Consider the following 59,231-nt stretch of genomic DNA (forward strand, 5'->3'; position numbering starts at 1 on the left):
ACACTGAGCACTGAGCACTGAACACAGCACTGAGCACTGAGCACTGAACACTGAACACAGCACTGAGCACTGAACACAGCACTGAGCACTGAGCACTGAACACTGAACACTGAACACAGCACTGAGCACTGAGCACTGAACACAGCACTGAGCACTGAACACTGAACACAGCACTGAGCACTGAACACAGCACTGAGCACTGAACACTGAACACAGCACTGAACACAGCACTGAGCACTGAACACTGAACACTGAACACAGCACTGAGCACTGAACACTGAACACAGCACTGAACACAGCACTGAACACAGCACTGAGCACTGAGCACTGAACACTGAACACAGCACTGAACACAGCACTGAGCACTGAACACTGAACACTGAACACAGCACTGAGCACTGAACACTGAACACAGCACTGAACACAGCACTGAGCACTGAACACTGAACACAGCACTGAACACAGCACTGAGCACTGAACACTGAACACAGCACTGAACACAGCACTGAGCACTGAACACTGAACACAGCACTGAGCACTGAACACTGAACACAGCACTGAGCACTGAGCACTGAACACTGAACACAGCACTGAGCACTGAACACTGAACACAGCACTGAGCACTGAGCACTGAACACTGAGTACTGAACACTGAACACAGCACTGAACACTGAACACAGCACTGAGCACTGAACACTGAACACAGCACTGAGCACTGAGCACTGAACACTGAACACAGCACTGAGCACTGAACACTGAACACAGCACTGAGCACTGAACACAGCACTGAACACAGCACTGAGCACTGAACACTGAACACAGCACTGAACACTGAGCACTGAACACTGAACACTGAACACAGCACTGAGCACTGAGCACTGAGCACTGAACACAGCACTGAGCACTGAGCACTGAACACTGAACACAGCACTGAGCACTGAACACAGCACTGAGCACTGAGCACTGAGCACTGAACACTGAACACAGCACTGAGCACTGAACACAGCACTGAGCACTGAACACTGAACACAGCACTGAACACAGCACTGAGCACTGAACACTGAACACAGCACTGAGCACTGAACACAGCACTGAACACAGCACTGAGCACTGAACACTGAACACAGCACTGAGCACTGAGCACTGAACACTGAACACTGAACACAGCACTGAGCACTGAGCACTGAACACTGAACACTGAACACTGAACACAGCACTGAACACTGAGCACTGAACACTGAGTACTGAACACTGAACACAGCACTGAGCACTGAGCACTGAACACAGCACTGAACACTGAGCACTGAGCACTGAACACAGCACTGAGCACTGAGCACTGAACACTGAACACAGCACTGAGCACTGAACACAGCACTGAGCACTGAGCACTGAACACTGAACACTGAACACAGCACTGAGCACTGAGCACTGAACACAGCACTGAGCACTGAACACTGAACACAGCACTGAGCACTGAACACAGCACTGAGCACTGAGCACTGAACACTGAACACAGCACTGAACACAGCACTGAGCACTGAACACTGAACACTGAACACAGCACTGAGCACTGAACACTGAACACAGCACTGAACACAGCACTGAGCACTGAACACAGCACTGAGCACTGAGCACTGAACACTGAACACAGCACTGAACACAGCACTGAGCACTGAACACTGAACACTGAACACAGCACTGAGCACTGAACACTGAACACAGCACTGAACACAGCACTGAGCACTGAACACTGAACACAGCACTGAACACAGCACTGAGCACTGAACACTGAATACAGCACTGAACACAGCACTGAGCACTGAACACTGAACACAGCACTGAGCACTGAGCACTGAACACTGAACACAGCACTGAGCACTGAGCACTGAACACTGAACACAGCACTGAGCACTGAGCACTGAACACTGAACACAGCACTGAACACTGAACACTGAACACAGCACTGAGCACTGAACACTGAGTACTGAACACTGAACACAGCACTGAACACTGAACACAGCACTGAGCACTGAGCACTGAACACAGCACTGAACACTGAACACTGAACACAGCACTGAACACTGAGCACTGAACACAGCACTGAGCACTGAGCACTGAACACAGCACTGAGCACTGAACACAGCACTGAACACTGAGCACTGAACACTGAACACTGAGCACTGAACACAGCACTGAGCACTGAGCACTGAACACAGCACTGAACACAGCACTGAGCACTGAGCACTGAACACTGAACACTGAACACAGCACTGAGCACTGAGCACTGAACACTGAACACAGCACTGAACACTGAACACTGAGCACTGAACACTGAGCACTGAACACTGAACACAGCACTGAACACTGAGCACTGAACACTGAACACAGCACTGAACACTGAGCACTGAACACTGAACACAGCACTGAACACTGAGCACTGAACACTGAACACAGCACTGAGCACTGAACACTGAACACTGAACACAGCACTGAGCACTGAGCACTGAACACTGAGCACTGAACACTGAACACAGCACTGAACACTGAGCACTGAACACAGCACTGAGCACTGAACACTGAACACTGAACACAGCACTGAACACTGAGCACTGAACACTGAACACAGCACTGAGCACTGAACACTGAACACTGAACACAGCACTGAACACTGAACACAGCACTGAGCACTGAACACAGCACTGAACACTGAACACAGCACTGAACACAGCACTGAGCACTGAGCACTGAACACTGAACACAGCACTGAACACTGAACACAGCACTGAGCACTGAGCACTGAACACTGAACACAGCACTGAGCACTGAACACAGCACTGAACACTGAGCACTGAGCACAGCACTGAACACTGAACACTGAACACAGCACTGAACACTGAGCACTGAACACAGCACTGAGCACTGAGCACTGAACACTGAACACTGAGCACTGAACACTGAACACAGCACTGAGCACTGAACACAGCACTGAACACTGAACACTGAACACTGAGCACTGAACACAGCACTGAACACTGAACACTGAGCACTGAACACTGAACACAGCACTGAACACTGAACACAGCACTGAGCACTGAGCACTGAACACTGAACACAGCACTGAACACTGAACACAGCACTGAGCACTGAGCACTGAACACAGCACTGAACACTGAACACTGAACACAGCACTGAACACTGAGCACTGAACACAGCACTGAGCACTGAGCACTGAACACAGCACTGAGCACTGAACACAGCACTGAACACTGAGCACTGAACACTGAACACTGAGCACTGAACACAGCACTGAGCACTGAACACAGCACTGAGCACTGAGCACTGAGCACTGAGCACTGAACACTGAACACAGCACTGAGCACTGAACACTGAACAGAGCACTGAGCACTGAACACAGCACTGAACACTGAACACAGCACTGAGCACTGAGCACTGAACACTGAACACAGCACTGAGCACAGCACTGAACACAGCACTGAACACTGAGCACTGAGCACAGCACTGAACACAGCACTGAGCACTGAACACTGAGCACTGAACACTGAACACAGCACTGAGCACTGAACACTGAACACAGCACTGAACACTGAACACAGCACTGAGCACTGAGCACTGAACACAGCACTGAGCACTGAACACTGAACACAGCACTGAGCACTGAACACTGAACACAGCACTGAACACAGCACTGAACACAGCACTGGACACAGCACTGGACTGAGCACTGAGCACTGAACACTGAGCACTGAGCACTGAACACTGAACACAGCACTGAACACTGAACACAGCACTGAGCACTGAGCACTGAGCACTGAGCACTGAGCACTGAACACAGCACTGAACACTGAGCACTGAACACTGAGCACTGAACACAGCACTGAGCACTGAACACTGAGCATTGAACACAGCACTGAGCACTGAACACAGCACTGAACACTGAGCACTGAACACAGCACTGAGCACTTCATTATCGTGAAATACTGTTAATCCCTGTCTTTATTGCTTGATATATTCCATGTCACCTGCATGACACACTCTTCCCTGTTTGTTCAGAGGTTTGAGCTACTCTCCACAAATGCCTAAGTTTAAGTTATAAACCCAATAATGCCATTATAACTGGGTGGGAAAAGGAAAGGAAAGGAGGACCCCCTACCCTGCTGGTTTTTGTTCCAAGCGAGCTCTCAATTACTTAATTGAAGTAATAATTTGATTACATTTGACATTTTAAATTATTTTACTGATTTAAAAAAGTTGGTTCCTTTAAAAGTATAAAATTGTATAAGGAACTTAACTTAAAACCCCCAATCTGTAATGAAAATGTTCTGATTTAGATCAAGGGTTTAAGTAACTGAGCGCTTTGGTTGGCATACAAACCAGCAGGGTACAATTGCAAACTGGAGAGCTGAGGCACATCAAGCCACTGCAGTGCAGGGATGAGTTACAGCGCATTTCTGTGGATCTTACCTGAACTGCAAACCAGTGGAGATCAGCTGTTCCACAGATTTAGCAATTCCTTAATTTCCAAACCTCGAGTTATTTCAGCACAGATTTGTTCCAGTTCATGACAGTTCAAAGCATTTTACCGATGCTTTCAGTAACATAAGAGTTATAGTGCTTGAATTGAGGGCCAAACAGGGAAAATACAGAAGTGCTGAAGGGGCCAAACTGTCATACTGAGGCATCAATAACATTTGGCTCGTTATACACAAGTTTTGCTGCTTTTTTGATGTCCCTGTTTCAAAATGTGCCTGTTTTTTCTCAATTAAAAAAAAAATTCTTTGTAATGAGGATATTGGAGAGAGGCTACGGAGGGATTTTCTTCTGTTCGTGGTGTGGCTGAGGTGTGTAGGGAAGCAGGGAATGAACATACATAGAAATTATACAATGAAGACCAGCAGCAGGAATACAGAATGCTTGAATAGTACAATCCCCCTCCCCCAAGAGCTTCATCATCACAGAACAGGGTTCCGATTCGCTCTAGTGATAGTAAGACACCTGTCCACTCCCACACTAAAACCTTGTGTATGATTACATGTAATTGAGCTCTAGAGCATATTACATACCAGACCTTTAACTGGGACACATTGTGTACCAACCCTAGTTATACTTCAAACTCTCTAAACATAGAACAGGGTGACAAACCAGTCCTGGCATGTGTGCGGAGGGCTGGGGAAGGCTGCTGCAGGTGGTTTGCTTTGCTCTATAGGGAATGACAGTCCAACTGGAGATGGGCTGTGGGCTTCCTGTGATCGGTTAAGCGTCGAGCTGCAGTGAAATTATGGAAAGAGCTGGGGAGGCGTCAGATGATGTAAATATATCAAATGCATGGTTTGCTTATTTTCAGTCACAGATTTCATTTTTAAATACGGATTTGTCTTTAGACTTGGTTCCATTTTTACAGGAAGTTAAACCGTAAACACCATGTTTTATTTTCTTGATTTAGACCATTTCAGAGTTTTAAAGGGGATGAGATTGATTGTGAAAAGGAAAATATTTTGGATTGAATGTAAGGTTTTATAAACTGCACATGCATTTTGAAGACCAGTTTTCTAGTATAAACAAACAAAAAAAAAAAGTCATATTTAAATTAAATATCCTTTGAAATATTGACCAAATAACTTCAAAGGCTGTAATTATTTTTTAAACAAAGACTTAGTCTTTTTATTGGCAGTGGAAAATAAGTTTCAGTATTTTATTGAAAGTAAGCAATAAATAATACTGTGATAAAAATAGTTCAAAAGTACTCATAGACTGTACATAATTTGTTACAAGATCATGAAATTTAAAATGAGAAACTGAAAACAATTAAAACACGACAGGAACATGATTTGAGTTGCACATACAGGTCTAATCACATGGAAACAGACAACAGGGTAAAGTAAGTCAGTACATAAAACAAAAACTACAATTTTAATGAGATTCTTTGTTGATTTCCCAACATCGTGAGCCCATATAAATACTGAGAAACCTGGTGTTCAATAACCAAATACACATTCAGAAACACTTCAGCCATTAATACGATCTGAAATGGCAACTGATATACAAATAGTGACAGACAACAGAATAAGGCTTATTCAAAACATCGTACATTATGCACAAGAAGGCTTCGAAAATTGTGCCGCCTTCTCCTGACTTCCCATTAAAAAACGAGGCCACAGTGATCTGGAATTGGTCCTTTAACAAAGAAAACTGTTGCGTCAGCTTCTTTTCGACATCTGTTTTTAATGCAGAGGGGAAAGGAATGGAAAGTTTCAGCATCTGTGGTTTGCGGAGAATTCTCCATTCGAAGGGACCTTAAAGTCAGACTGCTTCTGCTGGGGGGCTGTCTTCTCTGCTTTTATGGCTTTTCAAAAGGTACATTTTGGTATCACAGTAAAGGATTTACAGAGATGCACACTGGTACAGCTATTGAATGGGGACAAGCCCCAGTTACTGGTTTTTCTCCATATTTTCCACACCCCAATCTTACGTTTTTTTTGCATATGCTCAAGGTTGATTTAAAACAATGCAGTGGGGGGTTTAAAAAAGCTGCAGTTTCCTGAAATTCAGAATTGACCTAAAGTTGCATTTAAAATGAAAAAAATGACTTAAGAAAATGTGAACGAAACATTACCAATGCACTCATTTTAAAGTCACTTTAGCTTAAACTCGTGTTTAAAACAAAAACAAACCGTGTGGTCAATACAACAGGATTATAAAACAAAAATAAAATAAAGATTAGATAGTGTCTGCAGATAAATATACAAACTTCAGACTCATGATACATTCCATTACATCTGAAACATTTTTACACTTGATAAGGGCACAGAATCTGATAGGGGGGGATAATGCAGAATGAATACACAGGCAAAACAAAGGTACATATTAGGGTCTAAATAAAAGACGTATCCAAATCAGTTTACATAAATATAAGAAACATTTAGTCTAAAATATTTCCTCTATGGTATTCAGGAGATTTGTGAATTCACTAATTAAACTCTGTAATAAAATATTTATAGTGTCCTTATAAGAAGTAACAATAGATCACAGATCCCATCTTGATTTCGTAAATGTCGACTTCTTCCAATGATTTAATGCTGCATGATCATCTATAGAAATAGTGTGGGTAAACTGGAAAAGAACAAAAACACATGAGATTCACCAACAGTCTAATTGCAAAATACTATCTGTATTTGAACAATGTTTATTAAACCCATATTTACACATCACAGCTAATGCCAAACTTATGTTAATGACATTAAAATGGAAAATACTCTACTAGATTGTCTGAAAATTCTGATTCAGTATTTACCTTCCGTTACGAGTGTATAACACTATTGCTTTTCCCGTTACATATTAAAAAGGTCTTGACGGAGAAATCAATCCACTATCCAGAACACAGAGACGTTTTATAATGAACTCTGATGCAGATAAAGTGTTTAATTAAAGCATGGTGACTGACCAGGCTCCTGAGGTTAATACGGCTCAAGTTAACTACATCCCAGGTACAATACATACAAACCCTTTGCTGAGATGAAGGCATTGAATCAGACCACGTATGTCCAGATCCCTCCCTAAAATTTGCATTCACTACTCCTCCGTTAATTTTCTTCCACGTGTGGACAGTTAACAGGTCTTGCCTTGTAGTGCCAATACAATATGACAGTATTTGAGAATCAAATGAAGAAATCTGCGAATAGCAAGATCCGAGCAACAGAGAAGTGTTCGTCTCGTTTGAACTCACCAAGAAAAGGCATTAACACGAGTAGGTCCTTACTGTGGTGGAATCCAACCTTTGTGCTCCAGAGACATTGCCTGTTCACAACCATTCAGAGACGACATGCAAAACATGCGTTAAGTCAAACAAGAGGTTAGCAAACACAGCAGCAGTATTCAACAGTGCACTCCGACAACAGGATTAGTACAATGCTTGCAGATCACACGTGTTTGTGTATCCATGGACATAGGCCAGGATTAAATCACAAACTGAGCCCACCTGCACATTTAAAACCGTACCAGCCCAGTACCTGAACAAGGCTAATAAAGAATGGGTTGCAATTATATTTTGTCCGGTTGGTCAAATAGTGGGATTAAATATGGACACTAAAAACACAAAAAATAACTTGAGTACACTCATAGGCCATAACCTATACCACTTAGCACACAAATAAATTCAACTGCTTTTCAAAACTGTAATACACAGGGGGAGGCCAAATACTTATCAGCATTCAAATGGATTGTCATCATTAGTTACACAAGATGTTTTGGTTAACTTCTCAAAGACTAGAAGACTCACAACCACCCAACACCACACCGTCACAACAGTCCAGTTAATACGATTTAAATAAGCTTTTAAACCATGCCGTTATCGTGCTCGTCAGATAGGAAGGGTGCCGTCCTCATACCGTCCATTTGCATCTTCTTTGGCTGCATAGATGGTGAGGACATGGTATTTGTCACCCTGAAATTCGCAGGCAGCGTTTCAGCCGACCCGGGGGCCATCCCTCGGAGGTCTTTTGGACGAAACTTCTTCCTCCAGGAGGGAGCCCTCCTAAAGTTCTTATCGTCATCCTGAAAGCGCCCGGAAAGACCCCATTAACAACTCTGAACACTTTCTACACAAACAAAATATAATTCGAAGCAACATTATGCAAGAGTTACCAGACTGGAACTTTACATAGAACAAATATATAAAATCACTCTCACCTCATCTAGTCGTCTTCCCGTACCCAGGGCGAGAAGGTTATTATATTCTCTCTCTAAGATCGCTCTAACCTAGATGGAGAGAGAGAGAAAACCTCAGCCAACACATCCTCCTAGAAGGTAATGGCAGCTGACAGCAATTAGATGCATCGCAGCACACGTGTGATGAAACGCTCAAAGGATGAGTCACGGGATAAGTAGGTCGCTCAGATCAGAAGGAACCAACTTGGTAGGACTTAATTACTCTTTCGAAATTTGCAACCCGAGCTGAACAAAAACAAAAACAGCTTCCTGCAACAACAGGTCTGCACTCGTCACAGATGGTTTGTCACAATGTTTCGGCATAACATAGCAGTGCGGAGGAAGCACGGTGCACACGTATATGGTTCCTTCCTCTTACGCGTCGCTTCTGCATTCCAGTACCTGTGTGTTCTGGGTGGGGATCTGCATCAAAAGCGCCAAGGCGTTGTGATCGAACGTCTCGTCCAAGGCCAGCAGGGCTCCGTGGACTCCGCTCTCCACCAGGTTATTTGCATATTCCTTGAGACCGATGGATATAATCCAGTTGCTCACGCGGTCGTTGCTCCATACTAGAACATCTGACATAGAACAAAAAATTAACCTTTGACCTTGAAAAACATCAACAAGTCTCAGCTGTTACGTGTCCTTAAGACCTCAAATCCATGTTGTGAACACACTGGTTCTCTTATCTACAATGGGCTAAGGTCAGAGTGGGGGTTTAACCGATAGAACTTTTAAGATGCAAAAGATGTTACAAGACAGTGGTTAGTCATCTTTAAACTTAGTTCAAACAAAACAAAAGTAAAAACAACAACTCAGACCTTCGTTACCTTTAACTTCCACTTGGGATTCTTCTCGTCTCCTTTCAAGCTCTTTTCGATCATAATTAAGCCTTCGTAGACACATGACACCACATTGGAAACTATTTCTGTTTCGAGGAGGAGAGAGGTAGAGGAAAAGGAAGGGGGGGGGGGGGGGGAGAAACAGAACGTGTTAAGTTATTACATTTGCCAAAAATAAATATGCCAAAACAAAATCCATACACAAGAGGGTGCTAGTGCCCATGTAGTTTCTACCCATAACTCAGAGGAATATTTAACAGTAGAGGGAATAATCACTGCATTTCAATTATGATTCATAAAAAGGTTACAGAAGTCTCTTGCGTGGATCAAGGCTGCTGCAAAAACACGGAACAAAACCATATTGTTGATCGACACTGAATACAGACGTTGGCACCAATTATCCTTTTTCTGCAAAATTAAAGGACTTACCCTTTTACTGAAGGTGAAAATCTGAAAAGTCAGATTTTTTTTCTGCGGTCTACAAAATCATTAAAAAAAAATTAACCTCTTTCCTTACCTGTGAAAGCTATCTACCATTTTAAGTTGGCCACGTAAATCCTTCTTCGTCAAATGGTCGAGCATCCTGGCATCGACCAGGCATTCCATGAAGTAGCTCCTGTACTGAGGCAGGCCCAAGCTGGGAAGCCATTCATTGCCAATCCACTCGTGGTTCATATCTCCATAAGCCAGTGTCTACAGATGCACAGATTTGCGATGGGAAATGAAATGATTTAGTATTCATTTATAAATTACCGATTACTATACAGTCTCCTGTTGCTTCTACAGCTCTGGAAAAAATTTAGACCACTCCAAGTTCAGAAATCAATTTTTTCCAGAGCTGTATATACAAGTCAGTTCAGTCTTTTCACATGAGCCTAGGAACTCAGCATTTCAAGAAGAAAGAAAAACAACTCGACTGGCTTCATAAGTTACTGTCCTATGGAAGCAGAAAATGTTACAGTCCGGAATCCCCAAATGAAAGCTCGTGTGTAATGTCCATGATTTGGTTTACACGTTAACAGATAAGCGGAGTTTTTGAAGAGTCTTCGTCCCTGAATTGACCTCCACTCACAAGGAGATAGTGATCATGGCTTCAGTACAGCCTTCCTACAGGCTCTGGAATACATCACGGAAGGACCAAGACATTTGGCACAGTTAGCAGAAGGACCTTAACAGATACCCGGAGTGGAGCATTTACACTAATAGATCCTTGTACCCTCATAGATAAGAGGGTCTAAAACGAGTAGGAAGTGGAGAAGTCTTTCCTACAGCCTACAAAGTCTGGAGTGATATCTCCTCTTTCTCCGTGCCTTCCATTGCAAATACCTAAAAATAGGTCTACTACAGCACACAGATAGAAAAATGCAAACCTGGGCCCAGCTGCCCTCCTCATCCTCCTGATGTTAGCAGTGTTAGAATTGCAGAGAAGAGAAAATTAAGACAAATGTTAGTAGGTGATCAGTATTTAGTGGGAGATGCATTTTGTGAGAGTTAGTGATGGTTATTGTCCCTCAAAACCAAACAAGGCCACTTGGTACTTGCTGCATCAACAAATCAAATATGGGATCAAATTCAAAGTCCAAGGCCTCGGACAGCACCACTACTCAAAAATGATACGTTATTACTGAAAGAACTGAAGTAATTTCTCTCATTACAAACATGTCAAAAGAAAGATACATGTACATACTACTTACTACAGCCGATTGGTTACCCAAACCACACCCCCTCACCATTATCAGATTACTGAAAAGTAAACCCGTCATCACCACACAGGAACACAGAGTGGAAAGTTACCAGTGGAAGTGAAAAGCACTTGAAATGGGAGACAGCACGGTGCCAGGACTAACCGTTTGAGGCGTGGCAGCAAGAGTCTCCATTTCTTCGTGCGTAACCCACACATTCCCCGTGGACTAATCGCATGACCCACAGTGCGTGACAATCGCAATCCAGTGTGAGGAAGGCCAAAATAAAAAGGAAAGGTGGCAGAATATTGAAGCACAAGGTAGGTTAAGACTGGTGGCAAGCAACCGCAAAAGCAATTGTGTAAAACATACAAATAAATACAGGTGTGTAGTGCACCATGCGGCGAGATTCATCGTGTATTCGGTGCAACACGTCATTAAAAAGATGTGATAAAGGCATGCAGTCATTGGTGAGAGGGTTGTGAACTGGGAATAAACAGAGGGTTTAAAAAATGTATTTTAAAATAAATGAAACAAGAATCAAATAGAACAGGCTTTTTCTTGTAGCTTTACATAGAACATACATTTAATTTTAATTTTTAATCGTGATAAGAACTCCAGAACAGAAACAAAGGACTGGGGTTTTCAGGTCTCCGGACACGCTGGGCCAGAGGGGACGCATGAAGCCTAGTCTTACCGTTCTGGAGGTGGGGGGCGCGGATGGGCTGGTGAGAGACATGATCTCCTGGATGGCGAGGCGCAGCTTGAGCCGGTGGAGGGGGTTGCTGATGCCGATCTCCCGCTGGATCTCCGTGTCTGACAGCGCCGACATTATAGCCCCGCTTTTAACGTTGGCTCTGCAAGCTGCCACGTACCAGGCAGGCATGCCTACCCAGAGCTGGGGAGCGAGAAAGTGGTGGGAATTAAAATACGTAAACAAGTGTGCACAGCATTCAAAACTACAGCATAACCCATCGACACTTTCCCCTGGGTTCTCTCAAACTGCCAACATTATTTAAACGCATCTTCAGGGGACAAACAAACTAATTCATTCAATAACTGGAGATATATCTGTGGTGCATTGAAACATGACTTATTTAAACCCAACATATTCCTAATATGAAAAAAAGGAATTAATCCATCTCATGGTACACTAGAACTGTACACTATACACCAGACAGATGCACTTCAGTGGGTTTGAAGATTAAAACGTGACCCCTCTTACCTCCAGCCACACAACCACAGTGGGGCCGTCCCAGTGTGCGAAGGGCAACCCCTGCCGGCGAGCATCTTCCAGCAGCTCGTGCCTGGAAGAGCCGACTGAGTTAGACATTCACGCAACAAGACACACAATACGGTTTATACTTCCCAATTTATATACGTGTCTTTATGTGTTCAAAGATAAGTATCCTATAGCACAGTGCCAGGAAACAAAGAGTGAATCTTTGAAGCTGCTTAAGTTACCCCTTCGAGCTATTCCTTAAATTAACTATGCCTCCTACATCTGAAAGCTATTTTTTAGGAAAATAAATAGATGTCTGATTCTTCATCTCAGAAAGTCCAAGAAAGCTTTGTAGTAGAGATTTTCTGTGAGGCAAGATTTTAATAATGTTTAGTAGGGCAAACGGAACACTGGGTTATACGAAACATAACACTGTTCAGAAATGCGTTTTAGACATCGTACATCTGACCATAGCAAAACATCGGATGCAGAAAATGCAGTATTTCAAAGGAGCAGCCGTTGAAGAAAAAATGACAAGCCGGGGGTTAAGTAGTTAGTAGATTAGACTCATGCCAGAGCCCCCAAAAACACAGACAGGCAGCGGAAACCCACTACGCCATTGTGGTCAATACAAAACACATGATCATTTTTAAATGTTATACAGCTCTGGAAAAAACTAAGAGACCACTCCAAATTCAGAAATCAATGTTGTTAAGCGGTCTCAATTTTTTCCAGAGCTGTAGATGTGAAACATTTTAAATACGCCTGACTAGAAAGACATGTCTGCTGTAATTCATTCAGGTCTTTCTAGTCTTCAAGAGCAGGTTCTGCTTATTTAAGGTTCTAGTTTTTACATCTATTGTTTGACAGGTTTACTCAACAGTTTCTCTTCAGAGGCCAAACGTTATGAGGGTCTATTCTTTATCTAATACTCTACACATGGAAACCAGCTTCACAGTTGTTTTTAGGTTCTTCCAATGTTGTGGACATGGACTCCTTTCAAACATGAGAAACTAGAACCATTACATAGCAGTTCATGGTAATGAAGCCAAACACTCCTTTTTTGAAATGATATGATTCATTTTCGCTATGAGATCAAAAGTGGGAATCTGTTAAAATGAAAATGTATTATGATTTACATACATTCTTCCTGGTAAAAAAAAAACACCTACGCTAGAAAACCCACTAGACTCCAAATGTTTCTCAGTGCATATCAGTCAAAAAAGGTATGCAATACATCATTTGGGTTTCAATAAAATGCTTTACAAACTCATGTTTTATGATTTTCCTTTTGTTGATGTACTACTTAAGTGTATATACTAGAACGCATATATATATATATATATATATATATACACATAACATAAATGGACATCTGTTTAATTAGCTGGTAAAGCATTCCATGCAAAAGCTCACCCTCACACCAACAAACTGTTAAAACAGCATTAATGGGGGTGAAAAATGAAAAATAAAAAAATAAATGAACTTACCCTGATTTTGCACTATATGACATGAAAGGAGGGGGGGTGAAATAAAAGAGGGAAAATCAGCAAATAAAAAGGTATAAGCAAACTATGCAAATTAGAACTAAAAATATAAAATGATTCAGTTAAGGGATGGGTGCAAAATAAAATGAATGTCTACCATCTTTCCAGGAGAAAACTTGATCAATCCACCAAAGGAAATACAAATCAAACAGTATTGTGTAAAAATAATAACCCCACTGATCAGCAAAAGTAAAAACCATGCAAAAATAACTTAAATTGAAGTGCACAAATGATTAAAACATTTGCAAGAGTGGATTTTAATGGTGCAATACAGGATCACGAGTAACAGCATGACATGAAAACAGGGTGACGCATCGTCTCTTCTATGTGCTAACTAGACATTTAGACATTCACTCAAACAAAACCATGACATACTTCTTCTGGAGCTTTCTATTCTTTTCCACCTGCCCACCAAGCTTAAGTCCTAAGGCATCTTGTGGGGAGTTTTCAGCTTCAGGGGTACCTGCTAAATGAGCAGAGGAAATTAAGGTTTAACAAGTAACAAGTGCACTGTAAAAACACTAAACATGGCATGTCAGCTGGCAGCAGATCGCACACAAAACATCCCTGGCACTAATTTCCATTGCTCGTTCATAGCACAACTGCTGGCATGACTTTGATCATCTTCAGGTTAAGAATTACATTTCCTTGGTTTGAATGACACCAAAAGTAAACAAAGATTCTCTGCAAATCCAGATGGAGACGGCTGAAGCATCCCCTGAACAGACCTTGTCCTGGAGACTCTTTGCCCGGCGGGCCAGGACGACCCTTCTCTTTCTTGCCGAACAACCGGCCGATGGAGGACTTGATGCTCTTCTTCTTGGGCGCTTTGTTGAGGGAGTCCTGGCTGCTGTTGCTGCTGCTTGGGTTACTGCCCTGGCCGTCCTGGGACCCTGTGGAGCTGCAAATACACAACGGTTGTTTCTTTGGCACCTGTAGAGGCAGAGCTCTCACTAAGAGGTTCATTTTGTTTTCTATATACATTTTAATCGAGAAGCATGGAATTACGAAACGTTTCCTCGACAGTAACTCAAGCATGCGTGTTCATTTTCTCCTATCCATGTCACATTTACCTCCTGATATCCCTGATGTCTTCGTGACTCGCTGCGTGAATGACTCCCTTGTTCAGGCGCATTGACCTGGGAGTGGTGGGGGGGGACGTCTCACACTTTATCGTAGCCTTGTCATCTTGAGACCCTGCCGACTGCACCAAATAAAGGTCCGATTAAATTCGTTTTGTGCGCAGCGTAAAGGGGGACAAACCATCTGGAAACTGTAATGCGGCACTCGGAGAAAAAAGTATTTAACACTATTCTCTAATGTTTCAATTACAGAAAGAAAACCAAAACAAAGCTAAAAATAAATGACATAATGGATTTACATGTACAAACTGATCTGACTATTTCAAAATTTTTCCATACCATCAAAATTCAAACAATTTAAACTTTCTTCAAGGAAATCCGTTTAATTTAAGACCCAGTTTTAGTCTAAATTTACCTTCCTACGATGTTTCCGTAAATCACTAGGCTGATGAAAGCGTGTAGAGAAAACAAGAAGAATTAGTAAGATTCTGCATGAAGACTAATTTAGCATATAGAAAAAGGGAAGAAAGGAAACTGTTAGACAAGGCAAGCAAACAAAGATGTAAACCCTACGGATACAGGTCGTTCTCTGACAAATCAGATTTCATACAAAAAGACAGGGAACGCATCGAAGAAAGTGCAAGAGGTCAAGAAATCAACCCGGGCAGCAGAAAATTATTTCCTTTTTGAGTCATCAGCAAGTGTTTAAATATTTTCTAACCTGGGATCATATTCACACGGAGACGGTTGGTTTCTCTTTCACATTTCTACTGCTGAAGCGCAGGATGCTGACGTTTTTAAGTTTAATTGCTTCCTAGCCTCCTTTTGGTATTTCCAATGTAAATATTATTCGGCAGTGGGACTTCACGGTCAGTTTTGTGTGTGTGTGTTTTACAAGATTTAATAGGTCATTTCCTTTTTTCATCCAACCAAACTGCACACAGGAAAAAAATAGCTCACAGCCCCTAGGGGTGAAGTGTTCAATCGAGTTAAGGATTTGAAAACACAAAAACACAAGCTGACAATCTTGGGAGGCGCCCTTGTGATAAAGCATCATGATGAGAAACTTGAAAGGAGCAGCTAATGACCAGAGAATAAAAGGGGCGAAGTACGCAACTCCTCAAGTAAATATGACCCCAGGTTTCGACACCGCGCTGGAGGAGTGGTTCTCTGTACCTGAACGCTGTGTGGAGAATCATTATACGGAGGGGATGAGCTAGGACATGGGTTGGATGAATAAACTACAGTCTGATGGGGAAGTGAGGTCTGGATTACATATGTATCATGACGTGATGGCTAGGGGGGGAAAAACAAAACAATGGGAAACAAAAATGACTTAATATATATTACTACTAGGAGTGTGTGTATATTTTTTGTACACACACATTTAAACACACAAACCATCTGTGCAAATAAGTATGAGAAAACCAACAATAAAGAAAAAAAACATGTACTGCCATTATGCACTGTATAATTAACTAAAATGTAGCATAATATCTGTGAGGACAATCATCATCACCAGCTCATAAAGACAAAGCACTTGAGCAATATAAACTGGTATATTATATTTTTACAGTACAGTAGGTCCAGAACACCAACATAAACTGGGGTTCAGGGGAACAATTAGCCAAGGTTGTGGGTTCAAATCCCAGTTTAGACCCTTAAACATTAGAGCAATGTACTCTATCCAGACAGTATCTCCAGTAAAAGCCAAACTGTAAAAACTGGAACCCCCATAACGCCACGTTTCCCCCTGGCTGCCGTAAAAATTGAGCGTCTTAACTGCAGGGCCCGGCCGGGGAAAACGAAGCCCGAGTGGCTTTGGACAGAAACCTCAGACAGATCAAGGAGACCACGAAGCCTGCGCTCACCAGGGTCATGACGCCGAGCCGGTCCACCTCGCGGGCAGGGCTGCGCGGCAAGCGGCGCGGGGTGGAGTGGCCACTGCTGGGTGGGGAGGAGCCAGCCAGGGACGAGCCCGTGTAGGACGGCGGGATGGAGCCCATGGACCGGAACCGGCTGCCCAGGTTGTCCAGACTTCCGCTGCCCACCCGGTTCTCGATCTCCTCCGCCCGCTGAGCCGTGGTCTCCTTCTCCTCCTGGATCATCCTGCAAGACAGAGGCAAGTTACAGCCACAGCAGGGATGCCCAACTCCCAGGTCTTACACAACGGGAACTCAGGAAGGGGAAGGTTTCGCCTTTTATTTGATCAACAGGATGGGGGGCCGTGCCTGATTTCGTTGTTGATGGCGTCCAGTTGCTCCTGCAGCATCATGGCCAGTGTCTGGGCGTCGGCCTGGCCGCTGGGGGACAGCAGGTCCACGGAGCTGAAGATGGTCTCCCGGTCGTCCTCCACGTCGGACATGTCGACGTCGCTCTCGAACGCCTGTGCCACGTTGGCCAGGACGTTAGCCTGCTGCACCCTCTCCCACTCCTGCTCATTGAGCGTCTGTACCTGCCAGCACACAGCAGGGAGGTTAGGCCTCGCAGGTACTTCACACTGGGTCTGAAGCACAGTACAGGTGCAGCTAAAGTCTGAGGAATTCAGTGTTCCAGTCCTTTAACTCGATCAACGCTGGTTATGTAGAAACCTTGACCTTATATACGAGGCATGCACTGAAACACACCAGATAAAGCAAACCATTACTTCAAGAACTTACAGTGGAAAGGAGTTTATTAAACAATTCACCACAATGAGAACAAAAAAAAAAACCGGTATGACTCCAGCATTCAGAGACTCTCTCCAGGGGACGGAAGCGCATCACCTAATTTCACAAGCAATTCATACAGTAGTACAATTCGGTATCATATACAAACTTACATGCTTCTGATGTCCCACGAGAAAGCAAGAATCAGAGAGAACAGGAGAAAGAAGAGAGTCAAAATCCATCGATTCCCAAGTAACAAAAGTATTAAAGTATAGCGATTAACAGTTTCATTCCCCTTCTGCACTCAACTGCACGATTACTTAACAGCCCTACAATGAAGGAAGGACTGAAGTTATTTCTAACACAATAATAAAAAGATGTTTAATGTAATGGAAGGCTTAAAATAATACACTGAAGTTCTTTTATAAACCACTTCAATTCTACCTTTCCACAGCCTTGTTCTCAGACAACGTGTATAGAAAGCTAAACCGACGCCGCTGCAGTGCAGCGATGGGTGGACCAGCAGCTCCTTACCTTTGAGGGCTCGTCTCGGAGCGCCGCCAGCCGCCCTTTCTGCGGACGCCTCAACACCATGGCTGTGCTGTAGTGCTCTGCGTGGCCGTCCATCATAGAGGAAGCCGACACGGGGTACCTGAAGTCAGGGGTGCCGCCGAGGTGGGACCGCCTGGGCAACAAGAAAAATCTGCTTTCACAGGGAGCCAAATCGACAGCGATGACCATGACGTCTTAGTCCGCCGAAACTATTGGCATTGGCAGCAACGGTGACAGGCAATGGTTTCTTACCCATGATGCAGCGAGGAGGTGCTTCTTGTCCTCGACTGCTCATTTTCAGCCCTCATGGTTTCTATTTCAATGAGGAGTTGCTCCTAAGAAACAGAAAATGATGTAATTTAGTAACACGTGTATATTACTTATACATATATATACACATATATACAAATACACACACACATATATATACACCGCTAAATTACAAGACTTTTAAAACATCTCTGATTCATGGGGGGTTGGTAAAGGGTGAAGAACACATCTAATCTGTTTCACAGGACTGCAGAACGGACCAGAAAGGATTGTTTATCAAGGTGACCCACTGGCGCATTGGACGACACTGATTTATAGGTATCCCTTAAATCAGTTTCAGAAACGTATTTGGGCAGTTAAGTCCAGGCTTCAACAGCTGAACCTGAACACCTTGCAGCCCAACATGATCGGACTTGAGCCCTCCTGACACAATAAATGGTTTCCTTAGCCGACCTCGAACATCCACAGTCACTAACACTTAGAAACTGTTTTAAAGGGGAAATAGAAAACCTGCTGGACTCTTTAGGGCTGGGATTAATACACTTGAGCATTTGCAACAAACTACAACAGCAGGAAAGATGTGGACAAAGCTTCTGGGCAAAATGCTCTCCACATAGAAAAATCACATACCTTCTCGTGATGCGCTTCTTCGATCATTTTTTTAGTGTGTTCAAGATCGCGAATGAGGGTGTTCTGTAAATAAAGCACACATTATTTTCATGTGCTGGTCAAGTGTAACGTTGCATTCAAGAATTCAAACGTAAAAGTTAACATTAAAATAAAATGCTTAGTTTACATTAGTTTGGAACCAGCAAGCTCAAATCATTTTATTTTCCTCGCAGAGATCGGGTGTTTTGTGCTCTTTCGGGCTTCAGAAAAGCACGTCCCCTCTGGTGAAACCAGAAGCAGTTCGATACTTGGTACCTTGTCTTCTAAAGCTGACATCCTCTCCTTTAGATGGAGCTGCAGCCGTTCGTTTGATTCAGACAGCAGTTTGTCCACCGTCTCCGACAATCGCTTGTTGTGCTCTTCGTTCATCTTCTCCCTCTGCCGCGCCTTTAAGAGAAGGAATCGCGAATGATTGATTACTTAGTCTCCCTCCCCACAAAAACGGAGGTAATCCATGTCAGAAACTGCACCATAGCACTCCGCGGATCTCTGAGATATGCAATTACCGTTTCCATTAATGCTCTAGTCATTACTTTTTGCACCCAGAGTGAATCAAGCGTGTAACTCAAGAGTAACGATAACCATTACTCAAGGAAGGGGTGGTCGATTCCTTGAAATCGGAGTGGTAATTTAGTTGCCGGTCTGGCCGATCAATCTCACCCTCTGCAACTCCTGGTTCTTCTCCTCCAGTTGGGCCTCCATCTGTCTCAGGCGCTCCTCAATGTTGCCGTGTCTCTCCTCGGCCTGCCAGTAAAACACATTGCCGTCAAAGCGCCGAATGACCCAACCTGCTGAAACCGAGCACAGGCCAGGACAGAAGCACAATGCACTAGAAGCATGAAGCAAACCGTGTGCGGTGCAAAGCGTAACCTTGCTTTAAATAAAAACACAAATAAATTAACGCGGAGAATTTAGTAGGCACTGAAACATGTAACGTTAGTAGAAATGAAACAGAGGTCTAGGAACAATCATTGATCTGAAAGAAGGACCAGATTGTAGTTCTGTTATTGAGGTTTCGATTGTCTCTGAAATGGCTAAGAAAAAAGGAAAATAAATAATCACACATCAATTTGTTCCTATTGGATCCAGAAGGCTATTGTATGCTATAGATTGGCAGACATTTCCTGAACCTCTGTATACACGAGTTGGCGTTTTTTCCCCGTCATGGTTAAGATTACACAAACAATAAGGGGGGGGGGGAAGCAGCAGGCAAGCAGAAAGCAGGCATGGTATCTGGACATCGTCTACCTTCCTCAGCACTGAGGCAAATTCCAGCAACTTAGCTTCCTTGACCCCCGAGTCGCCACACACAGCGGGATCAGACTACGGAAGCCAGGAAGGGTCAGTGCACAGAGCGCAAACAGGGAATACAAGAAAAGAGTTCAGACAAAGAGCTTTAATACAGAAGACTACACACTATGGACAAAGGTATGAAAACAAACTGAGAACTTCCTGGTTGTGATGACGGCCTGATTTTTCCCTTCTCTCTACAGATAAACTTTGGTCTTTTGCATTTTATAGTAGGTGGAGGGCTTTCGTCCAAGTTTAAATGAGTAAAACCACCATTTCTATAAAAGCTAATTAAAAAAAAAAGTCATTTAGCATGTGGGAACAGATACATTTGTTGAGTTTAAGGAAGACCTTATAAGGAATATTTATGAAATCCTTATCTGACAATGATTCATGATACAGACGGGGGGGAGGGGAGTCCAGAAAAGAAGGACCATAATGTGTTGTTCTAAGAAAGTCCCAGATAAGCCAAATAATGTTAGTGCACGCTGCCAAAGAGTTTTATTTAACAGAGAGACGAACATTAAATAGAGAAAGAAAGGGATGGTTAGTTTGTATTAGTCTGTTAACACTAGAAGCGCCAAGCCGATCAATTTGACGGATTTGGTTATTCAAATTTGAATTCCTCTGTGTTCCTAAATACACTGCGCATACCCGTTCGTGACTTTTCCAAAATATATGTATTAAACATGTCTACAGAATTTTAGCTGCATAAACGCGAAAATAAATAAGTTATAAACACATTTACCTAGAATAGCCAAAATCTGGTTATTTTGACCGGTCATTTAAATACATACTAAATCAAAAACACATAATCCTGACTTCCCTTTACAATACAGTCAGTCTGGCACTCAAGTGGCGATCTCTACCTTTCTACAGACTTTCATGCGTTTGAAAAACACACGCATTGTACAGCATTACAGATGTTTTCTTACAGCTGTAGTCAGATTGAGTAGATACAGTGATTATCCGCAAATAAACATGGATTGGAAACGGAGATTGAAGAGTGCGTTTGGAAATGTCATGTATATGAACATGACTCATTCAGGGGCATCAGTGATACTGCAAATGACAGTGAAGATTTGTGGGTTTGTGCCAGTTGTTGAGTGAAACGCCAGGTCCAAATGGCACCGAATGCTTTTAGACTACTGATCAATACGTGATTGCTACTGCAGATAGCACAGAGTGCAATAGCGCAGGCACATCGCACGCAAAAGAATGATTCATGGACATTATCAGTGGAAGAGCATTTATTGCAATGCTATATATCCGTGGAGCAAAAGTGTTCACCTGGAGAGGCTGTCAAAATGCAGTGTGAGGTATGAGCTCATGCAGGGAAAGTGCAGAAACGTGTTCTGTGGACTGTCCCGAGCCGTCAGGTATGCAGGCAAAATATATAGTAAATACTTTATTGAAATGCATAGCTACAGTGAATAAAAGCAGTGTATGTTGAAAAAGTTTACACAGTGCTGAAAATGTTTACTTTAGTGTACAATTATGTTTTGATAAATGCAATAGTTATTTTTGAACTATAAAATATTGCTTTTGAGCATTATTCCAATATTCACATTTACACTCGTTTCATTCTCTTATTGTATGCCGTTTGAGCGTTTTGCTTATTTTAGGCTATATAGTTATTCATGTTTTGACTGCAATGTACGCGTTTAGAAAAAAGTGTTATTTAATAGCAATAATATTAATGTTTTATGATCATATTTCAATTTAAATACTGCATTTGTGCTTCCTTTTTGCATGTAAATGTTGGATTTGATGTTCATGAATAAAACTGAGTTTTATATGATGGATCATATCACAGCTTTTAAAGAGCTGTCGGTTACAATGACCGGCTTTGGCGCTTGTAGGTAGTTCGAAATGTCGGCGCTTCTAGTGTTAATAAAACACCAACAGACTGAAATAAAGCATTAAATGCCACCGACTCGCTTCCAACTGCCAAAACGTTCTCATAAGGACAGATACAGAATTCCTCCAAACGCTTTACTGTTCAGATACAGATCTTCTGATTTTCACAATCTGAAAGGCTCAAGTCATCAGAGGTTTTCCAGCAAAGGAAGTCATACATGTATAAATTTGTCCTCTCTTCTATACCAATGTTTCTGTATAACACGTAAAGTGGACGTGCATCTCGACTCAAATGGGAAGCAACATAGCAGATGTCTCTCCCACAGGTCAGGAACGACAAGGAGCGGAACAAAAATCAATCAACTATCAGTATCCGTCCGCGCCCTGAGGACTCACCTTGGTCAGCGCAGCCACTCGTTGCGCGAGTTCGGCTTCTACTTCAGGTAAAGTCTCTGCCTTCCTCATGGTCTGCTGCAGCTTCTGCTCCGCCAGTTCCAGCCTCTCCTGGATCTGGCGGTTCTTCTCTTCACTCTGCAAACACACATGACCAGTCAACCAAAAAAGCAGGTCTGGAGGTCTACTACCTTCACTGTAAAGGGTCAAAACCCAAATCTCACATTGAACACCACCCACTAGATGGGCCTGGCATCACTTTCCACCAACATTGTCTGATTGGATCTTAAATATTGAAAATCATCACTCCTTTCATTACTCTGAACAGTTGTAAATATAACGTCAATACATTTCTTGGGGAAGTTTGCCGAAAGCCTTTCACAATGCGCCATTCACTAGGAGCAAGGCAGTGAAGTCCGGTCCGGCATTGTGGCTGGGATCCGAGATGGACTGCATCTTAAACAAATATTGAATTGAGCAGTTCCCATTCAAAAACTGCTTTCATAAAAGTTTTGAAGCCGTCTAAATATATGGACTGGATCCCGACACCCAGAGTGATTGCCAAAACACCACAGGCCTCCCCTGCTTTAAATGGAAACTTAGCACATCCCCCAGCGACCCAGACTCCATTTCCCACGAATTCGTGTGCAACAGGAGACGCTTTTCTTCACTGAAGGAACGCTTTCTGTTGACCAAAAACCTTAACATTTCTTTTAGCGAAGCTGTGTTACTTATCCTTTAAGAGGTTAAGGAAACAACAAATAAGTGGGCGAAAAAAGTGTAAGCTTAACTTCTTGCTCCCTGGTCTCTTGACTTCCCAACCATTTCAGAACGGCTCCAGAAGGCTCAAAGCTTTAATTGTCGTTAATATCGATTTCATTTTTTGTTTTACAACATTTAAATCTGTTAGATCAGTACGAGAAACCTATGGCCAATTTAGCAGACATCTGAATTCTCTCGTGGACTGATCTGCCGATGGAAACCTTAGCTGGTTTTACACAAGTCCATCGTCATTCACACACACACACACACACACACACACAAAGCCGCACCTGTCTGAACATCGCTTCTTTGTTAGCAATTTCGTTTTCAAGTTTGTCATTGAGATCGTGTACAGACGTGGCTTCACGCTGTGCGGCGAGGTAGCGTTTTTCAAGAGTTGTGATTCTCTCCTCCATGTCCTCCTTCTGGGCCATGGACTGCGCATTTCAAAACAGGAAGAGAAGAGTGAGCAACACACAGTAAAAACACACCACAAACGCTAAAAGTGACTTGCAATAGCCAATTGCAATATCCGAATCAATGCCTTTATTAGACTAAACCTCTGGAAATCCTCTCCCACGTATCCTAATCTGTGTTGCAAACTGTTGGGAGGGATTTCCCCAAAGATGAGAAGTGGATTTATTAACTGAACAATGCAGGTTAGGAATACTGAGTTCAAGTTCGAGTCCAGAGCGGTTTTACCTCTCGTATATCCCTCTGAAACTTAGTGTTCATCTCCTCGGACTTGATGAGGTCCTTGCGGGCCGTGTCCAGGTCCTCTTCCAGCTCAGCCACACGGCCCGAGAGGGCGGACAACCTCTCCTTCATCTGACTCAGGTCATTGCTCTGATGATCGATGATTTCTTGAAGCTCAATTACTTTAGTCAGCTCTTCTTCATGGTTTAAAGACCCGTCTGATGACCTCTACAAGAAAAAAAAACGCCAGACAGCATTTTAACGAAGTAAAGGTTAGCTGCACTCACTGAGGCAATGGGTTTCTTGATAGTCTGGTGCCACACTGGTAGACAACAAACAGTCCTTTAACACAAACTTCAGCCACCAGGGGGAGCCTCATATTATATGTACCAGATGAATGCAGGTCATTCAATTCAGGTCTATTCTTGAAACTTAATTTGCTTTTGCTTACTGAAGGTCTCAGTTGTTATGCACTACACTGTTGTATTGTTTAAGTCTAGGCTAGTTAAGAAATACACACTAGGCCAGAAATAGAAGGAGTAAAATGTAATTTCATGGAACCATTTCCATTCTCTCCTGAAGAACGGAAGAAATTGTTTGAAAAGGCAAATTAGACCCCAGTGAGCTTTCGTGGCTGGATGAATAATCGCAGTCAATGGCTGTCACGTATACAGTCTGTCATCATAAATTCAGCCTCCACACTAGAGCACATCCACCAGTGTCCCCCCCCGAGCCAGTAAAATCACCCTGATCAGAAAATACTGAATCACCGGGTTTTATTAATACTCTACAGTCTATTACACACAATTTACTGGATACCAGAGTCCCGCAGCAAGTGGATTTATTCCCTATATCCCCTTATATATACACTCACCTAAAGGATTATTAGGAACACCATACTAATACTGTGTTTGACCCCCTTTCGCCTTCCGAACTGCCTTAATTCTACATGGCATTGATTCAACAAGGTGCTGAAAGCATTCTTTAGAAATGTTGGCCCATATTGATAGGATAGCATCTTGCAGTTGATGGAGATTTGTCGGATGCACATCCAGGGCACGAAGCTCCCGTTCCACCACATCCCAAAGATGCTCTATTGGGTTGAGATCTGGTGACTGTGGGGGCCAGTTTAGTACAGTGAACTCATTGTCATGTTCAAGAAACCAATTTGAGATGATTCGACCTTTGTGACATGGTGCATTATCCTGCTGGAAGTAGCCATCAGAGGATGGGTACATGGTGGTCATAAAGGGATGGACATGGTCAGAAACAATGCTCAGGTAGGCCGTGGCATTTAAACGATGCCCAATTGGCACTAAGGGGCCTAAAGTGTGCCAAGAAAACATCCCCCACACCATTACACCACCACCACCAGCCTGCACAGTGGTAACAAGGCATGATGGATCCATGTTCTCATTCTGTTTACGCCAAATTCTGACTACCATCTGAATGTCTCAACAGAAATCGAGACTCATCAGACCAGGCAACATTTTTCCAGTCTTCAACTGTCCAATTTTGGTGAGCTTGTGCAAATTGTAGCCTCTTTTTCCTATTTGTAGTGGAGATGAGTGGTACCCGGTGGGGTCTTCTGCTGTTGTAGCCCATCCGCCTCAAGGTTGTACGTGTTGTGGCTTCACAAATGCTTTGCTGCACACCCCGGTTGTACCGAGTGGTTATTTCAGTCAAAGTTGCTCTTCTATCAGCTTGAATCAGTCGGCCCATTCTCCTCTGACCTCTAGCATCAACAAGGCATTTTCGCCCACAGGACTGCCGCATACTGGATGTTTTTCGCTTTTCACACCATTCTTTGTAAACCCTAGAAATGGTTGTGCGTGAAAATCCCAGTAACTGAGCAGATTGAGAAATACTCAGACCGGCCCGTCTGGCACCAACAACCATGCCACGCTCAAAATTGCTTAAATCACCTTTCTTTCCCATTCAGACATTCAGTTTGGAGTTCAGGAGATTGTCTTGACCAGGACCACACCCCTAAATGCATTGAAGCAACTGCCATGTGATTGGTTGGTTAGATAATTACATTAATGAGAAATTGAACAGGTGTTTCTAATAATCCTTTAGGTGAGTGTATATCATACAATGTAATTGAAAAGGCTGGTGGAAAACCACAAACCTTTCCCCAAAAAAAGTATAGAATAGAGAATGTACAACAATGAAAGTATACATTTAAAAAAAAAATACCTTTCCATTTGTGCTTGGTGTGCTTTCCACGTCATGGTTGACATCTACTGTCCCTTCAATCAACAGCTTCTTTTGGCTGTTCTGCTCCCTCAAAATTAGCAGCTACATTTCCAAATACAAAAAAAATAAAAATCCATTAGTGCCTTAAAGGAAAATCAATTACCAGAGCAAAACCATGGCCAGGGATTTTTAAAGTAGTTCAATAATAGACTTCCACTATAAGTAGGGTCATGTGTGGATATTTTTAGAATATGTGGTTGGTTTGCAAAGTAGAAAAAAAAAAATATATATCAATTTTCCTCAGGAAGCCCATAACCACAACACGCACCACAGCTATGACTGAGATGATGCTACAAAACACAAAAGGCAATTAAACCCAACCGCTTGGCAGATATAGGAAGTAGCGAGATGGCATCACTCCTCATAATGAACTTCCTCACAGTAGCGGTTGAAAGCAGGTTATGTAATTGCACTAGTTATGGTTCTTTAAAACGCATAAATCTACAGTTAGAAAAGGATGTGGAGCAGCTCAGAACCTGGGCCTTTTTTATCCTAAATCTGATATACAGTTTACTATCTATACAAATGTGTCTGTCCAGCCCCCCTTTTACATTTACAGTGATGTTGGCTGTGAGGATGTTAAAATATTCAGAGGAACTGGGGATACAAAGCTGAACTGAAAGTAAGTAAAGAAATGAGGACTTAAGCACAAGAAAAAACTGGACTTGACCACAATATAGTATTCACTCTTCCTCCAAAACACACAAAAACTATGTAAGCTGTCTCAGCTGGATGTGTGTTTCAGTTTGTGGGTGAATTTCTATGGTGCAGATTAAATTTGGCTGTAATCGGAGTTCCCCCAAGGCACGATTACTCTTCACAGTCTTTGTGTCACAACACAGTTCAACATTTCTGCAGGGAAGTCACAGCAAAGGGAAGATAATAAAGCGCACAGTTCCCGTTCGGTACGTACTTCTTTGTGTGAGGATGTTAGCTGCTCCTCCAGGGCGCTGCATCGTTCTAGTGCAACCCGCAACCGTTCCCTCACCTGCCCGGGAAACAATCGTTAAAAGACAACGGATCATAGCACATAGTCCACAATGAAAACATCACATGAGCAGCAGAGGTGTGACAAGTGACAAACAGAAGTGTAGTGCAAGAAGCGGGAAGTCAAACACATTCAGAATGATGGAAATCTAGAGATTTCAAGACCAAGTAGAGGCACAAAGGTGCGCATCCACTACAAAAGCAAAACAGGGCTTCATACAATATAGAACAAGCCCCGCATTACCTTTTCATCTAAAGCTTTGTGGTGTTCAAATAAAGACTTCAGTGCTTTGAGGACTTCCACTTCACTGGACACCCCCGCTGGAGACTGCGCTTGTCTTTTCACCACGGTCATTCGGAGGGAGCGCTCGTGCCTCGAGACAAGACACTCCAAGTGTTCCAAGAGCAGCTGCGAGAGCCAAACAAAGAGACACAAAATCAGATGTAGATATATAATAAAACCCACACTAGCAAGACATCAGACAGGGAGAGCAGGCAGGAACTAGGTCTGACTCCATCTAAACAGTCTTTTTTAGAGATATGTACACGTACATCACATTGTGTGTATACATGTGAAAACGGAAAAAGGAAGGAAGGAGAGACGGTATGTCTGAAAATAAAACCTACTAAACTAAGCAGAAGGATAGGAAGCAGTCTCTACACAATTGTAAGATACGTGCAACTGGATTTAAACTCTACTGGATTTAAAGATGTCCTGTCATTTGTGTGATAGGTACGATTGATGTATTTATGCATTGAAGAGGAGCACGGTGTGGCCAAAACTGCCTTGCCTCAGTTGCAAATTCCTTATCTATCCTGTAACTCTTACCTCAGCAGTCTTAGCATCAGGCTAATTTATTTTTGTGGAACAGACCAAGACCAAAGCTCAATATACAAGCCCCCCCCACCCACCCCCACCCCGACCCCCACCCCGACCCCCACCCCGACCCCAGAGACAAACATGTGCTAGGTCAAGGCATCCAGACCAGCCACATCAAACACCAAGATTGATGCCCCCTAGGCCTGCATTTGCTTTCTTTTGCAATCCTATTAGCCCCCACCTTACCATACTTCACATTCAAAAGTGAGTGTACAATTTTAATGAAATAGTGTAGTTTACTTACCCGTGTGTTATTTCTTTCAGCTTTCAATTCTGAAATCTCCTCTTCTCGTTCAAGTAGTTGCTCTCTGCATACATTAAGTTCTTTAGTAAGTGCTGCAAACTCCTGTAAATCATAGAAAGGTGCATAAATGTAGAGAGAGCAGGAAGCTGCCACAACACCATGCACTGAGGTGATTTAAGAAATATGCAAAATGCATATGCAATATGAAGACTAAGATCATAAAAATACACACAAAACACAAAATCACTGAAAAATAGGTTTTAAAAGTATAGGCCTAATAGATGAGCTATAGATACTATAGAATACTATGTTTTCAATAATAAACAGGTTTTGAAAGCTGAAATGTGTGCATCCATAAAACATTACAACCTGCTTCTGGTAACTTTACTTAGCTGGGGGGGGGGCTTAACTATTTTTAATGAAAATCAGTATAATCTACATAAAGGTTATGGTGGCTTTTGCCAACAAAAAAAACAAAGAAAAATCAGACTGCTCAAAGTGTATATGGGCACTGTTCTAGTTTGTAAAACGACAACAAATACATATTACTCTTTTCTTCCATGTATAACATGCTGCTAGTGTAACGTCTCTCACTTCCCAACATGCAGATGCCAGTCCTCTGCTTATTGACGACTCAAATCTAGACATAGACATTAATACTTAAGTGCAAGATCCACTTCACAGACTGTGACACCCTATTTTTTCCCTCCTGGGCGAATTTCATGCAGTGCATTACTACAGCGAGAGCACAGCTCTGCACATTAAGTGTGTGACGACACAGGGACAGCAGAAATAAACAGGCTGCAGAGACGGCCTTCACTTCCATATATAGAGCAGCTGAATGCCGACACGGTTTACAAACCAAGAACAGAGTCTTTACAACACGTGCTTTTTAATAAACAAATAGATCTTATTTATTTTCCAATACTTTAAAAAGGGAAATTCAAATGCATGGTTTAAGCAACCTAATATACCACTAATGCAGTCACTAAGGTCTTTACACAAACACACTATGCATACAAACACACAGTATATACATTATATATAGGCAATATTCAACAAACTGGTTTAGAATATGCAGGGCTAAATCAGTTTTTTCCCAAAGGATAAAAGGAAATCTATATTTGGATCCAAGTCAGCACTCCCCTCAAAAGACCCAGGACTGAAACAAAACCTTTGTTGTTCTCAACTGCACTTTAATACAGCTTAATACAAAGCACAAAAAAATAATAAAAGAATAATACAAAATGCACAAGGGCAGTGGCCTTATATAATGACCCCATTCTTTGTTCATCAAGTATCAGATTAAAATACCTCCTCTATCCCCAGAGAAAATACACATAGCACTCCTAAATCCAGAGACCGCTATTCCTGGAATTTAACCAAATTACGGCTACACAAAATATGGAGTGATGAATCTTGAAGCCCCTTAAAGACACAGACAATATCGGATTACATCGAATGCTGGAGACGATATGTTCAATTTAGCATGCAGATACTCAGTGAAAAGAGCGCTATTTGACGCAGGAAGTGGGTAAACCATTACCCACCCACCCCCATGTGCCATGCACAGTTACAAAGTGAGAACTTCAGATTCCTGGGCCGACATTTTTTCATAGTAGCTAGTGGCAACACAAATCTGCAGAGTCTGTTTATAATCAACAGTCATTATTTCAGTGCTGGGTATTTATTCTTAAATATTCTGCGTGGATTAATTACAACATTTAAGGTTAAAGAATGTGTAACTGCAAGCCCTTATCATAAGGATCTCCCACACAGTGCGGTGGGAAGCCCAGACCTAGGCCAAAGAATCCATACTAATGCAGAAGAATCGCTTTTCAAGTCCCTCTGTGAGACGGGAATGTGGGATTGTGGAGACAGTAGTTCAGTTCAAGGAACATTTCTGACCTTGGCAGTCGGCCAGCAGGCACATTGAAAAACTATTCGTGGCATGTTTCAGCGTAAAGCCACTAGCTTTTAGAGGCTATAGCAAAGACTGCGGTGGATTTGCATATGGGCTGCCAAGAAAAGGTACATATAAAAAAAAAAATAGTACAATACGCATGCTCTTAAAGAAACCAAAGCCCAAATGTTCTCGACAGCCGTTTACTGTGGTTTGCGGAGGTATCTTACTTAAAACACATTATGAAAGGGTTTACTTGTTGTAGTTAAAGTCCAATTAATCTGTTTCAGAGTAGAAACTTTCTTCATGGCAATAGATGGGAAGAGAAAGTAAAGATTAATCCCCCCCCCCCGGAAAACCCTTACTGGTTAATCAAAGAAATCCTAAAACCACTGAAACTATTTTGACAGGAAAGAAAAGGAGGTCATGTTGAAATAATGAAGTTTAGCTAGTCCATCTTAGATTAAGGCACTAGCTCACATGACTAGCAACAATTTAAAGATTGCTGTATAAGGTAGGAAAAGGTCCTGTATTTATTGGGGGGGAATGTTTATTTATAAAGAGCACTGCATTTACTACTCCTGTATAGTGAATCTGGACTACGGATTAGCCGTTAAGCAGAGCAAGGTACTGATGTACATTACAAAGCTCAGAATATAGCCAAGGAAAACCTCTTAAAATTCTACTGTTCAAACAATGAAGAAAGCATGCAATCCAAACATCTATATTTAGAATTTCTGAAACAAGTTCCAATTCATAGCATGTCCAAGCACCGGAGATGACTAGTTCCTGGCAAAATCCAACTCAAATCCTCACTTAAAATGAAGGGCAAAGCAGCACCCGAAACTAACACGCCTCTTCCTTCAGATCGAGGTCACCTGGGCACGGCTGGGGTGACCAGCAGGGGTGTGGCCGTTACGTCAGGCACCAGCCAACACAACGTGGGGAGAGAGACAGCAGCGAGGGCACCAGTGAAAGCAAGTTTCTCCTCTGTCAGGGGCCACTCTCCCGGGCGGATTAAATTTACAGCTGTGTACGACAGATGATACTATACTTAATCCTTTAGTTCCCCACAGCCCAGGATTCATTACATAAAGAAAGGAGGAGGAGATGACACAATGTGAAGTGTCGCAGATCAATTTCTGCCTCGCTCTGGGGGTCGGGGTCAGGAGGGATGCATTTTCAGGCAAACTGTCGGTTTTAGCCTGTTTTAACCCACCTGCCCCCTCTTCTTTAATGAGCAGATAAATGAACAAATGTATTATTGCACAGATAATTTAATTTACCATATCAAACTTATATTGTTAGGATATTTACAAGCCCCAACGCACTCTCACCATATAAGAATTAAAGTCACATATGGTTCACACACCAATTAACACGCATCCAGAGATTACTCAAATCATTGACGGAAGAATTTGGATATAATTATCAGGCACTGCCATCAGGTATGTTGAATACAACACACAGCCGCTTAATAAAATATGCATTAGAAACAACATACGCTAACGGGGGTGCAGTTTTGTTTCAGCTCCTCAGTACACAGATGTTACCCAGGTAAGTGCCTTTCTAAATTTCACCAGCTGAACGCCAGACAACTCCTCACTAACCCTTTCGAAGGTTCAAATGTTCAGTTGGAATCGTTTTAGAGTCATCAATAACCCAGAGGACAATTCTCATCTCTTAAGCAGTTAAATCATTTGCTGAAGGAACCTACAGTGCAGCTGCCTTAACGTGGGCAGAGATATCGGCTCACACCCCTGACAGATATTTAAAAAGAGAAAAGGGATTTGCCATTGATAGAAAATGTATTTATTTTTTGGTTACAGACTAATACGATAAAACTCTAAATATCATACCAGTGGTACTTAAAATGTCAGCTCTGCTCTTTAAGCAGATTGAGTTGGTTCAGATATCCTAGGCTACTGAAGGAGAATGGGTTAATGTGTAAATGTGGCTCTGTGCATATGCCCCGTTTTGAGCTTGCTACTTAAATACACATCTGGCCTCAAACAGAATCAACTGGGTCGTTCTTAACAAGTGGGCCTTTGTTCCCTGTTTGTAGTTTTAATAATCTGTAGTCAGTGTGTTTAAACATGCATGTTGTATTATACCACAGTCCTGCACATACAGAACATTAACATTTTTTCTTTTTTTTTTTGTAAAGAAGAAGGTAAGTTGTTGGTCTTTTTACACTGCAAGTGTTAAAGAGCAAAATACCATCAATACAAGTATATAAGCAGACAGAGTATAGTACTTCTATGCAGATCGAGGCTTCTGTTCGCCAACATCATTTGGGTAATCAGTGAGGTATGAGGTATTAAATAAGTAGCTTTCCTTGGTTTATATAAGCAAAGCGCTTGCAAATCATTGAAAAACAAAAGATCAAAGATAATGATTGTCACATTACCCTGTTGACAAAAAAGAAACATTACGTGCAGCCCAGATGGCAGCCTTCTTATCAAGAACAAACATAATGGCACTTTTTTTTTGGCAAAATTCAGACATTTAAACATTTGTTTAATTATTCATCTCCACAGAACACTTCCTGGAACACAAATCTATTTTATAATAGAAGCCCAAATTCTGTTGCTACTTTTCCATTCATGCACATTTTGGTGCACATACCTATGCTTAAATATCTGCTTTGTGTGCAGACATATCCTTCACTTATTGAAGAAAAAATATATATATTTTAGGAAAACTTGTTTAAATTTTTCTACTTCCAATTGAATCCTACCAAACATACACCAGCAGTTTTTCTGAAACCACAAAGGAATTTCATTGAAAAGAAAAAACAATCTTGAACCAAATTACTCACTCCAATTATACCAACTGCAGTGCCTGTCCAAACATGTCATAGACTCAAACCCTGATAGTACTCAAGATGTTGATCTTGCTGTGGGGAAGAAGAGGAGGAGGAGGAGGAGGAGGAGATTTAAAAAAAAAAAAAGAAAAGCCTGCCTTGACTTTTAATTTGAGCAAAGTCGAGGCCAAACATCACTGAACATTACAGAGCAGTTGGCATGTAATCATGGGGGAATTCCGTTTGTTTAAAGTATCAAATTAGATACAATTACCATTTTAGTTGTTTTTTTTAAACTCTGAGGGAGATAAAGACTCAACGTCATGCTTTACTATGATTTAGAAGTCTGTGAAACTTGGAAACATTTGGGAAAGACATCAGGTGACAAAAAAAAAGCCAACGATTATTAAAAAGAAAAACAAATTGGCTGCCGTACGTCGCTGAAAGAATAGTGACTCAAAACTATGAGAGGGGCAACTGCCCCCCCACTGCCAGACAATCACTGTAAACCTCCCCAAAATGTGGTTCTCATTTTTTTTTTTGAATGAATGAACAATGAAGTTCAATGTTTATAGATAGCAGCCTGACAAAGTGAAAAGTATCTTGTCTCAGCACCAGAGTTACGGCTGCGCGTCGGTAAAGAATGCATCTACGTAGACCCCATGCTCAAGGGGGGCCATTGTGCAAATACACCTTACTATCTGTTCCCACCAACTGTATTGGGTTCAATAAGGATATCCTGTGAATCATGACGGATATGGAACACGTTCTTTTTGCCCCCGCTCACCCCACAAAAATCAAAAAGTGATATTTAGACAGGTGAACATTACTAACATTGATAGAGATTTGCCTTCAGAGAGGGACTTTAAGAAGCAGCAAAAACTGAACTATGAAAGCTTTACTGCAGATTAAAAAAAAAAACTAAAATCACACAATTGAGAATGTGAATAAAAAGAAAAATATCCCTAGATCACAGATGGAAGCAGGAGGAAAAGATGTACAGAATGTCCTGCTTCAATTAACACATTTCACAGAGCACAACAAAATGACTAGTATAAAGACTCAAAATGCATCACAATTCATAAGAAACAGAAACTGTTCAAGACCGAGAGAGCAAGCAGCACAGAGCTGGCAGAAACAGCGCATTGTATAATACACTATTTTAATCAGTCCACAAAAGCAGTTGCATTTTTCTTTAGAAATCCTTCTCTTCTTCAGCACACAAGACCAATTAGCCTGCTCTTTCTTCAGAGGGAAGGGAGAGAGAAATCACATGAAGCGTGCTCCGCTTTCCCACAAGCAAAAAACATGAGTCTGTTTCCCTTTAATTTGTCAGTCAGAGGAGGTCTAGAAAGTTTTGCATGATGTGCATTAGAATGAAGTTATATTTAACTGTATTACACGGCCTAATCTCACTATACCTACATTCAAATTACCGTTTCACTGTGAAGCAAAAACTCACTAATGCAGCCAATGTTCACTGAGTTTCCAAACGCAGCAGAGAAAGGATCAAGCATGATGGACTTAATTGTGTGAAAGTTCATTACATTTGCACGATTTAATCTTTTATTCTATTATACAAATATATGCTATATGATGATGTGTGAATTGAGGCTGGGCGATATGACTTAAAAATAATCTCTCTATTTTTTAGAAGTTTGGGCGATACACGATATACATCTTGATATTTCTTGTTTTTATCCAATCAAGCCACAAAATAAGACCAAAGACATTCAAACTACAAGTATTTCGTTAATCCTCCAATAAGCAAAACTAAAAAATACTACATGCAGGCTGTCATGGTAAATATTATGCAGAATGCAACACATTACAGGGCAAGTGTTGTGTGATTACTAATACGTGCGTTATGTTGTTATGGGATATATATACATACGTTTAAAAATAGCTGGCGTTACAATAGTTTTCATAAATCTTAAATGCGGGGTGCCTTATCCCAGGGATTTTATATAGAACAATTATCCGGAAGGAAGGAGAGCAGCTCCTGTCTAAAAACAGTCCATATTCACCAATGTCTCAAATTATTTATTAGAGAAAAAGTGAACATCATAATGCTTACGCGTTTCGACTTCTCTTCCTCAGAGCACATACACTCACCTAAAGGATTATTAGGAACACCTGTTCAATTTCTCATTAATGCAATTATCTAACCAACCAATCACATGGCAGTTGCTTCAATGCATTTAGGGGTGTGGTCCTGGTCAAGACAATCTCCTGAACTCCAAACTGAATGTCTGAATGGGAAAGAAAGGTGATTTAAGCAATTTTGAGCGTGGCATGGTTGTTGGTGCCAGACGGGCCGGTCTGAGTATTTCACAATCTGCTCAGTTACTGGGATTTTCACGCACAACCATTTCTAGGGTTTACAAAGAATGGTGTGAACAGGGAAAAACATCCAGTATGCGGCAGTCCTGTGGGCGAAAATGCCTTGTTGATGCTAGAGCTCAGAGGAGAATGGGCCGACTGATTCAAGCTGATAGAAGAGCAACTTTGACTGAAATAACCACTCGTTACAACCGAGGTATGCAGCAAAGCATTTGTGAAGCCACAACACGTACAACCTTGAGGCGGATGGGCTACAACAGCAGAAGACCCCACCGGGTACCACTCATCTCCACTACAAATAGGAAAGAGAGGCTACAATTTGCACAAGCTCACCAAAATTGGACAGTTGAAGACTGGAAAAATGTTGCCTGGTCTGATGAGTCTCGATTTCTGTTGAGACATTCAGATGGTAGAGTCAGAATTTGGCGTAAACAGAATGAGAACATGGATCCATCATGCCTTGTTACCACTGTGCAGGCTGCTGGTGGTGGTGTAATGGTGTGGGGGATGTTTTCTTGGCACACTTTAGGCCCCTTAGTGCCAATTGGGCATCGTTTAAATGCCACGGCCTACCTGAGCATTGTTTCTGACCATGTCCATCCCTTTATGACCACCATGTACCCATCCTCTGATGGCTACTTCCAGCAGGATAATGCACCATGTCACAAAGGTCAAATCATTTCAAATTGGTTTCTTGAACATGACAATGAGTTCACTGTACTAAACTGGCCCCCACAGTCACCAGATCTCAACCCAATAGAGCATCTTTGGGATGTGGTGGAACGGGAGCTTCGTGCCCTGGATGTGCATCCCACAAATCTCCATCAACTGCAAGATGCTATCCTATCAATATGGGCCAACATTTCTAAAGAATGCTTTCAGCACCTTGTTGAATCAATGCCATGTAGAATTAAGGCAGTTCTGAAGGCAAAAAGGGGTCAAACACAGTATTAGTATGGTGTTCCTAATAATCCTTTAGGTGAGTGTATATACGCAGTATGATTTACTGTCACATAACCACAATAACACACGTGTTGCGTGATTACAATTACATGCGCTGTAAAACGGTACAGATTCAGGAAGATTTTCCACAGCCGGGTTTATAGTGGCGCATTAACATCTGCTAGACAGAGACATTTCTTTCTGACTGTCGCGTCTCGACTCTACTTACAAATACAGCACGTTGTTAATACAAAATAGTTATTATTATTATTATTATTATTATTATTATTATTAATAATAAAACTGTTGAACCACTTCACCATCTTAATACAAAGAAAATTATACTTTCTGCATGTGTTTGCATTGCTTTCCAATTAATTAAAATGCAAACAAACGTTTATTTATTTTATTAATTTTACAAATGATATCATCTAAATTAGCGGGGGTGGGGGGTGCTGCTTGCAGATCGAGTTCAGCCCGGCGACGAGAGCGGGCGGACCGTGTGCGTTGCACATTAAAGTATCTCTTGGTTGTGTTGGTTATTGTGCATCAGTTCACTCTCCTCATGTCTGTCTGCGTTTCTGATGCTCATTTCTTGCCGCATCCGACACGTGTGGAAGAACCGGGAAGAACGCAAATTTGCGACACCACGATATAAACGATATAGCATAATATGAAACGATAGAGGTTTTTCTATCATCATACGATATATATCGTCATATCGCACAGCAATAGTGTGAATGGATTAAGCTGTGAAACCCACAATACCATCCAAAAACCCATCCATTATACTCAACATGCACGTTAAGGAATTTGGGATAATTGATTTGCTGCTAATGTTTAAGATTCACGCTTCCTTTCTTGAGCGTACATTAAAAGAATGCAGGTACTGCACACAAGTTACTTGCTCATTGCCTCTATTAAGTTCAACTCATAACATGTAGCCTAATATCATATAGTAATACTTCAAAATCCATGTTTGCAATCTATGCATGAGGGAGGGAGAAGAAAAAAAAGCTAGAAAATGGATTGCTTTGAAGCCTGGCGGTTGAGCCCAATGGCAATACTCTCAAAGGAGTAAGATAAAGTTATCTATTTAAAAACCTCTTACTGCAGGAAGGAAAGAGGGGATGGAGAGAATTTAGCAGCACTTTCTGCTTCCTCTATTAACCACTCCTTTATTGCATTGTGGCCGGTAGAGAGATCCCGTTTTATATTTCATTTTAAAACAAAGGAGAATAACGATGGAAAAATCCACATTTCACAGGAGCGTGCGTCGAACTGCGGTGTTTCCCGTGTCGGCCCCACACAGTGCACTCGACTCATTTCAGTTTCTTTCCACGGTGTGTTGTTACAGTGCAACAGTGGAAACAAAAGCTCAAGATAAACACTTAGAATGGAACGTTACAATGCTTTACAAATCTGTTCAAGAGTACATCCGTCAGGTTTTCATTAAATATTTATTAAACCGAATTAGGAACAAATCGAAAGCAAAGGTTTTAAATCGTTCACGTGTAGATTTCCCCCAAAACATCACACTAGACAAGAATCTTGAGTAACGATGTCCAAGTAAAAATGCTGGTACTTCTATAATCTTGATTAAAACTATATAAACACATACATTTCTGAGAACACAGGGAAGCGGTTTTTGGAAAGGTTTATTAGTAATGGTCTATGGATCACCTCACACTTTGAATGCCAGACCGCTGTGAGCGAGAGAGAGTTAACACTTGCAGCTGGCAGCACCGTGCCGGTCTAAAGAGTACCAGAAGGGTCTGAAGGAGCCGTGTTTGCGTTCTTTAACTTAAAACAGATAGTAAAAGTACGCCAACAGTTTTAGCCACTTCTGTGCTGCACAGGACGCACAGCTGCAGTACTGAAGATATTAGACATCTACACTATAGGCCCATTTATTAGTAGGACCACAAGCTTTACCTACCTAAGAACTAACAAGCCAACCAAATGCCACATTTTAAATCAGGCCAGAGATCACCTGAAGTACAGAAGAAGGGAAAGGAAAAACTACAATAACAAGGGTGCCGAAACAAAGTTGGAATTTGTCCCACTCCGTGACACGCCTTAAAAGACGGTTACAAAACATGCACAATGTAGGCCGAGTTGTATACATTTAAAAAGGGAATCAAGTTAATTTTTTTTGAGTGGCGGGGAATGTGATGCACTGTAATTGGTTTGAAGTGAAGCCTACACTAAAATTCTGGTGTTAACAGAGGCTCCCTTTCACCTCTAATCCCCAATCCTCAGCATGTCTTTAGCAAGCAACTCCTCCCTACAGAAGTACTACACTCAGACATTTAAGAGGGCTAATGATGGCCTCTTTGTACCCTGACCACATGGTAGAAGCACATTTAATGACACCATTTCTGCTCCAATGCCTCTGTTCCTGACATACGGGCCAAGCGGCTGTATTTGCATATCTCCCAGCTGTAAAGCAGCCATTGATGACGCCATCAAGAGAGAGAGAGAGAGAGAAAGGTCACTCCAATAAGGCTTATTTCTAGACCCTAAAAAGCCAGTGCCTGTGGGCCCGATCCCAAAACACAGTCTTTGTCAGCACTATAGCTTATGCAGCATTCACTTCAGACTATACTGCAGGAGAGCTATAAAGCTGCTTCAGGCCAAGAAAAACACCAGCCGTATCCAAGCCACAAATATCCTCAAAGAGGCATTTTTGTTGCATGAATGTTCCTTTTTCCAGTTACTCTCAGGGTCTCCAATAGGCTGCACCACTTTTTACTTGCCTTAAATCGATTAAATGTAGGTTTTCATACATTAATACATTCCACAAATCGGTTTATTTTTCACAGATATAAAAATTAAACATTGTTTGGTTAATTGAAAACATCTCATCATTAGTACTGAATCTACAGTGTTATCTTTGGTAGGCAAGCAATGTAAAAGCACACTTTTACTTTTGAGTTTACTTTTTGAATTCAGATTGCGAAAATACACTCACTCAGACACCATACAAAATGGATCAGAGATTGCTGCAAGAATGAACATTGCAATTTCTCGTAACCTAAAACAAAGACCTTCCGTGTCAACCAGTCGGCGTGGAAGAAGTAATCAATGTTGCCCACAGAGAAGTATCACTTGAATTTGTCCGACAATCATCCAGTCAAGAGAAAGGCGCTGTTCAAGGACAGACTTGCACGTCTTTCAGAATAGACCAAACCGGTTGCAAACTGAGAGAACATCATAACAGGCCTGGGCAAACAAATACGGTGGCCAAACTAGCTAGTAAGGAGAACAGTCATGTGACAGGGTGCCAACACAGCAACAATTTATTAGACGGCAACAAGCTAAAAAAAATTAAGATTCAGAGTTTGACCTATCCCTTTAAACATTAAAACAAAAGTACAAATGGGCTTAACCAACGCAGCCAACCTCTCAGATCAAAAATTAAAGAGAAAGCTGGGTTCACTGCTAATAAAATCCAATGAATGTTCTAAAGAAAAGAGACTGAGAAAGCATTGGGGCGGTGGAATACCCAGATCAGCATTCAAATTGGTTTGAAAATGATTCACACACTTCAATTGAACAGGTTCTTCAGCTTTTAGGGGTATGGCAAGTGAATACTCCTGTAAATTTGCATCAGAACATTTTCTCCATAAGAGTTATTATGAATTAACTGAATTACTGGATTCCGTCAACACGTTTAAAACATGTAATCCACCTACACTTGCAATCAGCACATTGTCTTTAAAGTAAACAGCCACCCAAACCAAACAACGAACACTCTCTGCGTGGGTCATTTTCGAGAGGAGGATGGTAAATATTTCATCACCCATCAACCACAATGTGATTTTAAAAGCAACAATGAAGGCTTGTTAGTTTTGAAAGGAGAGATTTATCAAACAGGACCGGGGCTAAAAACCAAACAGTTGTGCTCCCGGTTTTATTATTAGTCATGAAGGAAAAATTGTACTGAACCCTAAGAGTCAGGTCACATCTGTACGTCACTCAGCACAACCACTTCCAGATGAAGTTAAATTACATTTCACATGCCATTATTCCCCCAATATTGCGGCCGAGTTTGTTTTATTTATAATGGAATAAAAAGAGACAGCCTTTTATAATGTATAGTGCCTAAAAGGACAAATACTGTTACGGTTTTAAAAGTGTCTCTGACAATTGTGGAGCAATCACTAAGAAAACTGGCACAGTATCTCATTAAAGCCCCAGTCAATCTCAGAAACCGAGTCAACGATCCGACCCAAGGCAATACCCAGCGCACATGACAAAACAATAGGCATCAGGATACAAGCGAGGAGTCCCCGAGGGCCATTTTACAACATGCACAATATAATGATTTCAAACAAACGAGCCTCTTCCTTAATGGGGCATTTTAAACTGTATCCGCGTACCACTGGGGCAGACATGACGGAAACCCAACCGATCCTTAGCAGCGAAGCTCGGGTTTCGGCGCAAGCAACGTTACCTGAGGCAGTGCGGTGCTGAGCTGGCGCTGCAGCGAGTCCCTCTCGTGGCTGACCTCGTGGAGCTTGCCCTGCGTCAGGCCCAGGTTCTCCTGCGTCTCCCGCAGCGTGTCCAACAGCCGGTCCCGCTCCTCCAGCATGGACACCATGAGCTGCTCGAAGTGGCCATCCGAGTCCGACTGGAGGGGAGACCCGGACCCGCGCCCCCCGCCTCCCCCAGCCGGCACCTCGGCCTCGCTGATCGTCGGCATCACCTCGCACATCATCTGGAGACGGAGGGTGGACAGTTAGACAGGCCAGGGCAACACAGCCCGCACCTCAGGAAGTGGTGAGCGGTCACAGTTCCCAGCTCGGGCAAGCAAGCGTCAACCTTCCTCCGAGACATTTGGACATGGTGGAGTAATTAAGTGGCTTTGTGTATAAATGAGCATTAACCCAACTGCCACCAACCAAAGAAGAATGCAAAGGAACATGATGAGACATTACAAATACAAAAAACACATTTTCTAAATATTTTGCAGTCAAAAGCAAAGAATGATCTCTAATTTCATCTCTAGAGGGTTTGGGAAAGTGCAATTAAACTATAGGCGTTTGATTTATTTTAAGTTGTGTTTGATCTCCCCTAGTAAGTCCTCAATCTCTCCCCTTTCATATTGCTGGATTTTAAAACAAGAAAAAGTAATCCACGTTGACTAAAAAAATATTAGCAACAAACTACATGCCTATTACACTTTCTAGTTCTACACATGTAGTCAGTGCTACAGGCACTGGCTTTTTATTTTTTGCACATCAGGAGGCATTGTGTTCAGATCAGTGCCCAGTACACTGAAACATTCAGCACCAGGCAATTTGTCCTCAGGAAGACAAGCTTGTATGTAACCATCAAACACTCACATTCAGTCTGGAAGAGAAATTAAGGGCACCACTTCAACCTAATTTCGCTTGTCAATTGCACCGTGCCGCCTAAGAGAATCAGATTGCTAAAGCTGTACAGTTATATAAGGGGCAAGGCTACTCCAGGGATAAACATTTACACATTACAAGACACCTTTACAGACAGAACATCCGTGTCTACCATGTACCAAATGTCGAGAGCTCAAAATGTATTGTGGAAGATTTTGCAATATCTAAAACATGATATAGGCCTCATTAACTACTAAACACCTTAAGCAATTAAAATGTATATAGAAAGAAGATTAAGTGACAATTAAATGTTTTCGGTATTAAATTAACTATTAAAATGCATTATTTGCAAGTGGACAAAATATTTGGTTATAAAATCACAGACTATTCATTTTAACACATTATAATAGTTAATGTTATACATAAATACAAATAGGTCTGTATCAGTTTGAACTGAGGTTTGAGGCAAAAAAAAAAAACGAATCAAAGCAAATGTTATATGCAAGAATAATTATTACATATGGTACATTTCCATAAAAATGTTACTGGGGTTATTTACAACAAGCCCCTGACTAACTCAGTTCTGCTGCTGTTGTTAAGTAACTGTGTGCAGGAACATTTGCATTATTGATGTCGGTTCCTTCTGGAAAGCAAGTGGCCTTAGGCACAGGCTCAGCCAAAAATACTCATTGGCTGCACTAATGTTGAGACTGTCTTTTGGCTAAAAATATGTATATAAATACCTAATGCAAAATGGATGTTGTTTGTGTGTACATTTTGAGACGTGAAACATTGAGCACAATTGTGTTCACACTATCAACATGAGCAAATATTGAAGGAATTGTATATACTGTTCGTTAAAGTCTTCCTTCGGTATATTCATTCTACTAAATTAGTTGAAAATATGGTTTAAGTTAAAGTAACATCCTTGTTAGAACAGCTACGCCTTCAGTTAAGCATTCTTCCGAATAGAAGTCCTTGTATGTGCAGTTGGACGAGTGCGCTGCGCAAGACGCGTCCTGCTTTGCGACTCAGGGCGCTGGAGCCGCAGGGATGCCGGCTGTGACCCGACGTGCGGGGGCTGCGGTGCGCGTTGCGCCGCTGACGCACAGTCTGTCCGGATTGCGGGTCAGGGGCCCGGGAGCGAAGCAGGCAATTAGGGTCGCAGTTATGCGCGGGTCTGCGCTACTCCGCCAATGGCATGGGCGGGACTCTGCAGATCTGCGCACAACTGCCAAAGTCTGCGCTACAGGAGCACAAGACGGCAGTTTCCCGACTGGAAGACCTGCATGCATGATCAAAGCTTTACATACATGATCCCTAATGCATTGAAACGCTTTGTGCTCTTGTTACTACCAGTGGGATTTGCATATTAGATTCACGTAACCGATATCTTCACAGTACAGTGAAGTATTTTCCAGTCCCGGTCCTGGGGACCCGATGTCTTGCAGGTTTTTGTTCCAACTGCACCCTGAATAACTGAAACCTAAATTGAACTAATACATTTGCTTTACTTGACGTTTTAAGTTACGAAAAGATGGAGAATCTGGGTGCCTTTTATGCTTTTATATGTAACCTGATGTTTGCAATGGTTTACAATTATGAATAAGCTCTGATTAGGTCAATTACTAGTTCAATGCAGGAGCTGAGAGACAAAAACTAGCAGACATTAGATCCCCAGGACAAGGACTGGGCACCACTGGTGTAGTGTATTTTACACACACACACACACACACACTATATATACACACACACTGTACACACACTATACATACACACACACTGTACACACACACACACACAATACATACATACACACTGTACACACCGTACACACACTATACATACACACACTATACATACATACACACACACACTGTACACACACACACACATACACTGTACACACACTATACATACACACACACACACACACAATACATACATACACACTGTACACACACTATACATACACACTGTACACACACTATACACACACACTGTACACACACTATATATACACACACACACTATACACACACTATATACACACACACACACTATACATACACACACACTATACACACACACACACACTGTACACACACACTGTACACACTATACATACATACACACACACACACTGTACACACTATACATACATAAACACTGTACACACACACACACACACACACACACTGTACACACTGTACACACTATACACACACACACAAACTGTACACACTATACACACTGTACACACACACTATACATACACACACACACACACACACACACACTATACACACATACACACACACACACACACACTGTACGCGTCGGGATGCATCGCTGGAACAAGCCTCCCGCCCGGGTGTCCAGTCTCACTTTATTTACCTTGCCAGGAGGTACCAAATGTCTTTGTCGGGTCCACTTTCTCCTCTTCGGACTCCGGTTTCTCTAAACCTTTTAATGCGTGTTAGTCTTCTTGAGCAGCTTTAATAACGGAAACAATATTTAAAGTGCCATCATGTCTTCCCCCAGCCGCCCGACAGCGATAAACCCATGCGCGGCGAGAAGACACAGCGGTCCAGATGGTAGGGATCCCAAGGCCGGAGCAATGGAGGCTGGGCTGCCCGTCACTTCCTGGACTTGCACCGCGCCGGCGCTCACTCGCACATCCCCGACGACCGGGAGAGCAACAGCAACAGACGCCGGTGCGAAAGCGTGTCAAACCCGGGGCTCCAGAAACGTCTCGGTTTGATTGAGCTGCAGCCGGCGAGCGACCAGGCCCCGAGGAAAGCGTTACAATCCAACCTTTACGGCCAGGGAACCATCCTGCACCGAGGAGGGGAGGGAAAACGGCAACACAAAACACCCAGGCGGCGTTTCCTCTGCTGTGGTGCCCCGCGGTGGAGGATCTCTCGTTTCAGCCGCGTCACCAGCCCCGCAGACCGGCGCAGCCGTGCGGGGAGAGGGGGGGCTCGGGGCTCCTCGGACACGGCCGCTCCTCAGTGCGGAGACATGGCGCCGGACCCGGGCTGCTCCGCGGTGGAAAAGTATCCGGTTCCCGTTCGCAGGTGAGTGTTTTAATCCCGGTTTGCTCGGCCAGCTACCCCAGCCTGGCCTCCTGCCTGTCCGCGCTGCGCTCCCTCTCTCTCCGCTCTTGCGCTCCGTTTCCTGCTCTCCAATAAATCACGGCGTAACGTTCCCGACGTCCAGGACGTGCCGTTCCCGACGTGCAGTGCGGCGCCGCCGGGGAAACTGCGACAGCGCCCCCTGCAGGTGTTAGAGAGGACGCGCTGGTACTGCACTCGAAACATGCAGGCGAGCCGGTCATTGTCCGATTTGTTTGGATAATATATTCAACTTAGACCCTATTTTAAATGGAAACGCTGAGGGCTTTGTCATACAAAACGATTACTCACTCGGACTTCACAAGTGTATTGTGGAAGCAATAAAAAAGGCAAACGCAATGCTAGGGTATATTGTCAAAAGTGTAGAATTGAGAACAAGGGCAGTGATGTTCAGACTGTACAATGCACTAGTTAGAGCTCATCTGGATACTGTGGACAGTTCTGGGCTCCTCACTTCAAGAAAGATATCGCTGCTCTAGAGGCAGTTCAGAGGAGAGCAACCAGACTTATTCCAGGTCTGAAGGGAATGTCCTACTGAGAGACTGAGGACCTGAACCTTTTCACCTGGAACAGAGGAGACTACGTGGGGACTTGATCCAAGTCTTCAACATCATGAAAGGCATCGACCACATCAAACCAGAGGAGCTTTTCCAGATCAGCAGGGACACACGCACCCGGGGACACAAATGGAAATTGGGCTTCAAGGCATTCAAGACAGAAAACAGGAGACACTTCTTCACACAGAGAGGCGTCACAATGAATTTGAAATTCTATGTGAGTTGTGAATAATTTGTAAGGGGCAAAATGTCCTCTATTTGTGCAATGACCCTCATAATCTCAGTCACACCCCACCAGTGGAAAGAACCTCAGATCATTATTTTAATTCCTTTAAAGGATGAGTGACCGGTTAATGTTCAATCAAAATCGCCATGCTGAGTGTGTGTGTGTGTGTGTGTGTGATCATTAGAAAACCCTTTTGAAATAGTTAGCACAGCTGAAAACTCTTGTGCTGATTTAATAAGCAATGAAACTGTCCTTCTTTAGACTAGTTGAGTATCTGGAGCATCAGCAATTGTGGGTTAGATTACAGGCTTAAAATGGCCAGAAACAAAGAATTTTCTTCTGAAACTTGTCAGTCTATTCTTGTTCAGAGAAATGAAGGCTATTCCATGTGAGAAATTGCCAAGAAACTGAAGATCTCGTACAACGCTGTGTACCACTCCCTTCACAGAACAGCGCAAACTGCCTCTAACCAGAATAGAAAGAGGAGTGGAGGCCCCGGTGCACAACTGAGCAAGAGGACAAATACATTACTAGTTTGAGAAACAGACGCCTCACAGGTCAACTGGCAGCTTCATTAAATAGTACCCGCAAAACACCAGTCTCAACGTCAACAGTGAAGAGGCGACTCCGGGATGCTGGCCTTCTAGGCAGAGTTGCAGATTCCTTTGACAATAAATAAATTATAGACAAGGAAATTCTAAAATAATTATGTAATCATGTGTAATAATGTTAAAGGCATAGGGTTACTAATATGCCAGTATTTCCTGTTTCACTTAAATAATTTACCACCCAGAGACCGTATTGAAAACCCCCAGTCAGTTTACCGAACCCAATCCTTTCATTTTGCCCTAAGGGACCTATCACACCAAGTCAGTGTAATTAGTCAACATCATCCTTTCCAATATCCTCTCCAAGTGGACAGAGGTCAAGGGTTAATCTTTCTACACCTCTTTTTATTTTATATTCACTCCTCTTAACAATGGGCTTGCCAGGACAATATGTGTTTGATTGTTAATCTCTTTAAAAGCCTTGCAGCTATTGACAAAATAAGACTGACATTACACAGAAGAGTGTATTTCACGAATGCTTTAATATCTGATGTGTATTGCAAGCAAGCATGTTTCTGCTTTGGGATATATTTAATTCCACACTGCAATTTCTTATGCCGTTTCTCCAATCATTTTCTCTTCTTTATTCAACCTCTCATGACAAAACACCAGAGTGTGAGAAAATAAGCATCTCCTGCCTGGCTCTCCCCTCACATTTCTCCCGACTCAGCCTTTTCAAGACAGCAGCTTGCCCCGTGCCCTTTTTACTTTCCTTGATCTCTCCTCTTTAAAAATAGATGAAGCCCCTTCCTTCCACACATTAACCAGCTGCTGCACAAAGAGGAATGCCTCGGTCACAGACAGTGCACAAAACAAATAGAAAGAAAAGCAAACTATGGTTTACAGCATCCTTCATTTCCAAGGAGAGCAATACAGCAAAGTAGGGTATTTTACTATTATTATAGTAGTGAATTGTATAAAATATGCAATACTACTAGTAGTGGGAATTATTTGAGGAATATGTGTCATGTATTGTCCCCATTTCAAAAACACACAGTGCCTTACGAAAGTATTCACCCCCATTGGCATTTTTCCTATTTTGTTGCCTTACAGCCTGGATTTTTTGGGGGTTTGTATCATATTGTGTAAATCAAATGCCTACCAGTTTGAAGATATATTTTGAAGTTTTTTGTATTGTGAAACAAACAAGGAATAACTTGAGCATGCATGACTATTCACCCCCTACAATACTTTGTAGAGCCACCTTTTGCAGCAATTACAGCTGCAAGTCTCTTGGGTGCGTCTCTATAAGCTTGGCACATCTAGCCACTGGGATTTGTGCCCATTCTTCAAGGCAGAACTGCTCCAGCTCCTTCAGGTTGGATGGGTTCCGCTGGTGTACAGCAGTCTTTAAGTCACACCACAGATTCTCAATTGGATTGAGGTCTGGGCTTTGACTAGGCCATTCCAAGACATTTAAATGTTTCCCTTAAACCACTCGAGTGTTGCTTTTGCAGTATGCTTAGGGTCATTGTCCTGCTGGAAGGTGAACCTCCATCCCAGTCTTAAATCTCTGGAAGACTGAAACAGATTTCCCCTCAAGAAGTTCCCTGTATTTAGTGCCATCCATCATTCCTCCAATTCTGACCAGTTTCCCAGTCTCTGCCGATGAAAAACATCCCCACAGCACGATGCTGCCACCACCATGCTTCCCTGTGGGGATGGTGTTCTCGGGGTGATGAGAGGTGTTGAGTTTGCACCAGACATAGCGCTTTCCTTGATGGCCAAAAAGCTCAATTTTAGTCTCATCTGACCAGAGTACCTTCTTCCATATGTTTGGGGAGTCTCACACATGCCTTTGGTGAACAGCAAATGCGTTTGCTTATTTTTTCTTTAAGCAATGGCTTTTTTCTGGCCACTCTTCCGTAAAGCCCAGCTCTGTGGAGTGTACGGCTTAAAGTGGTCCTATGGACAGATACTCCAATCTCCGCTGTGGAGCTTTGCAGCTCCTTCAGGGTTATCTTTGGTCTCTTTGTTGCCTCTGATTAATGTCCTCCTTGCCTGGTCTGTGAGTTTTGGTGGGCGGCCCTCTCTTTGGTTTGTTGTGGTGCCATATTCTTTCCATTTTTTAATAATACAGAGTGCTTCGTGGGATGGTCAAAGTTTTGGATATTTTTTTATAACCCAACCCTGATCTGTACTTCTCCACAACTTCGTCCCTGTCCTGTTTGGAGCGCTCCTTTGTCTTCATGGTGCCGCTTGCTCAGGGGTGTTGCAGACTGTGGGGCCTTTCAGAACAGGTGTATATATACTGAAATCATGTGACAGATAATGTGACACTTAGACTGCACACAGGTGGACTTTATTTAATTAATTATTTGACTTCTGTAGGTAATTGGTTGCACCAGATCTTATTTAGGGGCTTCATAGCAAAGGGGTGAATACATATGCACGCACCACTTTTCCGTTTTTTAGACGTTATTTTTTTCTTTTCACTTCACCAATTTGGACTTTTGTGTATGTCCATTACATGACATCCAAATAAAAATCTATTTCAATTACAGGTCGTAATGCAACAAAGTAGGAAAAATGCCAAGGGGGGTGAATACTTTCTCAAGGCACTGTACCTCTTACAGTTACTGAGTAAGAAGGCATACAGTCCGATGGACAGCGGCATGAATAAGTAAAGACCTCTCACTCTGTGGCCGTGCTATCAGAACCAAGGAATTGAGGCATCTGCTGAGGACAAAGCACATCCCTGCTGGCTGACATGTGCCGATGCTGTGTCCAGTAGTGCAGTCTTAGCTCTTTCATTCGGTGAAGATGAGAAAACGATGTCATGCATTGATATCTGCCTTGCATACAGTACCAGAACATTTCTCACGAACGAACAAGTATTTTGTTCTCGCATAAAGGTCATACATGCCTAACACCAAGCTGTACATTTCTCTGTGTTTTTTTGATCGTCATCTGTTGTGGGAATGCTGTGCCTTTTTAATTTGCACTCGTAATGACTCATGTTTGAGTTACTTTTTGTTCTATTGCAACACAATAATACATATCCTGCTGATTGTGCTGAAACATATTTAGGAACTTGGCACCATCTGTGAAGCAGCCAATGAGCAATCAGACTGACCCTCCCATCGCTGAACACAGAACTGTGTCAAGGTTTTCACATTTCACACTGTCCAGATCATCCATCTCAAAATCTGCTACTGTCTGCATTCTGAGGAATTCTTCACATTTACCCCCTGCAAGCTAGGTAATAAATATAGTATTACCAGCTGTATCAACTGTAAATCAGAGAGACAATAGAGGCAGTTCTGTTTCTGTCAGCAACCACAAAAATAAAAAACAAAACAATAGCACAGCTGACAGTTTAGAGCGTCTTAAATGTGGTAAACCAGCCAGCAGTGGGTAAGTGTGCTGCACGACCAACAAGCTACGCCAAAAGTTGAATAAAATGTACAGCGAAACAAATCTCAGAAGCACGTGGGATCAGGTATCGCATTGTAGTGATCGTCCCTCTGTCGGTTTGTCAGGGAGAGAGCAACAGTGCCATCCGGCAGACGATTGCCTTGATTAGGACCTGCCTGCATGAGTCCAGACTGCCAGCTGTGCAGTCGCTGATTGGGCAATGTTGGTAACAGACTGATTCCCAGATATCTAGCAGTGCTGGATACGGCTGATCCGTCTCAAATCTGTTACGGTTTAGGCAGCCTTTATAAAGAGTGATTTAGTGAAGAGAGGCTTTCATTGGAATATGCACCGGGTGGGGGTGGTTTATCCCCTTGGCTGCAGACATTAGGTTTCAATGTGTGCATTTACACCAGAATTTGTTTTATTATATTCCTCCATCAGTTATTCAAATATATATATATCTATTTTAAAAAAACAAAATCAAAGCTGCTTAGTTACTGATGAGTTGCTGATTCCAATTTTTATTTCCCAAAAACATAATGAGCACATCAAGATCCGTTAATAGTGCAGTCTGATCATGGTATTACTAATTATTATTATTATTATTATTTTTGATGTTCCAGTGAACTCTGGTCAAGTATTTCTCAAGGAAAACCCCCATCACCCCTCAATTGCACGGCTCTTTCAAGACATGCACAAGAAACAGCTTGATGTGTTTTTGCAGGTACCGGTACAGAATGTGCGGTATGTGTGGAATTTTACTCATCTGAGAGCTCCCACTATACTCAGAGTATCCTCTGCTGAAGAAATAAATAAGCATTACAGCATTTTAAAATAGAAAGAAAATCATCAGTAAAAGCTTGGCTGATGTCTGCCAATATGTCATTGTAGTAATAATACAAATAGAAATGGTACAAGAATCGTACGTTTCTAGTTTAAATTGACACTTACATATTCCCAGTTGCCATTTGTTTATTTCTTCCTGGGCATCATATGCTTCTTAATACTTAGGATTTACCTTCATATGTCGAGACAAGAGAGGATATAAAGACATAAGCAACACTACAATTATACAGTGGTTTCAGAAACATCATTTCATTGACTTATTAACTAACAATTCTTACTTACCAATTTAATGTGAACTTACCTGTTTATTTACTAGAATTCATTTTATAACTGACCAGACTGCAAATAGCACTTACATGCTTTATCTTCAAACTCTTATTTCACTTCATCAAGTATCATGTAAGGAAGAACAGAATCAGTTTTGTTTTGTGAAAAAGACAGAAAAGGAGAAAGTAAATGTGTACTAAATACACTCACATTATATAGTCAAAGACCAGTATATAAGTAATAGATCTTCTGTTTAATATATGATTTTACAGTGTAAAATAATACAAAATCACTTTGGTTTTGTTTAAAGTAATGAATGTAGCATCTAACAAATGTCAACCTCGTTCTGGCTCATATTCTGACTACTTGCATTATTTCTAGTTAACTAGTATTAACATTTGACTGGCTTAACTAATTTGGCAATAGGCTGGATATGTCCCTAGTCTAATACATTCTCTGTGTGAGTATATAAGTGCTCCAAAACACATATGGGTTTAGAAAAAGGCTGCAGTACCTCATAGTTTGTGTTTATGTAAGGCCTATTGAGCTGTTAAAATATGTTTTTACAGCTTGTAGCTATCATGTGGGTTCCTGTCTTTCAGGAAAGGGGGTGTGATATAAGGTGTTTTTCTGCTGAGGGGGTATACAAGCTTTACATTTCAGTGCTGGTGGACTAGTACATTCAGACAAGTTTTTCACTGTAGACACAGCCATTCTACACTGGAGGTAAATATAACCAAATCGTGATTATTTATTTTTTGTTCAGAATGATAGGACAACAAAAAAACAACAGCTATAACCTAGAATTTGAGTCACTGATGATGCATAAAGAAAGCAATAGGGATATTTACAGCATCCACATCGTAGACATAGGGAACATTTAGCATCTTCAAGTTAGCCCATTTCAAGTTAAATGATATAAGTGAAAATGAAAATCTGCTCAAAGCTGCGTCATACAAGTACATACGTGACTGAAACACTCGTAGTTACACGTAGTGCTCAGTCAGTAATGCTGAATCATATATTGCCAATGGAGAGGTTTGCTGCTTTCCATTAATGAGAGTATAGTCGGCAATACATGAAATCATTGACCCACATCTTCACAAATTACAATTCCAATAACTGATGGCAGCCTTGATTTACAGTTGAGCTGGATCTGGTGCAGACCTGTGGGGCAGGAGTGTTGCTCAGAGGTCACATGGAGCACTTCTCTCATCTTATTCTCACACTACTGAAGAAGGACTTTGGTCCACAGTGTTCTGTTGCTTTTTACACTGTGGTTTATCCCTTTCTGATGATATTTATGTATATATATATATATGTATCTCATCACCATCAGCCCGTATCGATCCCCCTCGGGTTCGATCTACAGCTTCTCTTTTCCACGTCTCGCCTGCAAACTGTTCATCTCCCCATCTTCTCTGTGGTCATCTTCTAGGTCTGTTTCATCTCTTGGGATCCTTTCTATAGATTCCTCTGTCCATCTTTGATCTGTTCTTCTTGCAGTGTGTCCGACCCATTGCCATTGTAACATTTTCACTCTTTCGATGATGTCACATATTTTGGTTTATTCTCAGATCCATTCATTTATTTTTCCATCTCTTCTCATTATTCCAAGTAGACATCTCTCCATGCTTCTTTGTGTCGTCTGGAGTTTCTGTACCATTTTTGCATTTAGTGACCAGGTTTCACATCCATAAGTGAGCGCTGGTAGTAATCTTTGATCAAAGTGGGTGGATTTCCTTTCAGTAGTGCTGTACTTTCCAAACGTACTCCCTCCCATTTTCACTCTTCTCTTGATTTCTTCCACACTATCTGTCTGCACTGACTTTTGACTTCAAGTAACCGTTGATCTGTTTTCTTAGTTAAACATGCCTTTTTTCATTCATTTTAATGTATTTTCATTAGAAGTCCAGTTCTTAAAATTGAAGCTGCAGGTCTTCAGGTGTTTTTGCAAATATGATGATGTCATCAGCAAATCATAAATTGTTCAAATAAGCTCAGTTTAACTTGATTCCTTTTTCTTCCCAGTCCAAGGTTTTGAGTCTAATTTATATATAAACACACACACTCTCACTATCTCTCACAAAAACATTCTCACTCTCACACACTCACTCACACACACTCACTCTAAAAAAACAGACTGAAAACAGACAGTGCTCTTTGGTAGTAGAGTTTTTGTTGCTCATAACATTACAAACCAACCCTTTCTCTGCTCTTATTAAAATTACTCAAATATTGTGTATAGAAGAATATGGGTGAATACTAAACAACAGCTCCACCTGGAGTGTCTGTGTGTAACTGCAGTTAATCTGTTTATTTTACTTTACAATACAGCCAATACAGTAGTATATATTATATATATATATATATATATATATATATATATATATATATATATATATATAATATAACAACCTTATGTCACTTAAACAAGTAAAAATACAAACTGATCAACTTGTACTTTTTAATGTAATCAATCAAAAAAATACCAAGAAGAAAACAGATTCACAAATGGTAAACAATGTTGAAGATTTCGGTTCAGTGTCAATTCTCATTTGTTTTCAGCTCTTTTTCTACAAGATCAGCGGTATGGTTTAACCTACAATCCCGGAGAGCCTTGATTAAATCCGACACGTTCGCGTCCTTTTTGTGAATTTTCCTCCACTCCTTCAAGGCCTCCATCACCTGTTCTTCCAAATTGTAGGGGTGCTTTTCCCTGATGTGATCCAGTTTGGGTTCTGTTAAACCAATTCTTCTAGCAAACATCTTCCAGTCCTTTCCCAGTTTCTCATGGAGGACCCTGAAGGTGATGTCCAGCTTTTCTGCAACAGAGAAATGCACGAATTCAGCTACAACTGTAAGAGGAGTGATGGCTGGAATGGAAGAATAATAATAACAGTAACGTGAATAAGTGATTACTGACTATAAGACAGGGATACTGTACTGATGCATACTTATGACACCTAACCTCAATCCAACTAATACACTGATTAGTCTCCGATATCACCTGTGGAGCACTACTACTGTTAGTGTCCTTACTGTGGCCTGTTTGTGTGACTTAATAATAATGAGTGTTGGAGACTGTCTTCACTGTGATGGATGCTGTAGAAGGAAGACTCATCACTAACAGACAGTTTCCTAATTGTGCGCCTAACAAACCACTGCAGTTTGAATACATATGATTCCCTGTGCAAAGCGCTGACAATACCCTGGGCAGTAGGACGCCCACAGGAAATGTAGGTCCTGCTGGCAGCTTCCCATACAGGCACCGCACCGAGACCCACCTCTCTCTTCGGCGTCTGGCAGCTCGGCGTCCGGGCCGGGGCCGTTTCTCTCAACGCGGTCCAGGATGAACACCAGGTCCTGCCTGTGGATCTGCTGCAGCAGGCCGCGCAGCAGGGTCGTGTCGTCCTCCGAGATCTGGTTCTGCTCCATCAGGTGTCGGAACAGGTCGGTGCCGCTGCGCAGCTGCTCCAGCTTCTTCTTCTTCACGCCGGCCAGGAAGCGCAGCGCGTCCAGGTCCTCGGCGCTCAGGCCCCGGGAGATCTGCAGCAGCGCGTCCAGGAAGGGGCTCATCGCGGCCGCCATGGCGGAGCTCTCCCGGCCCGCAGGGAGAGGAGATGTCGCTGCGGCTCTTCCTGGAGCGCCTCGCTTCCTGCGGGTACTTTTACTTTCACTTTGCTCAAGTTTAAAACTGTATTTAAACCAGTACCGCAGTCACACGCAAGTGATCTCAACCGCACGGCCGCGTTTCAATGCCAAACTCACCTGCGTGCGGGTCCGTCTCGTCGCCGGACAGCGGGGTCTCTGCGGGACACGCGTCTCTGTGGCCCCGCAGCCGCCGCTTCTCTTCCCCTGAAAACAGCCCGAGCAGAGGCGCCGGGCCGGACACAGCGCCCCCAGGCGGCCCGGCCCTGAACCACACCCTCACACCCTCCGCTGTCTACTGTTGGATAATGCGCTCTTTGAATGAGGATTATATTATATTAAACATACTTGCATGTTATATAATTGTGTTTTAAGTAATGCAAATTATGAACACGTTAACACATGATTAACACGTGCAGTCACAGTAACACTATAATTCACTGTCTTATTTAAAACATATTTTATTATCAGCAGGTGGCGCTTGAGGTCTTTTTAAGGGACTGGGTCAAACCCGGAACAGTGGAAACATTTAAAGACGTGGAAATCTGAAAAATACTCATTCTGGGCTTTCAGAAACTTGAGTTTTTATTGAAATATTGTATTACATAATGTAAATATTAAATACTTAACTTTAATACTAATAATAACAGCAACAACAATAACAATAATAATAATAATAATAATGAATACACATTTTCTACAATTTGTTAATCTGAACAGAATGTGTAAAAGTAATCGTGGCATTAAGGTACAATAGTGCTACAATAGTTTCATGCTGGGGCAGTTTCTGGAAATGGGAATAGACACTCAAACTGGTGACCCCCATGCCACAGTGTAGTGTCTTATATTGCAATGTGAGCGTGCCGAGGGTTGTTTTCTAATATTTAAAAGAAAGTCCCCAAAACCATTCCTGCTCCCTATAATAGTAGAAAGGGTCCCCTTCTAAAGTACAATAGTTTTATGTTGGGGAGCAATTTGTGAAACTGGGAATAGACACTCAAACTGGTGACCCCATGCCACAGTGTAGTGTAGTTAAGTGCATTGTGGGTGTTCAGGGACATTTATTATCTTTCAGACAACAAATCAACATACAGGAACAGAAATAAGAGTAGTAACTGCCAACACACAGGATAAATAATTGCAGACATAACAAAAAGAAAATTGAAAATACATCCTCAGACCAGGCCCACAAACAGGCAGGCGTTAACTCCTCCAGCCCTTAATCCTGCTTTTGTACTTTGGGCAGTTTAGCCCCACCCCCTAGAAAATAGGGGTGACACAAAAAGACCTAACATCACATGACCCCAAACATATGTTACAAAAATAGGTTTCAAATGAAAATAACAAACTTATAATAAAAGGTGATATTCAATTATAACCTAAATCTAAACTACAAACAAAGGAAATAACACTGCAGACAATATTAACCCCCTCCCCATGTCAACAGTAAGGCGACTCAGGTTTATAAAAGCCCCTGTCAAGATGGCCTCTGTAACCTCCCACCCTACTTTCCCAAGATGGCTGCTCCACAACCTTTTTCAACCATCTTAGCATCTTAGTGCAGTAGTGTTATGCTGGGGAACTATTTATTTGAACTGGTATTTCTCACCCTAATTGTTGTCCGGTATGCCACACATTTGTGTCTTAAATTGCATTAGGGGTCCTCTGCCTCTACCTCTACGAGGTAGTTTCAAGTAACAGTGGAATAATCTATTGGCTTGGGTTCTATTTCTATTCATGTTAATAAGGTATATTAGCTTTCCGAGGCATACTTTTCAGTAATTTAAACATCAGTCATTTCCTTGTATACCTTGTCTTTTCGGCTTCGCGATAACCTTCTCTTCACCTAGTTTGTGGCCAGGGGGGTCTTCTGCATACTTTCAGGGGTATATTACTTGAAACCACCTTGTAGTTTCAAATAAATAGTTCCCCAGGATAACACTATTTTACTTTAGAAGGGGACACCTTTCTTCTATTAAATGGTTCTGGGGCGTTCTTTGAATGAATAAAAAGCCAGCCTTGGGACGCTTACATTCCAGTGCAAGACACTGCGTTTAGGCATGGGGGACACCAGTTTGGGTGTCTATTCCCAGTTTCACAAATTGCTCCCCAACATAAAACTATTGTACTTTAGAAGGGGACCCTTTCTACTATTATAGGGAGCAGGAATGGTTTTGGGGACTTTCTTTTAAATATTAGAAAACAACCCTCGGCACGCTCACATTGCAATATAAGACACTACACTGTGGCATGGGGGTCACCAGTTTGAGTGTCTATTCCCATTTCCAGAAACTGCCCCAGCATGAAACTATTGTAGCACTATTGTACCTTAATGCCACGATTACTTTTACACATTCTGTTCAGATTAACAAATTGTAGAAAACATGTATTCATTATTATTATTATTATTGTTCTTGTTGTTGCTGTTATTATTAGTATTAAAGTTAAGTATTTAATACTTACATTATGTAATACAATATTTCAATAAAAACTCAAGTCTCTAAAAGCCCAGAATGAGTATTTTTCAGATTTCGACGTCTCTGTAAATCTTTCCACTGTTCCGGCGTTCCAGGTTTGACACAGTCCCTCGTTGGGAATTCACAGGAAAGCATTTATCAAGATCCATTTTGCTCTTAGATGTTTAGTATATTATTATTATGTATTAGCAGTTAACTAGTCTAATAATCAAATGAATAATTAATAAATAATACATTTAAGTTTACTGCCGTTATTGGGTTAGTTTAAATATTCCTATCAATAGGTGTATTTCTTAATAGTTTTTTCAGTTTTATATTCATTTTTTTTAATGTAACTTTTATTCCAGTGGGGAAAAGTCAACATCTACAGAAAAACCTTTGGATTTTGTTTTAATGGAAAAATTATCAAGTTCTAAATTATGTCCACATTTGACAATGCACAATTAAAAGCATACAATGTTAATTACCTATTAATTGACTAACTGTAATTTAAATATACACATATCAAACACTAATGGTGACTCTAAGGCTATGCAGCAAAGCAGCTTCGTGTTGCCAGTCATATCTTAGTCACAGTCGCACTTTCTTTACCCAGAAAGTTTAGTCTGATATCCCTGTAAGATACACAAGCTGCGGATGTAGACTAAATAAAAATGATGAATTTCTTTACCTTTCTGAAAACAATACAACTCAGATCCTGTCATGCAGTTCCCACTTAGAGTGAGATCTTGTGTTCATTTGGTTGAGCTGTCTTTCTATTCCTTAAGTGCTTATCAAGGTGAGAAAACACAGCTCTCTGAAATGGAATATTTCGTCCTTTATTTACATTTCTTAAGTTTTTCTCTGTACTTTATTTCCTGAACATTAATCTTAATGTATCTGCCCTGTATCAACACTGTATTAAAAAAATATGGTTTTCTTCAAACCATTAAACCAGCCTCTCTCTACATTGGGTTGTTATGTTTAAAGTGTTGCACTTGTGTATTTCTTCTAATAACCAAGGCAGTAAATGTAGGAAAATAACAAAATATTACTGCCATTCTGTTTCAAATCCAGTTAGCTGCACAATAACACTGGTGTTGCTTCTTCAAAAGGAAAACACTTGCTTTATAGCACTGTAAGATGTTGCGTTTTCTGGAATTGCACTGATTTAATGACTGGGTGTGTGGAGTTCAAGATGGATTTATCTGAAATTAATTTATTTGAAACACAGATCACCACTGATTTTGAGGTCTCTAAATGGATTGAGCACAGTTGAAAATCAATGAAAAAAATCAATGTTCGTTTAAATATTGTTAATGTATATTTCTGGAGCAAAAATATATTTAAAAGTGTGAGGATATATAGCTCATATAAGATGTTACAGATGCATCAGAATTCTCAATATGAACAATCATGGAGGAGTTATGTGATGGAGGCTTTATAAATCACGAAGAAACTGCTTACATTTTTAACAGTGAATACACTCACCTAAAGGATTATTAGGAACACCATACTAATACTGTGTTTGACCCCCTTTCGCCTTCAGAACTGCCTTAATTCTACGTGGCATTGATTCAACAAGGTGCTGAAAGCATTCTTTAGAAATGTTGGCCCATATTGATAGGATAGCATCTTGCAGTTGATGGAGGTTTGTGGGATGCACATCCAGGGCACGAAGCTCCCGTTCCACCACATCCCAAAGATGCTCTATTGGGTTGAGATCTGGTGACTGTGGGGCCAGTTTAGTACAGTGAACTCATTGTCATGTTCAAGAAACCAATTTGAAATGATTCGACCTTTGTGACATGGTGCATTATCCTGCTGGAAGTAGCCATCAGAGGATGGGTACATGGTGGTCATAAAGGGATGGACATGGTCAGAAACAATGCTCAGGTAGGCCGTGGCATTTAAACGATGCCCAATTGGCACTAAGGGGCCTAAAGTGTGCCAAGAAAACATCCCCCACACCATTACACCACCACCAGCAGCCTGCACAGTGGTAACAAGGCATGATGGATCCATGTTCTCATTCTGTTTACGCCAAATTCTCACTCTACCATCTGAATGTCTCAACAGAAATCGAGACTCATCAGACCAGGCAACATTTTTCCAGTCTTCAACTGTCCAATTTTGGTGAGCTTGTGCAAATTGTAGCCTCTT

At 41.9% G+C, this 59,231-nt stretch overlaps 2 protein-coding genes across 16 annotated transcripts; both read right to left on the reverse strand.

The window, feature by feature from the left end:
• Window positions 1-5,651: 5,651 nt before the first annotated feature.
• On the reverse strand, window positions 5,652-45,175 carry ppfia1 (PTPRF interacting protein alpha 1). 14 transcript variants are annotated; one of them, XM_066700564.1, is made up of 32 exons: window positions 44,358-45,175; window positions 41,060-41,323; window positions 28,607-28,708; window positions 27,727-27,891; window positions 27,409-27,483; window positions 26,436-26,537; window positions 24,243-24,464; window positions 23,831-23,977; window positions 22,782-22,916; window positions 19,896-19,979; window positions 19,491-19,622; window positions 19,197-19,259; window positions 18,549-18,631; window positions 18,279-18,429; window positions 17,328-17,551; window positions 16,968-17,205; window positions 16,273-16,392; window positions 15,088-15,218; window positions 14,743-14,915; window positions 14,390-14,480; window positions 13,958-13,969; window positions 12,471-12,552; window positions 11,943-12,143; window positions 11,411-11,473; window positions 10,934-10,960; window positions 10,081-10,256; window positions 9,543-9,649; window positions 9,124-9,299; window positions 8,704-8,772; window positions 8,356-8,568; window positions 7,742-7,812; window positions 5,652-7,128 (listed from the first exon to the last, which is right to left on the reverse strand). In XM_066700564.1, the coding sequence occupies exons 2-31, from the start codon at window positions 41,321-41,323 to the stop codon at window positions 7,771-7,773; spliced, it is 3,870 nt and encodes a 1,289-aa protein (XP_066556661.1). In that variant the 5' UTR covers window positions 44,358-45,175; the 3' UTR covers window positions 5,652-7,128; window positions 7,742-7,770. The 14 variants fall into 14 exon arrangements, with proteins under 14 accessions (XP_066556661.1, XP_066556658.1, XP_066556659.1 ...); XM_066700561.1 differs by having other exon boundaries at window positions 8,361-8,568; window positions 44,358-45,174; XM_066700562.1 differs by having other exon boundaries at window positions 8,361-8,568; window positions 9,552-9,649; window positions 44,358-45,173.
• An 8,239-nt stretch (window positions 45,176-53,414) lies between these two features.
• On the reverse strand, window positions 53,415-54,840 carry fadd (Fas (tnfrsf6)-associated via death domain). Of its 2 annotated transcripts, XM_066700577.1 has the most exons (3): window positions 54,733-54,840; window positions 54,249-54,619; window positions 53,415-53,786 (listed from the first exon to the last, which is right to left on the reverse strand). In XM_066700577.1, exons 2-3 carry the CDS (start codon window positions 54,550-54,552, stop codon window positions 53,509-53,511), a joined length of 582 nt encoding a protein of 193 aa, XP_066556674.1. In that variant the 5' UTR covers window positions 54,553-54,619; window positions 54,733-54,840; the 3' UTR covers window positions 53,415-53,508. The 2 variants fall into 2 exon arrangements, with proteins under 2 accessions (XP_066556674.1, XP_066556673.1); XM_066700576.1 differs by having other exon boundaries at window positions 54,249-54,833.
• Between the last annotated feature and the right edge of the window lie 4,391 nt (window positions 54,841-59,231).

Source organism: Amia ocellicauda, chromosome 4 (assembly GCF_036373705.1).
Source record: "Amia ocellicauda isolate fAmiCal2 chromosome 4, fAmiCal2.hap1, whole genome shotgun sequence".
Taxonomy (NCBI): domain Eukaryota; kingdom Metazoa; phylum Chordata; class Actinopteri; order Amiiformes; family Amiidae; genus Amia; species Amia ocellicauda.

Coding starts and splice junctions, on each gene's coding strand:
- ppfia1 (XM_066700561.1), bottom strand. CDS start 41,323: ATGATGTGCGAGGTGATGCCGACGATCAGCGAGGCCGAGGTGCCGGCT. Junction 26,538..27,408: donor TAACATCCTCACACAAAGAA/GTACGTACCGAA, acceptor TTGGAAATGTAG/CTGCTAATTTTGAGGGAGCA. Junction 7,813..8,360: donor ATCTGACGAGCACGATAACG/GCATGGTTTAAA, acceptor GGTTGTGAACAG/GCAATGTCTCTGGAGCACAA.
- fadd (XM_066700577.1), bottom strand. CDS start 54,552: ATGGCGGCCGCGATGAGCCCCTTCCTGGACGCGCTGCTGCAGATCTCC. Junction 53,787..54,248: donor GCCAGACGCCGAAGAGAGAG/GTGGGTCTCGGT, acceptor TCTCTGTTGCAG/AAAAGCTGGACATCACCTTC.